At 42.8% G+C, this 72,089-nt stretch overlaps 4 protein-coding genes and 1 pseudogene across 4 annotated transcripts; 3 read left to right on the top strand and 2 right to left on the bottom strand.

Moving 5' to 3' along the window:
• Positions 1-19,055: 19,055 nt before the first annotated feature.
• On the bottom strand, positions 19,056-20,435 carry LOC133885315 (protein LATERAL ROOT PRIMORDIUM 1-like). The gene is made up of 2 exons (XM_062325007.1): positions 19,741-20,435; positions 19,056-19,652 (listed from the first exon to the last, which is right to left on the bottom strand). Exons 1-2 carry the CDS (start codon positions 20,294-20,296, stop codon positions 19,327-19,329), a joined length of 882 nt encoding a protein of 293 aa, XP_062180991.1. The 5' UTR covers positions 20,297-20,435; the 3' UTR covers positions 19,056-19,326.
• A 20,992-nt stretch (positions 20,436-41,427) lies between these two features.
• Positions 41,428-42,335, top strand: LOC133883961 (uncharacterized). Its single transcript, XM_062323374.1, has 2 exons — positions 41,428-41,781; positions 41,875-42,335. The coding sequence occupies exons 1-2, from the start codon at positions 41,428-41,430 to the stop codon at positions 42,181-42,183; spliced, it is 663 nt and encodes a 220-aa protein (XP_062179358.1). The 3' UTR covers positions 42,184-42,335.
• A 536-nt stretch (positions 42,336-42,871) lies between these two features.
• On the bottom strand, positions 42,872-44,903 carry LOC133884053 (histone-lysine N-methyltransferase, H3 lysine-9 specific SUVH4-like; annotated as a pseudogene).
• Positions 44,904-55,395: 10,492 nt separating this feature from the next.
• Positions 55,396-61,599, top strand: LOC133885756 (UDP-D-xylose:L-fucose alpha-1,3-D-xylosyltransferase MGP4-like). The gene is made up of 4 exons (XM_062325497.1): positions 55,396-56,167; positions 56,267-56,428; positions 56,508-56,723; positions 60,941-61,599. Exons 1-4 carry the CDS (start codon positions 55,703-55,705, stop codon positions 61,148-61,150), a joined length of 1,053 nt encoding a protein of 350 aa, XP_062181481.1. The 5' UTR covers positions 55,396-55,702; the 3' UTR covers positions 61,151-61,599.
• Positions 61,600-61,703: 104 nt separating this feature from the next.
• Positions 61,704-64,560, top strand: LOC133885757 (uncharacterized). The gene is made up of 5 exons (XM_062325498.1): positions 61,704-61,854; positions 61,965-62,083; positions 62,304-62,469; positions 63,088-63,160; positions 64,164-64,560. Exons 1-5 carry the CDS (start codon positions 61,829-61,831, stop codon positions 64,416-64,418), a joined length of 639 nt encoding a protein of 212 aa, XP_062181482.1. The 5' UTR covers positions 61,704-61,828; the 3' UTR covers positions 64,419-64,560.
• Positions 64,561-72,089: the final 7,529 nt, after the last annotated feature.

Raw genomic sequence — 72,089 nt, forward strand, 5'->3', positions numbered from 1 at the left:
CTACTCTCCTTACACTAATGATGTCCTTAATATTCAATTAAGAACTTTGCAAATCACTCTAGTGCACTCCCTTGCCTCTTGATCACACACTAAGTGTTTAAGCTCTTTTGAATGGCAAGGTTACCCGGGGAGATGAAATGAAGAGGTATATATAGGTTAGAGGTCTAAAACTAGCCGTTACCTAACCACCCATATTTTTTGTGAATGCCGAATGATCCGGTATGCACAATCTCTAAACACTGGACCATCTGGTGTGAATCCTCCACCCAAAACTATCTATTACACTAAATCCTCTGGTGAAGCCTCCAATACATACGCCAGACCATCTGACATGTATGAGTCCAACTTCCATTGAACCAAAAGAAATTCCTCTGGACTTTATCTGGCGATGCCTCCCATATACGCGTCGGACCATCCCGTGTGTATAAATCCATTTTCCACATAACGTGCAAGGAGAGGTGCAATACATCAACATGTTCTCTATTAGTACTTGAAAGATGAGGTGAATGTTGGTGATATACCCTAGAGGAATCATCAACTCAGATAAGATCCATACGTAGGCTTGATTGAACTCTAATCAATGAGGGATTAGAGCCATAATGGTCCACCAACGTAGAAGGCCCATTAGCGTGCTCTGTATAAGAAGAGGCATGGTTCGTGAGCGTGGGGATTCCGCCACCCTAAAACCCTGGCCGTCACATCTTCCCTACCTCCCCACGAAACCCTAGCCTAGCCTGATGCTAGCACATAGGCGTATGACGTTCCATCCCTGTACGTGTGGATACCGTGGAGGCGTTGTTTCCATTGCTACGGTGCTGATCGACGACAAGGACGATAGGAAGAGATACTCGGTTCATGACGAGATCGACTACTTCCTCTTCGTGGATGTGCACGACTCTTCTTCCGCTGTGTTGCGTATTTAGGGGTAATGATCCATGTTCCCCTTCTCGCATGGTTTCCTTGTTGAACACGGTAGAGAAATTTTGATTTGTCCTAGCATAGCCTACCCATTTCCTAACAATGGTATTAGAGCCTACATGTATAATTTTTTATCTGGATTGGTCACATATTGATGATATGTTGTCGTAATAGATTGGATCTAGTTTTATTCTTGTGATCGGTTCATGTGATGGATCGGTTGATGCACAATTTGATGTAATTGGGGTCAGATGAGGTGTGAAATGATGGAACTATATGACAAAAAAGATTAGCTTGCTCTCCCACCTGGCCGCGTGCGCGACTTGTTTTTTCAAAGAATGATGTAATTGGTATGGCCTTATTATGTATGTGGTGCATGTATGTAATTTTTGTGCCCTGCGAGTCATGGTTAATTGTAGTCTAAGGTTGTCATGTTATTGTATAACAGCATGTGTGTTGACATGTGATGCTTGATATTATCATGTAATTCATTGCTAGCTATTAGATGTAGTAGAGTATATGATCATGGAACCTTTAAGCATGATGGCTATAAGGACGGGAAGCTTGGCGATGGAGATCACCATGGGATGAGCCATACTATGTCACAGTTAATCTGATTATCAGTGATACTTTTTATGTTCCTGCCATACTATTATTTCATGTTTTATATGTGGTAGATATGATCATCATAATAAAGTAGTTTCCCTCAGAAAAATTAAAAGTAATTGATACCCTTCCAATAGTTGCACCTATTAAAATTGGATCGTTGTGTCGTAGGTCTAACAAAGTAGGGTGCCTTCTACTATCTTAATGAATGGGGTGGATGCCAGACATCTATAGCATAGTATTAGTTTATTTAACAAAGCTATCAAAACAGTTTTGCTTTTTAGGGCATGATGTTGGGCGTCGGGGCATTCGATGCCACCCAACAAACAAGAGTCATATAAAGAGTTATTTAGCAAGTTGTTGCCTACCTGTGTCACTAGGTTTCTAGCAGTGATGTCAAAGCTCACTAGAACTTAGATTAATATGAATATTGGAACACTATATATCGTTAGAGGGAAAACGGTTGTAAAACATATAGTGGAGCGTCTTTTGTTATATTATTTAATAGAAGATTCACATAAATATAGTGCTGAATTTGCATATTTATTTTTTGTTGTAGATCATGGCACCTACCGCTAGTAACACTTCCAATTTTAACTTGCAATCGATTCTTTAAAAAAAAAAGAAGCTTTCTGGAACATATTTTATTATTGGTATCGTAATGTGAGAATTATTCTCAAGCAAGAGAAAAATAAATATGTTCTAGAGGTTCACTATCCTGTTGAACTAGAAGAGAGTGTCACAGCCGCTAAAAAATGAGCTTATGAGAAGCACACTAATGATGCACTTGATGTTAGTTGTCTCATGCTTGCCACAATGAAATCTGAGCTTTAGAAGCAATATAAGAATACAGATGCTTACAATATGATTGTGGAACTTCGTGGCATGTTTGAGAACCAAGCTAAGGTTGAGAGGTTCAACACCTCAAAGTTCTTGTTTGCGTGCAGGTTGACAGAAAGTAGCACAGTCAGTCCTCATGTGATCAAGATGAGTGGATACATTAAGAGCCTATAAAAGCTTGATTTTTCCCTTAGCCCAGAGTTAGCTACTGATGTGATTCTCTAATCGCTCCTTGCGAATTTTACATTGATCATTCCAAACTTTCATATGAATAGCATGGAGAAAAGCATAGCTAAATTGCATGGGATGCTAAAGACTGTTGAGTAAAACATTAAGAAAAGCTCTAGTCATGTGATGATGGTTCAGAAAAATAGTAAGAAGAGAAAATGCAATGCCAAGGCTAAGACTTCATATGAGATCTCAAGCTCTAAGCCTAAACCTGCTGGAAAGTTCAAGGATGGCCCTGCTACTATTGATGCTTGCCACCACTACCATAAGCCTGGCCATTAGCAAAGGATCTACAAGCTATACTTGTAAGAACTCAAGAAAAAGAAAGGAAGTGAGACTTCCACTTCATGTATAAATGAATCTTGCTACTCGTCCTAATGATTCATGAGTATTTGATACTGGTGTGATGATTCATACTTGCAAATCATTGCAGGTACTAAGAAGGACTAGAATTATTGCAAGAGGCGAGGTGGATATTCGTGTCGAGAATGGAGCAAATGTTACTGCACTGGTTATTGGCACTTACCCCTTGTCATTACCCTCAAGATTAGTTTTGGAATTGAATAATTGTTATTATTTTCTGGACTTGGGTAGAAATGTTATTTCTTCTTCATGTTTGGAAGAAGATAGTGGTTTTGAAGTCATAATAAAGAACATGTGTTGTTCAATTTATCTAAATGACATGTTCTATGGTTGGTTGTCTAATAGTGAATGGACTCTATATTCTAGATCTTGAGGATACGCCTATCTATAGCACTAATGTGAAGATGTTTCAACATAATGATTTGAATCCCACTTATGTTTGGCATTGTCACTTGGGTCATATAAATGAGAGGCGCATGGAGAAGCTCCATACATATGGCCTCCTACCTTTATTTGATTTTGAATCATTTGGTACATGTGAATCGTGTTTACTTAGCAAGACTAAGACGCTTTCATCGGTCGAAGTGAGAGGGCAAATGGATTATTGTCCCTTATACATATAGATTTATGTGGGCCAATGAGTTCTACAGGCAGAGGTGGTTTTTAGTACTTTCTTACTTTCACCGATGATTTTAGTAGATATGGTTATATCTACTTAATGAGGGACAAGTCTAAATCCTTTGAAAAATTTAAGGAGTTCCAGAATGAGGTACAAAATTAAATGGGCAAGATAATTAAATTTCTACAATTAGGTCATGAAGGTGAATATTTGAGCCATGAGTTTGGTGATCATCAAAAGTAATTTGGAATTGTTCCATAGTAGACTCCTTCAGGAAAGCCTCAATGGAATGGGGTATCTAAACAGAGGAACCAAGACTTGTTAGACATGGTCCGGTTCATAATGAGCCAATCTGATATTCCATTGTCCTTATAAGGATACACTTAGAAACTGTTGCGTTTACATTAACAGGGTTCCATCTAAAGCTGTAGAGAAGACATCATATGAGATATGGACTGTGAAGCATCTCGCGTTGTCTTTTCTTAAGATATGGGGTTGTGAGGCTTATATAAAACATTTGATGCCGGATAAGGTTAATTCCAAATTTGATAAATGTGCCTTTGTGGGGTATCCTAAGGAAACCAAAGGATATTATTTCTATAATCAGGAAGAAGGTATAGTGTTTGTCGTCCGGAATAGTGTCTTTTTGAAGAAAGAGTTTCTCTCAAAGAAAGTTAGTGGGAGCATGGTGCAACTCGAAGAAATTTAGGAAACACCAGAAAGGGTTTCAGCTCTTACTGAATCTCAACAAGATGTGCAAAATGTTGTAGAACCTGTTGTTGAGCCACCAGCACCACTTAGGTCTGAAAGGGCACGTCGCGCAACTGAACGGTTCACACTCCTAACTACGGGGCAACACGATATATTATTGTTAGACAATGATGAGCCCAAGAACTATACGGAAGCAATGGTGGGACCAGACTCTGAGAAATGGCTTTGAGCCATGAGACCGAGTTAGAATACATACGAGAGAACAAAGTTTGGAACTTGGTTGATCCACCCAATGGTGTAAAAACTATTAGGTGTAAATGGGTTTTTAAGAAAAAGATAGATATGGATGGAAACGTTCATATTTATAAGGCACGATTGGTGGTGTAAATGGGTTTTTAAGAAAAAGATAGATATGGATGGAAACATTCATATTTATAAGGCACGATTGGTGGCTAAATGTTTCAAACAAATTCAAGGGTGTTGATTATGATGAAATGTTTTCACCCGTTGTAACGCTAAAGTCTATTCAGATTCTCCTAGTAATTGATGCATATTTTGACTATGAGATATGGTAGATGGATGTCAAAATGGCCTTTCTAAATGTAAACTTAAGTGAGGATGTGTACATGACACATCCGAAAGGTTTTGTCGATCCGAAAAATACTAGGAAGATATGCAAGCTTTAAAAGTCCATCTATGGGCTGAAGCAAGCATCTCGGAGTTGGAACCTTCATTTTGATAAAGTAGTCAAAGGGTTTGGCTTTATCAGGAACAAAGAAGAACCTTGTGTTTATAAGAAGGTTAGTGGGAGTACACTTGTGTTTCTGGTCTTATATGTGGATGACATACTATTGATCAGAAATAATATTCCAATACTTGAAGTTGTTAAGTCTTCATTAAGAAAGAGTTTATCAATGAAAAATATAGGAGAGGCAGCATACATATTGGGCATAAGAATCTATAGAGATAGATCAAAAAGGCTAAATGGATTAAGCCAAAGTACGTACATTGAAACAGTTCAATACGCAGGATTCCAAGAAAGGTTTTCTGCCAATGTCACATGGTATTAGTCTTAGTAAGAATCAGTGTTCTACAACACCTGATGAGTAGGACAATATGAGTACAGTCCCATATGCTTTGGCTATTTGATCCATCTTGTATGCCATGCTCTTTACATATTCGGGTGTCTCCTATGCTCTGAGTGTTGCTAGCAGATACTAATCAAATTCAGGTGAAGCCCACTGTGTAGCATTGATATGAGCTCATTGTAAATGGTTACACTGATGCTAGCTTACAAATTGACAAGGACTATTTCATACCGCAATCTAGATTTGTGTTTTACCTTAATGGAGGTGCGGTGAGATGGAAGAGTTGCAAACAAAAAACGGTTGTCGATTCAACGACGGAGGTCGAGTACACAACAACTTCTGAAGCTGCAAAAGAGGTTGTTTAGATTAGGAAATTTGTTTCTGAGTTGGGTGTGGTCTCTAATGCATCTTGTCCAATAGACCTCTATTGTGATAATAGTAGAGTCATTGCACAAGCTAAGGAGCCTAGGACACATCAAAAGTACAAGTACATACTACGACGCTATCACCTTATTTGAGAGATCATAGATAGAGGTGATGTAAAGATACGCAAGGTGCACAGAAATTTAAATATTGTTGATCTATTAACAAAACCTCTCTCGTAGCCCAAGCATGAGGCACGCATGAGCTCTATAAGTATTAGATACTTGGATGATTGAATCTAGTGCATGTGAGAGATTGTATCATACCTATGTTTATGTGCTTTTGAACAATCGTTTATTTAGTTCTTTAAATAATTATCATTTACATTGACCAACAAGTATATAACTTATTTGTGGAACTCTTTGTTTTATTATGATGTTATCCTAAATGATCTTTAATCTTATATCATTATATGAGATAATAATGATTTATAGATAAAAAAACACCCATTTTAGGCCTATATAAGCATTGCTAAGGCCTATACCAATGCATTTAGTATGTGTTGCCATAGGTGGCGTTGCAAAGGTCTATTGCAACACATATACATGCATTAGTAACAGGTGTAAAAATATGTTGCAAGGTAGCAATGGATATACTTAAGATCTTGCAACGCTTGTATCCATTGCAATCTACAGCTAGCCATGTGCATTTAGGGGCTGCTATTGCTAATACGTATTGCTTGTTAAATCTACCAAATACATCTTTACATCCATCAACCAAAGACAACCCATGCCACATCATAGAAAACTCAAGATAATTTTATTTCAATTAAACAAAAGATTCTGTACACTTGAAATTGACACAAATTATAACTATATATAACAAATTCAATAAAATAAAATTTTCCAGAACAAAATAAAATGTAAAATAAGCAAGCTTCTTGAACGAATATCCTTGCACTTCATCATTTGATCAACTGGATCCGCAGAGTCACTTTTCTTGTGGGAAGACGTGTACTTCATTGTTTTGATACTCTAAATTTGCAGGGCATGGTGTATTTGTCCTTGCATGAAAATATAAGATGGTCTGATTAGTACTAAGTTTAGAGGGTACGCTATTTTATTTTCATTGAATAAAAAGTAACATGTACATCTCTACAAAAGTAAAATTACAGTTTGATAGTGAATAGTGACACACAGATTATATCTTGCACATATTTCAGTCATATAACATTACAGTACAGGGCTACTTATTTACAAATTAAAATTGGACTGCTGGTTAGAAGTAGTAAAAGTGAGGGTATAATTCAACCGAAATCAGACTAGTTAAACCGATCCAGACATCTAGTATCACGGCGGGGGACACGGCGGCGCAGATAGGAGGTACACGGCGGATGGCTGGCGTCACGAGGGAGGCCGTCTCAGGCATCTTCTCTGCGAGGAGGCTGACTAGGAGTCAGGCGGCCGGCTACCGCCACCAACCGAAGAGGAGAGGGTGGGGAGGGGCGAAACCCTATTCACGTCTGTACGGGAGGAATAGGCCGAAGTTTACAGGCGAGGAAGTGGGTATAGCAAACCGAAGGCCCCAACGCATGTGGATACCGTTGCAAGGAATGCGTTGGCAAAGGGGAGTTGTAGATGATCATGATTCACCGTATCAAGATACCAAATTAATAATATATATATCAAATTAATAATATATATATATAAGAGAATATAGTGTTGAATTGATCTACTTGAAATATTATTAGAATATTATTTATTGTGCTATAAATTATAGTTTAAATAGTGTACATTCGAGATCTTAAATCTAGGATTATCATTGATTCACAGAATATGTAGTAGTACATTTAGGGGTTACTTAACGCTACTCTGTAACTAGTTAGTTACAAAGGTAGCTTTCGGGTATGCTACGAAATATGTCGTAGGATGTAAGAGATCAAGATAAAAAAATTCTCCTCCTAGATAACCGAAGAGATATCTCTGGACTTCTCGATATGGATGGAGTAATGAATGGCATAGTCATACAAATATGATTAAAGAGTTGATCACGAGATAGTAATCAACTATAAGAACGAGTGAATAGTCAAGATATCATAAGGATGGCACGTATCTTGCCTTGAACTTGATTGATGTCGTGAGGCAAAGTGATTGGTGTATGTGTATATTAAGATTCTGCTGATATGATCTTTATGTATGTTCGAGAGTCAATATGTCATGTTAGGTGCCGCTATTGACTTATGGTTTGGAAAGGGTTTCCATGTCACGATCGTTCACATATGAACCTAATGGGTCACACATTTAACGGGTCCAAACATTGAGTTACTTGCATGATGGACTCTAGTGAAAATGGAAGATTGTTGGTGATATGTCTTAGAGAAAACATCAATTTAGATTAGATTCGTACGTGAACTTGATTTAATTCTGATCCATAAGGGATTAAAGCCATAATGGGCTAGCAATATGGAAGACCCATTAGCGTGCTCTATATAAGAGAAGACGGGGATATGAGTATAGGGATTTCGTCACACTAAAACTCTGGCTGCCACCTCTTCCCAACCTCCTCATGAAACCCTAGCTGAGTGTGGTGCTAGCACACTGGCATACGGCGTTCTATCTTTGTACGTGTGGATACCATAGATGCACTGATGCCGTTGTTACGGTGTTGATTGGCAATAAGAACATTAGGAGGAGACGCTCAGTCTGTGACGAGATCGACTACTTTCTTTTGGTGGATATGCATAACTCTTCTTCCACTGTGATGTCCATTTAGTGGTAATTATCTATGACTATCTTCTCGTATGATTTCTTAGTTAAACACGATAGAGAAATGTGTTCATACGTGCGATCCATGCCGAATGTACCAGGGTTGCATTTCCATTTCAACGCATATACGACATAAACAAATGAAAGAGCCGATTCATGTACACTCGCACAGCTTACCAGCAGAAATAAGATATCGCGTGTGACACTGTTCCATTGGAACATTGTACTTCTAAGCATCCCATTGATCTAACGCTAAGTAAACAACTGTGCCTAGTTCATGAAATTGAAGTCTGATTACTCGCTTGTAGATATTTCATGGACAAAGTGCACCAACATGAGGGAATTATGAAGTAAGACGTCCATGATTGGAAAATACTTTTACAGTCATGTAACAGCAAACAATACGAATCTTATTATCAGGATGAAAACATACCGGATTTTTTCTGCCCGTCCGATCTGATTTTATAAGCTAATCGGATCTTGGATATCCGAAAGAAATCTTGAATATCAGATCGAATTTTAGATAGTTGTATCGGATTCGGATATAGAGAGTCAGGTATCCATCAGATATCGAATATTTAAGAATAAAATCGGATACAAACAAAGACTATCCGATAACTATCTAAATATATCTTTCGAAGCTGATAATTTTTTCATATAGAGACAGATGGAGACGATTTTTATATGAAAAGTATAGCTCTCGATGGGATCTATAAATTTCTAGTTGGTATCTTTTTATTTGAAGTTATTAATACATTTAAATAATTAATAGAAATTTCAACCAGTATATTGGGCACTCATACCTTCTTCATTTCACTCTAACATAACTCTTTCTATGAAAGTATATTATTGATTTGCTTGCTAGACCTCTAATGTAGTTGAGTTTGGATACGTGGAATGATCGAACAATCATAACATATACGATATATATAGTTGTTGCTTTTACTCAATATTCGAATAAATATTCGTGACCGACATTTTCTGCATCATACTCGTCACATATTCGATCCGTATCGATATGTATCCGTGACCAAGACTATTTGTATTTATACCTGTATTCGGTATTATCGTATCTGACTCCAAACCCGAAGAGAAATTATGGAATTGAATATAGGATCAGCGATATCCGTTTATATCCGATCCTTTTTCAACCCTACTTATTACAATGAGAAAAGTAGTTGTTGTAGAATATTTATTATTTTCCTTTTGCAAACAATGCTAAGGTTTTTGTTTTATCCACTAAACTATTACCACTATTAATTCTTATAACCATGTGACGATCAGTTCTGCATTATTTTAGAACAAAATTTCAGAAACTTGACAGAGCATAGATACTGGTGCTACAGTATGTTGCCTCACTGGAAGGTGCTACTCCAATTATCGAAAAATAGAACAATATGTATTCAAGGAAAGAGGTTTAAAGTAGCATTCAAGCATCCATAGTTTTGTAATTGTAAGTAACATATGAAACTTCAAAATGCGAATGCTGAAAGAAGCATGACGTCCTGCGATTTGCAAGCCAGCCTAAAAGAGAAACATGCAAGAAGGGTATATCAGGCAAACTTTCTGCACCATATTCCTTTATATTAGACAGCGTGCAATTTAGAGAGAGAGAGAGAGAGAGAGAGAGAGCATAATTTGGTAAATAAACTGAACATATGGGGTATATTTGCGTTGATAAATTAAAAGAAAGCATTGCTGGGATCAGCAGAAGCTAGGTATACTACTTTTTTATCAAATTTTCCGGTTAATAGTGCTAGTGGTGCATAAGACAGACTGTTTTTATCGAGTATCCCAGTTATTACTGCTAACAGAGCGCTGGTGCATAAATAGAGATTTAGCTCACCATTCACTTTTTTTGCACGCTCATAATTCACCTTATTCCCACTTGAAATATGATACACTGCTTGCTATCTACAAAGGTTGGAATGGTGGTGAGAAGCCATCTATTACAATGGGCTCTGGCGACAGGCTAAATTTTATAAACAGCCAAAGTGTTATACACAGGGACCACCACCATATGAATAGTGACACAAAGAATAGCAAGTTTCAAACCAAAACAACAAGGGTAATTAATTTCATAATTAGGTAACCAACATCCAATAGATCGTTTGACAAAAGGCAAACATGCATTTTGTAGATGGCATATAGATTTGTGGAAAAGGTTGCAAGAGCATTACCAAGAGTCGGTGAAGTTATTTGAATGGTACAAATGTCTGCATTACAAAGCATGACACATTTCATCGGAGCTCAACTAGGATCATCCGGTGTTAACAATTTTTCTGAGTTATTGGGTAGCGCACGGGGTTGAGGCTATAAATACCTCTTCACGTAGTCATTTGAGGGAGCTGGAGTCTAGAGAAGTTCATATACACCTGAGAAGACATCCAAACCACCAAAGTGTTAAGTGATCATCCAAGGTAATTAAATACAAGATTAGAGAGTGATTAGTGCTTATAGGTCTAGAGAGTGTGTTGCTAGGTGATTGCTGCCTAGAGAGTGAATTAAGGAGTGATCCAAGCATGTACCTCTTGGTACGTCGGCACCTTAGAGTCTTGGTGACTCGCCAGTAAACTTGTTGACCCTCCAACTTGGTGTGGAGCGACGACGAGAAGCGTGTATGGGGACACGGAGACCCTTGTCTCGGTGGCTCAAGCTCCGAAGTAATCACAGCGGCAAGGAACTGGAAGAGAGACTAGTGGTAAGACCTTACCTTGGTGGCTTGGTGGCTCATCCGGGTGGAGGCCTTGTCTTTGTGACTTGGTGGTCCAAGAGCCGTGACCGGGTGCCGACCGGCAGCATATCCTTTGTGGAACTCCAACGTGAACTAAGGGTGGCATTCATGCCATCGATACCACGGAAAAAATCCTTATGCCGAGTTTGCTCTCTCTATCTTATTTACGTTTTCGTATTTCCTTACTTGCAATTTACCTTCTTATATAGGTTACAAATGCTTTGATCTATAGAGTAGACACACTAGATAAACCTAAAGCATATTTAGATAGAAATTGATAGGTTTATGTTATATTGTTTTTGGAGCTAAAATAGTTCTAAGTGTCCTAATTCATCCTCCTCTTAGGACGTCACTGATCCCTCACAGGTGTTTCCTTCTCTCCACTCTAATTCTCCACAAACTAGCGAAGATTTCCATATTTGAATTTGTAGCCAATATCAGTGTGGGCGATTTGAGAGGGGCATGAATTTCTTCGTCTCGATGTGCCTCCTCCCCGACAACCACCGACGAGAGAGACTCCATTCATCAGTGCAAGCGTAGTTCGACACGCGGAATCTTGACTCAATCGGAAACGATAATTGTTAGAACCGGAAAAGTACAGATGAAACAATGAAATATTTCTATTGAACACAGAAGTGGTCTTTTAGTCAACCAAAAAAGATAATCATCAGAAGAAAAAAAACAATGTTTATAACAATAAAACAAGTGATTTCATAAGATTAAAATAATATAACAAATGACTTCACACTTCACATATATGGCCATAGCAATAAAATAATAAAAGTCATCGGGAAAGCATCACACATATAGTTACATGATCATTTTAACTAATTTTCCTTTTCTTAATTGCTCGGAGATTGCTTCCTTGATTACGTGATTAGTTTTCTTGCTTAGAGAGGGAATCTCGTATGTTATCTCTTTCCTTGATTAGCAGAAAATTGTTCTGATTAAGGTGATTTGTTTCCTTGTTCAGAGAGGAAATATCGCATGCCGTTATTCCTCTATACTTCATACATGGCGTTGCTGTCAAATAAAGCAACATATTTTTTGGTTTTAGAATTATTATTTTTGGTTATTGAATAGTGAATTTCCGGTCACATCAAGCCATTTTCCGGTCATGCAACATATTTTTTTCGGTTGTGACAACATGTTTTTTTGGATCACGTAAATATGTATCCTTCGGTCACTCCGGCATAAGTTTTTTTTATTTTGTAACGTGTGTTTTTCTGTTTTATAATATATGTATTCATGTTTTCCCCACCCTTGGGCCTATTGGGTCGCTCCAGCGGGTTGGATTGGTTTAGGCTCTAGTGTGTGGAATATTATTTAAAGCGCAACACGTTAAATAGAATGGTACCCTATAGGAGAAACATGTTCAGTAGTTCTCAAGTAAGCCTTGCATCTGGCGTGACTGTACTAGGGTGAGGAGAACTCTGTATTTGTAGATAAGTGTTCCCTTTGGGTGGGACTGCTTGGGGTAATGATAAAAACTTACCACATATGTTCATGACTAGAGATATCTAGAGAAAGCTTTGTTACTTCTGAAATAAGCTATTGATAAAAATGATGACTACCGAGTAGAATTATTATGATTGTTGTGTAACCGGCTGAATTATTGGTTTTGTCAGCTTGTAAAGATCTTGAATAGCATTTCATGAATAGTGCACCACAACATAAGTGCTCAAGCCACCGTATTAAAAGTGTGTGTACACACACATGGTAGTGAATAGTTATTCTACACTCACCCGGTCTAGCGCACTCGCACCAGCACAGCCCACCCTAGACTAGCGTAGGTCGCCCCTGACCCCCTCCAGTGCACAGCACGTGCCCCACCCCCGACCCCCGCCCCGCACACCCGCTCGCTTCGGCCCCACGCCCGCCGCGTGTCCTGACCCTGACCCCCTCCATGTGTCGCCCCCACGCCCCCAGCCACCTTGGCACTGGCCATCACGCTGCCTCTAGCCACCGCGCCTCGCCCATGCCCCCAGCGCCCTCAGTGCTCCTCCGCTCACATCAGCTACTGAAGCTACTGAATGACTTGAAACTACTTACCAAAAATAACTAACACTATTGAACAAACTACTTATACTACTGTCATAACTAACAACTACTAACACAAAGTACTGAACAATTTTACTATGACTTGAAACTATTAAACAATTACTGACACTACTGATCAAAAACTACTGACACTAATGAACAATTTACTGTGAATTAGAACTACTGACACTACTGAATAGCAATAACTACTGACACTACTGAATAGTTTTTCAATGACTTAAAACTACTGATATATTAAAAAACTACTAAACACTACTGAGTCGGACATACTAAACAAAACTACTAATATATTGAAACATCCAAATCATAGAAATTACTAAAGATTTACTGAATAACAACTACTACTAAAAAACTACTAAACACTACTGAGCGGAAACTACATAACAACAACTATTGACATACTGAAGTATTCGAATCATAGAAATTACTGAAGATTTACTAAACAACAGTTATTCGAAAACTACTGAACACTATCGAGTACTACAGTGCAGGATGAGCGACATGTGAGGACGCACCACGCAGGGGCGCGCACTGAGCAGGAAGGTGCGACTGTCACGGGCACATTAATTATGAATTTTTCGTTCATCGGTTTTTCGGTTTTAGAAAGTGTTTTCCTATTTTGTAATAGAGATCTTGCAGTCATTAGTTTTCCTATTTTATAATGTGTGAATTCTGGTTTTGTAAGAAGGATTTTCTGATTCTGGGCTAATTCGATGAGGTAGATTGGCCGACGTGTTAAATATTTGTTTAAGGCGCATCATGTAAAATACACACACATACATACGGAAGTCTTTTCTGTACTACTGAGTGTACATACTCGCCCACTAATGGGTGAACAAAAATCCATAAATAGACAACATACGAGATCATATTTACCAAAATAAACAACATATTATCATATTTATAAATTTAGCATATGTATCCAGCACCTCACTCATCAAAAACGTGCTTTCAACACCTCAGCTGCCAATACGGTATTGTGCACCGCATTCAGCACATAAGGTGCCAAAAACGGTTGTATTTGATACATGAGATACCGAATACAGTGTACAATGCCATATTCGACACCTCACATGTCAAATACAAGCTCCCGTTGTTGTGCACCGAAGAAAGAAGCTAGAAGAAAGAAGGAAGCATGCACGTTTAAGTTTTTTATTTAAATTTCAATTTTATTTGGAAGTACAGAAATAGTCCAAAAATTCTAAACGTTTTCGTGAGCAAACTAGACTCACTAGCAACCCATTTTAATTGTTTTAATCTAGAAATCTAGAGCCAATATTTAATTAAAAATTCTCCAAATAAACCTACTTTTATAAATTCTAGTAATTTTTAATACCTCAAAAAATTCCCACAAATCTAGAAAAATCCACTAATATTCTTCTCATGTGATGTACTAATTTATAAAAATGTTTCCAATCCTAGATTATTTGGTGAAAATGTGAGTTTCTTTGTAACTATATTTATATGTATTTTTATCATTTCATGTGATATTTTCTTTTTAATTCAATTTGAATAAAAAATTTAAACATGCACAAAACTTTGGTTCTCAGATTAATATTAAGCCTTTGTAATGCTCCATTTATATGTATTTTTATCATTTCATGTAATATTATCTTTTTTAATTCAATTTGAATATAAAAAATTCAAACATGTAACCTTTGTTCTTAGATTAATTCAAGCATGCTCCATTTAATCTGTTATCAGCACCCAGCTGAAAACATCGGGAAACCTATCAGATTAATATTAAGCATCTTCTTGTTGTTCTGTGTGCTTCATTTCTTCTATGGTTATGCCTTCCTGCTATGAGAGATGGTATCCCCACCTACATGCTCCTTATATGGTAGTTTAAATTTCAGATATATCATTTGTCATATTTAATTGATAAATATTAAAATTTGTTGTAGCACTACCTGCTTTGAAAAGATTAATGTAAATATATATTCGTAATTCCTGGGTTTTATGTTTCTTATAGTAGTTGACAACCTGTTATGCATCACATGAGAAAAATATTAGTAAATTTATAATTTTTTGGGTTCTATGCATCAATATGAATGGTTTGAAATTTTTTTATTCAAATTTAATAAAAAAAAAAAGAGAATATCACATGAAATAATAAAAATACATGTAAATAGAGTATTACAAAGGAACTCACATTTTTACCAAATAAGCTAGGGATAAAAATATATTTATAAATTAGTACATCACATGAGAAGAATATTAGTGATTATTTTTAGATTTTTGGGAATTTATTTGAGGCATTAAAAAATGCTAGAATTTATAAAAGCAGGCTTATTTGGAGAATTTTAATTAAATATAGGCTTAGACTTTTTGGATCAAACTAATTAAAATGGGTTACCAATGAGCTCTAATTTGCTCACAAAAATAGTTAGCATTTTTTGACTATTTTTGTACTTTCAGATAAAATCAAAAGTTAAATAAAAAACTTAAACGCGCACCTACAACGACTTCATTTTTTCTTCGGTGCACAGCAATGGGAGCCTGTATTCGGCACCTCATATGCTAAATACATTCGTTTTTGGCATATCATATGTCGAATATGGTGTATAATACCATATTTGGTAGCTCAAGTACCAAAAGCACGTTTTCGATGAGTGAGGTACCAAATACACATGCTAAATTTATAAATACGATAATATGTTGTCTGTTTTAGTAAATATAGTCTCGTATATTGTCTATATATGGATTTTTACCCTAATGAGTGTTCAGAAAGAAGTATTTACATTTTAAAAATTAGTATATACATCTCACAAAAATCACTTATAAAGAAGTAAATACATATTAAAAAATAGTACATACTTATCAGAAACTAGTATATACATATCAGAAAGTAGTATATACTTCAGTTATAATAAGATCAACTATAAATCGAGTTGGCAGTATGTACTCCCAAAAGTATAGACTAGTTTTCCTATAGGAAGTCTTTTCTGTACACCTAGTTGTACATACTTCTTTCCTAATAGATGTTTAAAAAGTAGTATATATATCTTAAAAAGGAGTATATATATCTCACAAAAATATATATTTTATTTGTAAAGAAGTATATACATATAAAAAATAATATATACATATCAGAAATTAGTATATATTTCAGTTATGGAGAACCAGCATGTGCGACTTTTGAAATTTGAATTCTATATTTTGCGAAGGCGATTCCCAATGTGGCACCGACAGTTTCGGCCCTACTTCTCCGAGGCTGCATCAGGCGCTGCTTCATCCTACATGATGGTCGGGTGGCACTATTCCTGATCCAACAATTTGCTGGATCTCTTCCGTGGGCTACTCCTAATGACAGATGGATCTCCGACCTTTGGATCTCGATCGACGCCGAGCCTAGTGATTCGCTCTAAGTCTACAGGTGAGTTCATCCGAGCAGTGCGCAACATGGGGTTCTTGGCAGATGAGATCTTACATGCCGAAGAAGGTGCTGATGTTGAATGTTCATTGGCCAAACGAATAGTGAAGGCTGTTGCTCAGCAGATCAACATCTCCTCAATCGACAAAGTTCGTTTTTACTATGTACCAATGGTAATTCAAAACTTCTTACTCTATGCTATTGTCGCGATGTTACCGCGATTTAGTATGTCAAACATTCTAAAAATAACCATATAGAAAGGAATTTTTTAATAATATTATTTTATATAGATATTTAAAAAATAATACGCAATTTGACATAATTTCAAAAATATTTTCGTGGTACTGTAGTACGAAAATTATAATGTCATGGTACTGTGGCCACTACAGCGCAAAATTGCAGCGCGGAAATATAATGTCATGGTACTGTAGCATAAAATTTACAAAATGAAAATAATATCGCAGCCCCTTGTATGCAATAATTTTTTTTTTACTTATCCTACATGTTGATTATCATTTTTTGTTGCACTCAACTTCGAAAATAAAATAGCCCCAGCATTGACATTAATAGGTTGGGGAAATATAACTCGATACAGAGAAAATAATACCCAATCATGCTACGGTACACCCTGGTTATATTTTCTGTAGCTTAGCTGCAAGCCATTTTTATGCTACAGTACCAAAAAATTCCAGGACTTTTCATATAGCCAAATGGAGAAAAATAGATGTCATGTAATTGTGATAGTATGAAGTGAAGAATCTGGCTTATCAGTGGTATGAAATGAATTCAAACTTTATTGATAGTAAATAATAAAACTAGAACAATCTCGATCACATACAGTCAATTACCCAAATATTTGCATGTGTATCAAGAATCACTCACTCGGACAAGACACAATTAGGTGAGAAACAGCCAAGCTAAATTGCTACTCCAACCAAAAAAGAGGACTCTGATTCAGATGTTTAGGTGAGAAATGCCCATGAACATGTTTCCACAATCAGTCCAGTGTTACTTAGACAAGGATATAGGTATCAGAATCAAACTCTGATTTAGATGTCTAATTAGGTAAAAAAAAATTGAACACACAAAATACAATTTGAAATCTGACATAAAATCCGACTTACATTGAGAATGTCTGATTTGAAAAAAATATTTAAACACGGGTATCAAGTAACTGTAGTACAGTCCTACGCATCAACGCCACCTTTCACATCCTTTTAGTTCTTGATGGGATCCGGTAGGAGGAATAAATATGGGCTTGTACAAAGATTAGGAGAAGCCCAAAGTATATAAATGTTGTCCTTAATGCATACAGTTCAATTTAAAAATTTATTTCATTACTATATATAAAAAATAGTTTTTCATATGCAATGATATTGATAGATTCATCATTAAATTTAAAGTACCGGTAGAAGAAGTGTATCGGGGGGCATAAAATAACAAGTAAATCGGTCCAGGGATAGATATCCTTTCCACATTGTTTAACAGGATTACAGGAAGCGATAACCACAGCCGGTATGTTCTACTAGTGATTCCCAATCGGACCGGTTTTATAATGTGACCAAGAAATCCTATCAACACATGCATTGCACATTTTCCTCTCGGCTACAAGTTCCGATGCATGGATAAGATGCTTAGCCAGGTAAGATATGATCCATGGTGTCAAACAAAACACGCAAGATAGGAACCGGGAGAGAGAGAACCGTACTCCTTCTCTTGTGTTTTGGATCGCGTGCGGTTAACGAATTTAAATTTCGAAATGATGTAGCCAGGTTTGTCTTTGAAAATTAGTTTCATAATACATCTTTGCTATATGATTAATTTGTTGTCAAACATGTTGACGAACTTATCAATGTCTAACACAACACTTATTTGTGAGAGGTGGGGGCAGCTTGAATAAGGTAAAGGAGATTGAGGAGATTGGTACTTGGAAGCCAAAGCACTCAACACGGTGAGTGAAGTGACGGCATGGGGAACATCAAAACTCAAAGAGTCAAACCTTGCAGCTGGAAAACCAAACCCTGAATTCTCCATTCGATCGAAAGACAATATCACCAGTGCAACTCCTAGAGGCCCGTTAACGATGCAGCATTCTCCAAGTGAACTGTACGTGAAGTTATTAAGTTGTGTAGTTTATGTCAGTTTAGAAGTGCCGCCACCTCGCCGCCCCGCCTGTCACCTACCGTCGGGACAGCCTCCCTCCCTCCGGGAACCCTAACCCCAGACCTAACGTTCGTCGCCGGCCACTGGTCGCCGTCGGGCGGAGGTCTTCTTCATTGAGTCGGGTGGTCGCTGACTTTTCATAGGTAGCGCCTAGTGTTCCTTTAGATTTATTCAAAGTTAAATCGTTCCTACAAATTTCCTGTGAAAATTCAGTGAAATTCCCGCATTGTGAACAACTTACATGGAAATCCTACGAAATTTATTTGTACAGCATCCCATTTTGAGTTCCCAGTTTATGCAAGCATGAACAAATTTAGCCTGTGATTGCTGAACTATTTCCTTTCCAGCTTCCGGTAACAAAGACTCCATAGGCGTGATAGCATCAGCAACAATATGAAACATAACTATACTAAATAAGAACTAAGCTGAAAGAAGACACGACAGAATTGCTACCCTTGCCGCCCGATCTTGCAGTGTGTTACGTACTTTGCAGATCATGGTGTGTTACCGTAGCACAGACCACCAAGAATCAGCGGGCCGCCGGCACCGCCGCCGTACAGGTCGGAGGCCGCGGTCGAGGCGCTGCCGAGATGGAGGTTGGAGGTGCCGAGCTGCACGGCGACGGCACTGTTTGTGGCGCGGCCGTCGACCTCGGCGCCCTGGTCGTACAGGAGCCCCCTGAACAGGTGGCCGTTGATGGTCACCGCCGCCTGGTACGCGACTTCGGCGCTGCTGGAGTCGTCGACGGACGTCACCGACACGCACCGGAACACTGCCGGCCCGCGCACTTGCCGCGGCAGGCTGTCCCTGAACGACGCGTCTGCGAAGGATCGAACAGAAGAATCGATGGGTGAGTAATCTTTCTTCAATTGAGCAATTGTCCATATGCGTGGGTGTGTTGTGATTGCCTTGGTGACTCGAGGAGGTGTCGTAGCTGCGAGGGGTAATGGCGTTGGAGGTGGAGGTGCGTGAGTTGGTGGTCGGGCACGCGAGGAGGCGCGGTTTCTTGGTTGCCGCAGCCGCGTGCGGAGGGGAGCTGGCGCCGCCTCCGGCGAGCTGCAGGCGCTCTCGGCGGCGCGCGGCGGAAACCCAGGTGCTCCTGACGTGGGTATCGCACTCGAAGCCACGGCTGTTGCAGCACGTGCGGCAGCGGTTGTGGGCGCACCCCTTCTTCGCCTGGTTGCCGCAATCGTGGCACGTGGCCGCGCCGAACCCTGAGCTGCCCCCGCCGCGGCCGTAGTCCAGCATGGCGAGGGGTTTCTTGCCGGAGGATCCGTCCGCGGCCGCCGGCTGCGCCTGCCAGAACTGGATGGCGCCACCGGTCGCGGCCGGCTTGGCGGCGGCTGCGTCAGCGTCGAGGGCGCGCTGTGCTGCGGCGACGAGCGGGAACATGGGGTCGTCGGCTGCCGCCGCCGCGGCCGATCTCTGGTTGTGTAACGAGGCCGCGGGCGCGCCGACGACCATCCCGACGTCACCGGCAGCGTTTATCGCCCCAAAGCTGAGCGCGGCGGCCTGGCGTGACGAAGCGGAGCCCCAGAACCCGGACGCGGCGGCGCCGGCATTGAAGCCCAGGGAGAGCTCGTCCGCGCGGCCGCCGGCCAGCGACGGCGGCCACTCCGCGATCGCGGTGGAGTGCGACGGGAAGCGCCGCCCCGACGACGCCACCACGCTTACTCGTAGCTTAGAGAGCAGAGCAGAGCGGACAGGATCACAGGCCAGCGAGGAGGCAGCATCGCAGTAGCTAGATGGAGAGCTTCCTAGAGCTAGAAAGCGCAAGAATACAAGATGCTCTGCTACCCTTGCTTTCCCCTTACCCTCTCTATAAAAGAATCTCTTCTAGTTGTAGGAGCACTCCGAAGACCTAGCCTAGAGTCTGTACCGTAGATAGCTAGCCTCACCCCTCTCTCTCCATAGCTGCTTAACTGTACTTTGACTCCTCTCTCTCTATATCCATAGCTGCTTAACTGTACTTTCTTGAAGTTTTTTTCTCCCTTGCTTTTCCACGGAGGTAGGAGAGAGGAACCAAAGGGGCGGACGACGGAGAGGAACCAAAGGGGCGGGAGATACAAGGATCCGTGTGGAATTGAAGTGACCGTGCTGCGTCCGTGTAAGGACCGGCCGGGCGCGCGGGACGCTCTGACAAATTCCTCTGTGCGACCGAGATCGATCGCCACCAGGCCTCTCTGCTCTTTGGGCAGGCAGGAGCTCCGTCCGGCTCCCCTCATCCCTTCGGCCTCTGCGCCATGCCTCTGGCTGGCACTGCTGCGGTGCTGCCGCGGCCGCCGTCTGCAGCGCCGCGCGGTTAAAAGCTGCGGCGGCAGGGGCAGGGCGGGGCGTACTCGTAGGACGCAGCCTAGCTGCCGCCACGCAAACGAGTCGTTTCGACCTGCTGGACAATGCGATGCGATGGATGCCATGCGCTCTGGTGGTACTGGTTCCTTCACAGGTCTTCCTTTTTCTTCGGCGAGACTAGGGCTCGGGCTATGGCTAAGCTAAAGACTTTGGGAGGTATCTATCGCCTAGGTGTGGTGCTCCTGCCAGGCCTGCGCTAGAAAGGGCAGGGTACGGCAGGTCCGGAGCTTATCCGGCCGGCGATTGCATCTGTACCAAGCAGGGAAAAGAGAACTTCCGTCATTTGTTTCGCATCTCCAATGTAGGGAAAAATGTAAAAACCCTCAAAAAGTCACTTAGAAGTTGTTTTGTTAAAAACAATGTTTAAAAGTTGGGCTTTGTTGAAAAAAATCCCTAAAAATTAAAAAATTAAAAAATATATATATAAAAATTAAAAAAACTAGGGACAATTCTAAGACCTTCTATAAATTTTTTTTCACAAATAATATCATTTGCATCATATTTTATGGAGAGAAAGTTTGAAAAAAAACTTACAGCTCATTAATTAACTCATGTTATTTTAACTTTGTCATGTCTACCATTATTTTTTCTATACAAATCATTGTTTAAGTAAACTAATAAAAGTGGTTTCACTAATTTTGGAGTGTTATAGATTAGTTATATCTGCAACACATTTACTTAATTCTGCACGTTACAATAATTATTTCAAGATTTCATGTATTTTTAGAAGATAGAGGATCATATAAGAAGGCTAAAAAATTAATTTCATGATTTTTGAATGAGTAAATAATTAACTATGCATTTAACTCGAATTAATAAATGAACTGCATGTTTTTCTTTTTTCAAACTTACTCTCCATGAAATATATTGTAAATGATATTATTTTTGAAAAAAAAAATCACAGAAGATCTTAGAATTGTCTCTAGTTTTTTTAGACTTTTTAATTTTTTTAATTTTTTTTTGAATTTTTAGGATGTTTTTCAACAAAGTCGAACCTTTAGGGGTTTTTTTTTTTCAACAAACAACTTTTGGGGGACAGTCAAAATACAAGTGACTTTTGGGGGGTTGTATTTTTCCCCTATGGAATAGTCGACTAAAATTTTACAGTAATTTCTTACGGTCGATGAGCTCTGTCGAGTTTTCTTTTCCATTTGAGTTGGAATTTTTTTTTAGGGTTCCGGTGGTGTACGTGGATTTTGAGGAATGCTTGAGGCGGCAAGGCAACCGGCGATGATGGCACCTTGGCAGAAGGGGGAAGGGGTTGGAGTGGTGTGGTGGCAAAAGGCACCACCGACCATGGGATGGTGGTGTAGCAAAGCTTGCGAAGGGTCAGGGCGGTGGCGAGGGTGGTTGTAGTGTTGTCGGAGACGTAGGAGGCCGGTGGGGTTGGGAGCGTCACTCTATGTACTGAACATGTGCAAGAGGGCAAGAAAAAAATAGGAGCGTCGTCTGATCAGGATCCAAGGGTTGAGCTTTATGGAGTACAACAACAACTAACTACAACAACAACTAAAAGCATATAAACTAGGTAAATGTTCGTCCTGTGTATTGACAGATCGCCGTTAGCCGTGATTCTCGACCCCTACCGGGCAAGCATCCACTTCTGGGCACTGCTGCTAGACGACAATAGCTAAATATTGAGCCATGGACGAAATCACGGAGGAACTAGGGTATAGAAAAGAATTTCAAGGACTCTTGTGGGATTTGTATTGATTTATGCAAAATTCGTATAAATTTCTGAGTTCCGAACAAACATTCCTCCATGTCTACCGACACCAAAAGGTCGTAACTGATGAGAGCGCAATCCGATGTCTGCAGATGGTGTCGACAAGAAACCTAGGTAGAGAGTGCCCGCCTTTAACTTGTTAAAACCCTGATGAACCTGACTTTCGAAATACTTAACATTTTTTATCAATCATGAAAATTTAGGTAATCATTAGAAAAATATTTTATAATCAAAATACTTCTTTTATAATTAATACTCCATATTGAGTTACATAAATAACGACATGAAGTATGGATTAGTAAAATTTCAAGGACTCTTGTGGGATTTGTATTAATTTATGCAAAACTCGTATAAATTTCTGAGTTCCGAACAAACACTCCTCCATGTCTACCGAAACTGATGAGAGTGCAATCCGATATCTGCAGATGGTGTCGACAAGAAACCTAGGTAGAGAGCGCCCGTCTTTAACTTGTTAAAACCCTCGTATGAACCTGACTTTCGAAATACTTAATATTTTTTATCAATCATGAAAATTTAGGTAAGCATTAGAAAAATATTTATAATCAAAATACTTCTTTTATAATTAATACTCCGTATTGAGTTACATAAATAACGAAATAAAGTATGGATTGATATGAGCTAAATGGAAAAAAAATGCTAAAAAATACATTAGGATTTGTCAAATATCGAGTAGTTTGAGAAGACTTTTTGGTTAAAAGTGACTAGTGTTACGAAAGTGAGAGTAATTATTTGCACGTTCGTAACAGTCCGTCGGTCTTAGATGCGCATTATTGAGCGAGCAGCACGATTATTGGTGGTCGCAGCAGTGCCGTGCGCGTGCAGCCATCGCCGTCGGTACCGTACATCCGTCCGGTTCTCTCTCGGCTGCTGCCGCTGCAGTTCACTCGATGGCTTCTCCAGCCTTCCATTCATGTCGCCCTGTCTCCCTGCGCCGCGCGTCACGTTGTCGCCTCGTCCCCACGCCCCTCCCCCAGCCTCCCCGGGGCTCTCTCTCTCTCACTCTTTGTCCCATCCAACTGGTGCTGGTGCTGTTCTGCTCGGTTGGCTGCATGCGCAGGCCGCTGCTCGCCTCGCCTGGTCCCTGCACTCTGCCTTCCTGCCACGCCGCGGGTTCTGGAGCGCCGTGCCCATCAGGCTGCGGCCGGCACATGTCAATCGATCTGTGCGTTTGGTGTGACGAGCAGAGCGAGTGCTCCGCCTGCGTGCTCCGCTTTCTTGTGAGTAGTGGCTGCGGTCCACACCAGTCACGGAGACGGGCACCGGCAGGAGAGGATGGATGCGCGGCGCGGGCGACGGCGCACGCTCAAAGCTGCAAATGGCCACCGGGGTGTGGTTTTCCTCCCGACTTCAATTGCACCCCGAACCATGTAATCCGTATCAAGTTGTGCTCTCTACGTTTCTTTTTATTTTTTTTTAAGGTACTTCTACAGCATGGATCTTCCAAAACCTGAGCGTAAATGTGGATTTATTGATGTTTAAGGCTTGTATAGTTCACAATCTAAGAATACATAAGCTTATCAAATGTTTTGTCTAAGCTATCACACTTGTGACTTGTGTGAAAAAAAAAATCATCACCACATCTTAGGATCTGTTTATTTTTTATTATAATTTCAGGTTCTAATTTTAAAATAAAAATTGAAAACAAATAGGCTGATGTTATAATCCAGATTCTACAGTATGAAGGCAGATTATACTATAATCTATAATCCAGAAAAAGACTGCTTCTAAATTATGGATTGTGACATATTTACCCATATTTGCCATTACAAACATAAAGTTTCGTTTTTTCCACCATTCGCTCTCTCCCTGCTTCTCCGTGTGTACAACATGGCGACAGGTGGACGACGTTGTCGCGGCAAGTGGACGGCGTTGTGGTGGCCAAGTCACGCCAGACGGCTACCGCTTGTTGTGCCCGCACTGTAGCAGAACGTCGCCGTCGTCGCCGCCGGTCGAGCTCAGGAAGGCGGTGTAAAGATTCGCACACTCCGGCCGCCTCCTCACACGCCTGCTCTGCACCAGTCACTGGCCCCACCTCACCGCGTTGCTCGTCGACCTCCTCCACCGAGCTCATTCGAGGGGGGAAATGGCAAAGAGAGAGAAGAGAGCAGGAGTTAGGGAGAGGATAACAACATTGGTTTCTTGACGGGGAAATAGACGGCATCGGTGGGCTTACCAAGGAAGCAGATAGGAGGTGCCTCATGGCGTAGAGTCATCGTCTGGCTTGGGCGCAGGCCGGTAGCCGCGTGACGCCATGGCTCTGTCGAAGCAAAGCAAGAAGAGGAAGGGGAGACTATCTAGCGGGCTCCCTGGGCACGGGGAGGGAGGGGGAGAGGGAAGGAAGATTATAATAATATGGTGTTGTTAGTTTCAATTGTACAATTCAGATTATAACTCCCTAGATTCTATATTATGAGAATCATAATTTGAATTGTTAGAATCATAATAAAAAATAAACAGACTCTTAGACTGCCTAACAAAATCTTGTCACACTTTTTTAAGTCTCTAACACGTCAAGCCACAACAATAGAAAAGAAATCTTACCACAACTGTGGGTACAAACCAAACGGCTACCTAAGATGGTCAAAACCTACCTAACTGTAGGCATGGCAAGGTATGATAACCTGTAGCTATGAACCAAACAGGTCCTAAGGCTGCAAGAAATAGACACACCCAAATCAAGAAGTAGATCAAGAAAAAAGAACACAGAGACATCAATTTCACCTACAAAACCCTTGCAGAAAAAAAAACCGCAAATGCCAAACGACGATGTTCACTATATCATATCATGAGAGTTACAAACGCAAAAGAATAACAATCGGTCATCAACCCTCCCCGACCGACTTAAGATATATATGGTGACAAAAGTGAATCAACTCGAATATGAAAACAAATATGCTAAACACAATTATCGATACCACGGAGCTCCCCTATCACCCCTAGGTGTCCCCAAGTGGGCCGAACATGAGCAAAACCTCCCACCATGATATACATTTGCGAGTTTTTTTACATTTTCTAACATTAATATTTAAATAAATAGACCCTTGGTGGAAATATTTGCACACATAGACGTCTACCGTCCTCTAAAAGGGCTGCAGCACTCTAAAGCCATTTCAGAGGGCGGTTAGTATACTACGGTGGCACATATACTTCTTACCACCCTCTCAGGTTAGGGCCCTTGCCGCCCCCTCGAGGGCGGTTTGCCCAGTTTTATTATAAATAATAACAAAAATCCCAGAAGTTATCTAAGATAAAAATAACAAAAATCCTAGAAAACATTAAAGTGAAGATAGAATAAATATGTGTCAGTGAAATAAAAAAAACCCACACAGAATGTTAGATAGAATGTGTATATGAGATGAGTCCATGGATTTAAACATTACTAATAGCATATTGGCTACATCTAAGATACATACACAACTTAGGTAATAGATTAAAAATGATATAACCATCTTGAATTCAACAAGTACAACATTTAGTAGCATAAATATTACAGACAAAATGGCCCTTGACACTGTCTGTGCCTTATCTCCCATTTCATCCAATGGTAATCATATTCTAGGGACTTTGGTCTATGTGGTGCCAGTATATATGAAAAATAATCAAAGTTAGTATCCAGTCATCTGCCCCGTCGTCAAAGAATTCACAACAACGTGGAGTTCTCTAAGGAGTAAGCATGAAGTCATCATCGTCGAAATCAACCCCTTCGGTTGTGGTTGTAGTGGTAGAAGCACGTCCTCTTGTGGTTGTTATCGAACGACCACCTCTTTCATGGTGGCCCGAACCATCGCCTCTTTCACAACGACGTGAAGGTCTCGAATGACCACATCTGCGTCTCCAGTTATGTTCGAGTAGGCAGTCATCACCGAATAATAGATGTAGTCCAAAAAAGTTCTCAATAGATTTGTTCAATAACTCTTCATCACAAGGGAATACCTAGTATAAAAAAGAGCATACAGAAATATAAACATGTCTTAGAAGTACAACATAACGATTAACTAGGACATGTAATATCAATGAACGTACCTTAATGTGCTCCTCGTACTGCTGAGGGAGGCATAAATATCGTGTGTGCTCATTTGCTAAAACACTTTGCTATATCAGCTAGTTCGCACACCCTAATATATCTCTTACGGCACTCTAACAAGTGCTTCTTTAGGTCCATGGAGGTCACAGAACTTACTGTTCACTGCCATTTCTCTATGGTGAAATAGGGACAACAGGTCATCATCTGCCATTTCGATAGCACTTTGTTCAAGTTCTCCTCATTGAACACATCATCACCTTTTGCTTGGGTCTCGCTCATAGTCTGTAGGGCTATCATTGAGAATTTGCTTGGGTTTGCTTAAGGAGGCAACCATGGTTTGGTATTAGGTATCAGATGGTAGTGGTGTTTTGGAAAACTGCGATGTCATGACCTTCTTGTTGCCGCGACCTTGCCTTTTATAAGAAGGGATCGATGGTGTATGCACCTAGTGTAGGTATGTAATTTAGAGACAGTGCATGCATTGGATACCTTCCCACAGTGAGCGGTCACTGGACTATGAGTAGTCGGCAGTGTGCGGTCACATTGGTCTAAAAAGGTTAGAGCAGTTTCATCAGTCTAAAAAGTTGACAGCGATGGGTCGTATCTTCCTGAAAAGGTGGCAGCGAGAGGTGACTTCACTCTGAGAAGCTGGTAGAGTGATGTCACATGGGATTAAGAAATGTATTAATGACTTGGTAAGTAGTAATGTCTGAACTTGTAATGCATAGAAAGCAAATGTGTGGTCACATCACTCATAAAAGGCAGCAGCATGCAGTCATATCGCTCATAAAAGGCGATTTTGTTAATCTGAAAAGGCACTAGCATGCGGTCACACGTAGTACATAGAAAGTAGACATGTCCGAATATATAAGGCTAGTTTGTGAATCGAACATGCATCATGAAACAAACATCTAAGTTATGAAAGCAAAGATAAAATCCTACTTCTGCCTCCCCTGTTGTCATCGGCTGTTCCCACCATCATAGTTCCGTCACCGGAGTTGCTGGTTCACCCTCACGTGGCCCCTAGAGTAGGTCAGGTTATCTGGTGGAACAACCTGCCTCGTAGGCCTCGTAGTGATCAAGGGAGTCGATACCTCCTCCTGGATCTGCTATGTCGGTAGTGGAGAAGTGGGCAATTGGGACCATGTGACGACGTAGTAGTCCGGTGTGTCCCCAAAGAAGTCCCTCACGAGGTCGAACGGGGGGTCCGACCTAGGCTCATTCTCCTGACTCGAGTAAGACAAGTGCGATGGTGCCGCTGTCGTCCATGCATAATCACTAGAGGGGCTTGTGAACAGATGAATGTATTAGATACGGTAAATGTGGAAATAAATGTATTAGTAAAAATACAATGTTGTACTTGTATGGTATGCAGGGGCAGCTATAGATGACCAGGCTTGAGTGACGACGTAGGGTGCGAATAGTGGAGGTGTAGATGAAGACATCCCAGCTTAATCACCGTAGTAACCTGTGGAAGGATGATTACATTAGATATAATATTGAATATATTGAATGTGGCAGTATATTGGCACCCATTACCTGAGAGGTCTGCGAACGGTGAAGGTGTCAGCACTAGCCATGGTCTAGGTGTCAACGCTGATAAGTGTGTAGGTGGACCTAATATAATTTGTGAAATTAATGTATCAGTAAAAAAAGGATATCGCTAAACGCCGTGCGTATGAAAAATGCGTACTTGTTGTTACCGGCCCTGGAGGCCATGGTCGAGGTGGCCGTGTGAATACCGCTCCCGATGGAGGTCACTGCACATCAAACCTCTTGGATGACTCTATGTGGACCCTACTAAACCTGGAAGGAGTACCACCAACGTCTGCAGTGGATCGACATGAGGTAAGCTTCGAGGCCCGGGCGATCTTGTCGAAAACTCGCTTCACAAATCCCGCTACATTCGCCGCAGTAAGCTAAATCCCTTGCCTAAGGTGTCCTATGGCTCCAGCCGCATCCCTATGGATATCGTATATGATATCGGTCTATTGAAACAAACATGAAATGGGAATTTCAGTTTATAGCGGTTCATATGGGATTCTATGATGATAAAAAGATACATTAATTAAATATACCGCTAATGCAGTGTCATCGTCCCAATAGTTCGGGTAGTCCTTCGTAGTCAAAGCGATGTGCGGGCGGACATTACCTGGGGTGTAGGTGACATGTGTACGTGTACGCAAGACATACCACCGTAGGTACTCCTCAAAGCCCAGGTCGGTGAAAGGATGAGGCTCCTTGATGACATCCTTAAGGGCATGGGCCACGTCGAGACGTATGATGCCAAGCTATCTGCCCATAGATTGCTACCCGGTTGGCCCTTATGTGTATACTTGCAGTCAACCACGTTAGATAGACTAAAAATGAGATTAAACATGCTATGGATTATGTATTTGATTTTAGTTACCTATGAACATAGGGTGGAACCATGCGAACGTTGATGAGGGGGGACATCTGGAAATGTTCGAACTGTTGTAGCATCTAGACCTCTAAGTAAGTGGTAAGTGTTTCGATGATTAATGACAACCATATCATTGTGACTAATGCGTATGTTTTGAAGAGAATCAAATTTTTTAGTTCGCAATGATTGAATGAGCTTTCTTGGTCCCATATGGAATTCTATTGGCCAATCAAAGGACATTTATGTCAAGATTAAGGATCTTCTAGTTCTAAGTGTCACAAGGTGATCAGGGATATTTAGAGTAGACATAGGTCTCCTTTTGTCTTTTGACCGTACTATAAAGGGGGGCTAAGTGTTGTAGCTTGACTTAGTTGAGTCTAGCATAGTTGGATGCACACTTGCAAAAATCTAGCACTAGGTAGCTCAAAGAAGCCCATGGGTGAGAAGTTGAGAAGTTAGAACTCAAAGTCGATTGAATTGTATGAGTTTCAGAAAGTTTGTTCTCACCGGATTGTCCGGTGCGAGAAGGATTAAACTCACCGGACTATTTTCTCTCTCTGTGAAGATTTCAAATGACCTCACCGGATTTTCTGGTGATGGGAGAAATTTTGCACCGGAGTATTTAACAGAAGAGTCATTTTTCAGAGAAATTTGAAGTTACATGCACCGGATTGTCCGGTGATCTGAAGGACGCATACACTGGACTATTTAACAGAAGGACTGTTTCTCTGGAGAAAATCTGAGTTGAACTGACCAGATTGTCCGGTGACTTAAAGGAGTTATCATCGGACTATTTAACAGAAGATTGGTATTTTTGGAGGAAATGGATTATAACTCACCGGATTGTCCGGTGATACTATGTGAAGAACACCAGAGCATTTTGCAATGGCTACTGACAGCTGTCAGATTAGCGTGTGGACAAAGTATACTCACCGGATCGTCCGGTGTTAACAGAGGGGTGTGCACCAGACCATCCGGTGTTCACAGAAAAAGTGAGTGGTTGGGCAACGGCTAGATTTAGACCTCTAGCCTATATATACCCCCTCACTTGGTTTCATTCGTCTTTCTTGCAACCCAGAAGCATTCATACACAGTGTATCATCTAGAAGTAAGGGAGAGCACTTGAGGTGATTTGCAAGTTCTTAATTGAAGATTAAGGACTCCATTAGTGCTTCAAGAGTAGCGAGCGTGCATCTATCTGTTATTTAGGCTTGATAGGGATCAAGTAAATCAGTTAGCTTGTTACTCTGGTTGGCAATACCTAGCCGATCGTGTAGATTGGAGATGTTCTCGGTGAGCTCTTGGAGGTCTTGTGGGAGTCTCGGGAAACCTGTGTACTTGGTTTGATGCCCACCAATTCGGAGATGGAGAAGTGATAATCATTAGTGAGCACTTGAGTCTTGGTGACTCAAAGGGGAGCGACATCCTTGTGTGGATACTCCAACGAGGATTGATGAATAGTACTAACTCTTCGATACCTCAGAAAAAACTCGGTGTCCTCTTTCCCTACTCTTGTTACATTCCGCATTTTGCTTCTAGCATTTCCTTCATACAAGTTTCAATTCCACACTTTACTTATGTTCTATATGCTTGCATGTTTGTGCTTATCATTCTAGCTTACTAGGTCGTCTAGTTGCTTTTATTCATTCTAGGCTAAGGTTGCTCTTTGTTCTAGAATTCGGTAGTTGGTTTAGTTTTTGATTAGTGCCCTATTCACCCCTCTTTAGGGCCATAAGGTTCTTTCAATTGGTATCAGAGCCTCGTGCTCTTGATAGGCTTGACATGATAGAGCAATGATCCCGGGGAATGGAAGTAGCATGCCAAGGTTCGATGGAAAGAACTTTTCCTATTGGAAGTTCGCATGGCGAGCTATCTTGAGGCTATTTCCCCCGAAGTTTGGCTAGCCGCTTCCATTGGGTTTGATCACCCTTTTACCGACCAACAAGTTAGATGAAATGCTACAACTAAAAATGCCATATTTGAGGGAATTAGTGAAGATATTTTCTCTAGAATTCATAGCAAGGAATATGCTAATGAGATTTGGACCGCTCTTTGTGAAATTCATGAGGGTTCTAGGAAAATTCGTGAGGAAAGATATCATGTGCTATGAATGCTCTTAATAAATTCAAGATACTTCCAAATAATTATGCAATGATATGTATTCTCGCATGAATATGCTTGTAGAAGAAATTAACTCTCTTGAACTAACTCAATTGTCTCAAGAAGACGTTATTCGTAGGATCTTCATGGTGCTTCCGAAGCCACAATACAACATTGTCATCTTTCTTCTTCATGAAAGGGGCATCAATGATATGACCATCACCGATGTTGTTGAGAAGATATGTGCTCATGAGATGTTCTTGTTTGGAGATCATGAGTCTTCATCCAACAAGAATCTTGCTCTCAAGGAAAATATGATTGACAAGAAGAAGAAGAAGAAGAAGAAGAAGAAGAAGAAGAAGCTTCCATCATCAAGTGAAATCAATGAAGATGATGCTGATGATGACAACACCGACACCGAACTTGCTTTTCTCATGAGAAGAACCACAAGGATGATCTCTAAATTCCAAAATATGGGCTACAACTATGATCCCAAGAAGAATAAATTTCGCCCAAAGAAATTTGACAAGTTCAGTGGAGAAGACAAGAAGAGATGCTATAGTTGTGGTGAACTTGGCTACATGCCATATGATTGCTGTCGGTGACATAGGAACCGGGGGTCCCCGAGTTCCGAGGCCAGGGCAGCAGAATGCCACATGGCGCCTTTCCTCGGGGATTTCTCCTCGAGGTCCGAGAAGACCAAGTTCCGAGAGAGGGCGCTCGGGGCCATGAACAGTGGTCCCCGAGTACTCGAGTTCCCCGACGATTCGAGCAAACACAGTTCTGAAAGAGGGCGCTTGGGGTCATGAATAGTGGTCCCCGAGTGCCCAAGTTCTTCGAGGACCAAGAAAAGGCATATCCGGGAGAGAGTGCTCGGGGCAATGAACAGTAGTCCCCGAGCACTCACAGTTCCCCGAGGACCTGAGAAGTCCTTCGCCGGTGGTCCCCACAAGGGCTCAGTAGTGAGGTGTCAATTGGTGAGAGGCCCGATGCTGCATTTAAGAGGGAGCGTGGCCTGTCACTTCCAACTACTCCCCCCACACCTACTGTCAGTCCCTGCCATTGGGGACATTTAATACGGCGGGTCCCATCGCGCGTCATCCGACGCGCCTTGGGATATCGATGCAGGGCTCGAGGCATATTGCCTGCCGCTCTGCTGTGTCAGGCTCGCTCTAACCGGGCGGGCACACGGGGTTACTCGGTGGATGCCCGGTGGGCCCTCCCCGCAGCACCTGCTGAAAAGTGGGATGATGACGACAGGACCGGACGGGGGCGCGTTTTCAACCCCCCGTAACATCAAATTGTAGCCCATGATGGTTGCTTTCTATTTATAGCACCTTGGAACTCGCGCCTTCCTTTCTGGGCACGCCAAATCCCCCCCGACGGTATAAAAGGAGGCGGTGCATCCCGACGGCGAAGTCACACAGATCTCACAGAAGACAACGGCTTCTTCAGGACCGAGACAAGCTGACGAAGAACAAGAAGCACGAAGCTCTAGACTTAGACAAAAACCCTTGTAACACAAGAGATCCTCAGAGAAACATTTCCAGAGCATTTATAACATACACACAGGAGTAGGGTATTACGCTCCGTGCGGCCCGAACCTGTCTAAAAATCCCTTAAACATTTATTTCCTCTAGCATCTGATCATCCATCCCACCTGCATCTCATTTACTCTCATTTATTTCACGTACAAGGTAGATTCAGAATCATCCCCCCAGCCGAATCTCAAAGGTGTCCCTCCGGATCCCCGCTTGTGGAGTTCATCCTCCGACAATTTCCCTCAACCCAACAAGAAGAACATGAACAAGGGCAAGAAGATTGAAGCAAATGAAGATAAGAACAAGCACAAGAAGAGAGCCAAGATAAAGATTCAAGGAAAAAGCTCTTCAACAGAAGGGTGAAGAACGCAAGGCCTGCATTGTTGGTGAATGAGTCTCCGGTGAAAGCTCAAGTGATGACTCAAGCGATGATGAAGACAACAACTTCACGGGCTTTGCTATCACCAATGATGATGATGCACTCCTACTTACACCACCTATGTGCCTCATGGCAAAAGTTAATAACAAGGTGAGTAGTGATGATGATGGTTTTTCTCCCAGTGATCTATCCAAGTTCATGAATGACTATGCTATTATCATCAAGAAACAAAAAGCTAAAATCAAGTGTCTTGAAAATGCTAATTCTATACTTAGTTCTAGTCATAATGAGTTGCTTGCTAAATACAATGATGTGCTTAAAAAAATAATGAATTAGTTACATCTAGCAAGTCTCTTAAGGCTAGTAACAAAAAGCTAAAACTTGAGCATGTTGATTTGAAATGCAAATATCAAAAACTTGAACTTGCATATGATGTCATTGATTCTTCTCTAAATGAATTGTCTACTATTAAAATAGTTAAGATCAATGCATCTACATCTTATGACGATCTCTTTGAAATACCTTGCTCATCTTAATGTGATAATGTATCATCTCTAAAGACTAACCATGCAAGGGAAAAAGAGCTTAAGGATGAGATTGCAAGCTTACATTCATGTGTGGTCCGATTGACTAAGGGGGAGAACAAGCATAAAGAAATTCTCATGAAGAATACTATGTACTACAACAAGAAAGGCATCGGTTGCTACACCAACCCGATAGAAAAGGTCATCAAGTCACCGGAGATAAACAAGTACTTCATCAAAGAAGTTGGTTCCTATTGTCAACATTGTGAAGTCACCGGTACCACACAAGGGAGTATCCCATCCCTTCCAAACTCCTTCCTACTTTGCCACTTAAATACAAGTCTATTTTTAATGGTCATCATCTTCTATTGCAAAAGCTTAAGAGTGGCAAAGTCATGGCTAAGTTCATTGGAACTCAAGCAAAGGGCAAGCTTTCAAGGCAAATTTGGGTGCTCAAGAATCTTGTGTCTCACATGAAAGGTACCAAAATTGGTTGGGTACCTAAACAAAAAGCTTGATCTCATATGTGTATGTGAACTACAAAGCCGGCGAAAAGCATTGGGTTCTTGATACTGGTTGTACACAATATATGACCGGCAATGTAAAGATATTCACCTCTCTAGAAAATGTAGTGGACGGACATGATAAAGTCACCTTTGGTGATAACTCAAAAGCAAATGTGGTAGGTTTGGGTAAGGTGGTAATCTCCAATGATCTCTCTATCTCTAATGTACTTTTAGTTGAGTCTCTTAGTTTCAATTTACTTTCTGTAACTCAACTATGTGACTTAGGCTTCACATCTTATTTAGTGATGTTGATGTTGTCATTACTAGCAAAAAGTATAATGATATAATCTTTAAGGGCTTTAGATATGAACATATATATCTTGTGGATTTTTTGTCTAATGAAGCTACCTTGACAATGTGCCTCTTCACCAAGACCCGATACGTCGCCACTAGGATAGCGGAGGCCCAGCTAAACTGGGGGACATCATCGGGCTCTGCCATCCCCTCGCATACGGAAGACGAGTCCTTGACACCAAGTGGCCTTAGACGCTAGTGAACATAACCCAGTCGAACAGCCAAAGTAGGTAGACCTTCAAGTGCCTTGCGATTGAGTACACACCGACTTTCGGGTGAATGTATGCACAATTGTAGTAATACAAATCATGATAAGTAAAATATCATGAAAATCATAAAGTAAATGGGGAAGATAAATTACAATGTACCTGGAATTGGATGTACTCCAGTTCTTCATAGACCCTCACAGATTCGGCAGGAACTCAGGCACGTAGGCAGGTGCGTCATCCGTTCATTGAACTAGGACAAACCACGCAAGCATGACATTCATCTAGTCTGCATCCACGTCGATGACTCCAACGACGGCTCCGGCGCAAGGTAAGACTAACAGGTAGGCTACGTCCTGCTACGTCAGAGTCATCTCATCACATGGGAGGTGGAAAGTGTAGGTTTCAGATCTCCACCAATCGACTAGTGCAGTGATCAGCGAGCGGAATCACCTCGTAGCTGCCTCAGGGTTCTCTGTCGCTCGGGCCTCCACCAAAAAACACATCGGTAGGAATCTAGATGCTGCCAACCTGTACCATTTCGAATATTAACTGAATGTAGGACATGCAATAAATAAATAATCAGGAACATACTCAGCTAACTCGTGACATACCGGTGCTTCCAACGATCGTCAATCATAAGTAACTCCTCAGGTCCATGTGGTCGAAAAACTCTTAACTTTGTTTGGTGAATGACAGATAAGAAGCTATGGTGCTTCTTGTCCACTGCAGGGTCAAGAAGCTCGGGAGTCGGTGGGTGCACCATATCTGCATTAAAACTAAATTTAAATAATTTGTATCATACATATACACATAGTTATATGAACAACATATAACATACAGGTACATATGTAAGACGACCATCTCATAAAAATAAAATCGAGATACACTGAACACATTCACACTTGACCGCTGTCATAACCCCATCTACACAACAGGTGCAATTTTCGGACAGTTTTTGTATGTGTGATCATTTTCATCACACTTGCTGCAGTGCTTCACCCTTGGACCTACCTTGGATTCATCCATATCATTCTGAATCAGCCGAGTTTGTCAACGTCCAAGTGTGTACTTCATCTTCTCTTTGTCTACCACATATATTCGTGTGCAGGACCTGGATCACTTGTAAACATGTCAACAATATCGTAGCCATAAAGCTCGTGATTTCATATCTTTGGTATCTTATCCTTCATAAAGTAGCGTGAAACATATTATTATGGCAGCATATTGGACTCCTCACATACAGCTATGACGTGTGTACACGGTCTGTGTACCAATTGTGGTTGATCCATGTTCCATTCCTATGCATACACTCTTGCACATGTCACTCACGTCTGTCACCCTTATGACCCTTATCCCGGCACAAGATACTGAACTTGTGCTCCGCAGTTCCCTCCTAATTTGCGCGGTGCATATGTGCCTTCTTTATGGCCTTCTCCAGGTAGTCACATAGCATCAATTCATAGAGCTAACTGTTATCTACTATTGCCTTTGAAGCAGTTGTATAGCGATCAATGAAATATCTGCAAGTTTCATGCAAAATGCCTTCAACAGTTCCAACAAGTGGGAGGGACCTCATACCCCGTATAACCATGTTGTAGATCTCAACAAGATTTGTTGTCATTATCCATACTTTGCCCCTTCAGTGTCGTATATCAATGCCTATTTCTTGCTTAGCTCATTTTGTATCCACTGCGAAAAGTTCTTAATAGCTGATCCTGACATCCTTACTATCTGTGGAGTATCTGTTGGGATGGGTCCAAGAGCAACCGACTCATCTCTGGTGTCTGCTACCTCAGTTGTTTGCTTTGTGGTTAGTTCATCTAGTCTTACCCATAGTACGTTAAACTTTCTCTGTTGGTTTTGTCTGCACAATTTCTTGAAAAGATTCATCAAGTCCTTGTTTTTGAATTGTCTGTAAAATTTTGTACCCATATGCCTCATGCACCACCTGCTCTTCAAGTCAGGCCACTTTGCTCTTACACACCGTCGAGCACTGTCGTATTGCACATCCAGCAAAGCCTGCAATAGCCATGCATGTCTATCATGAATCAAGCATACATCAAGCCGGTCTAGAACAATAGCATGCTTGACCGGTTCAAGGAACCAATACTAGTTGTCCCCGTTCTCGCTCTCCACGAAGGCAAACTCCAGTGGCATGACTTGGTTGTTCCCATCTACCCCAATTGCAAACAATATATATCCTTTATACTTTCCAGTGAAGAACGTCATGTCCAAGCAAATGATGGGTTGACAATGCCTAAATACCTTGATGGTTGCCGTAAATGCAACGAAAGCACGCTGCAATACTCGCTTTCCAAGCTTCTCACTTGAGGGGTAATGCTTGAGGTCAAAGTAACTTTTAGGGTTTCTCACACATATTATGGCTAGTTGACGTGGTAAATTGTCATATGAATCTTCGTATGTCCCAAACCTTATCTCAATAGCCTTCTGTTTTGCCCGTCATTTCTTGACATAGTTTATTATGTACTGGAACCTTTCCTTAATAGCATGGATTATTGAACGTGGCTCATACTTTAGGCTATCCATAATATCTCCGTACGTAACATTGGCAACAAAAGCCGATGACAGGTTCCTATGGGATAACTCTATTTTCTCAATATGACAGCTATGCTGCCTATCTATTGAGAATTTCCATTGGTCAACCCACTTTCCCCTAAATGAGTGCACCCACCACGGACAATTAGATACCAAACACTTGACGTTGTACTCCATTTTGCTTGACTTCACAACCTTGAACTGCCTACGAAGAGACAACGACCAGAATTTCACTGCATCGATAACAACCTTCTTAGTAGGGTACATAACACCATGGGACACCTCGTTCTCATGATATTCCTATGGTGTCCAATGACCTCACTGACAACTAGCTTCAAAAATTCATGATTCCTCCACTCTGCAGGAACATGAGTATTTTCCTCCTTGTTTGATGAATCCTCATCGGTAATGGCTTTCTCAAGCTCATGATCCTCCCTCTCCATCTCTTCAATTATGCTAGACATGTGCTCCCCTTATCGGCTACACCCTTCGGTTGCATCTCCTGCATATCCCCAATGTCTTGTCCGTCCCCCATAGTTGTCGGGTGCGCTTCATCCACCACTACCTGATTTGTTCCTGCTATTGCTTCCCCAACATTTTTCTCTGTTGGATCCTTATGGTACACATCAGCTAGCAGCACAAGAGGAAGACCACGTTCACATCCTATATCTACGTATTGCCTCCAAGTATATGTCGCATTAATCGGGACGAGCTCCCCATAGTACCTTTGAGTAGCACGGCTTAGCACAAATCTCAACTTAAACTTATGTTGCTGGGGATTCATTTGAAGATGGCGAATCAACCACTTGCATACGTATACTATGGTCCTCTCATTGGCTCTACTAAGTCACTTGACGACATGCTGAAATCCAGAGTGATCTACACCGTTAGGATCATAACTAATATAACCTTCATCATAATATATATGAAAATATAGCTTATCGGACATCCCTGAAAACATCCAAAAATATGTTTAATATTAATACCATGAAACTGTACTTCTGATTATCAAAACTCTGACAAAATTAACGGGACCAATGATCACCTAACAATACATTTAGTTCGCTAAAATCAATATTGCTCCTAAGCAAATTAATTAATTTAAACTAATTAAACTCGTGTCTACTTAATACATTTTCTAATTATATATAATTATTACATACATCACTATTTTGTAAAATCTAGATAATCGAAACGACCGTACTCTAAATACAGCTATACATCTGATGGATATCATACCATATTGAAATAGATCTTTATAATATACTACAAAAGACAGAAAAACCTTATTTTCTAATTACCTTGCTAAGCATTAGGTCTCATATAATGTAATTACTATTATGTCAATAAATCCTGGATGTAGTGGTATTTTAATTACTAATAAAAACATAAGTCTAGAAAAACTACCGAAAACTAAGATCCTAAATTCACATATCAAAAACAATAGGACTTCACTGCACTGCCTCCCTCTCCTCTCGCCCCTATTTTGACTGATTTTCAACCTATTTATAATGTGTTGGGTGGGGGAGGGGCGCGCGGTGGGAGGGGGCTAATCGCCACTGAGAGGGTAGTAAGATCCTAACTGCCCTATGAGAAGACGGTAAGAGGGTGCTCAGAGGGCCTAGCACGGGCGCTAACCTCCCTCTTAGAGAGCGGTAAGGGGAGTGTAACGCCTAACCGTCCTCTGAGAGGTCAATAAGAGATACTTATATCATCGTGGCATGCTAACCGTCTTCTGAAAAAACTGTAACCCTTTCAAAGGCGATAGACATATATTTATGTAAATCTTTCCATCATAGATATATTTATTTACAAATTAATGTTAGAAAATATTTAAAAAAACTCATACATTGGTCAATCGATTTTATCGCAATAATTCGGATACATATCAACAAAAAGGCTTACAGAGTTGATAGAATTGGATTGGATGAATTGAATTGGGCTCCCGGTTCGATCCACATGGAAGCAAGAATGGTCTACGAATCCAATTCTTTTGTTTGGGTCGCAAGATATTGAAAGGATCACAACACCACCTTGGCACTTCCCAAACACACGTATCACCAGGTGACCAACCCCTCATCACTGCTTGATCGTTGTGAACTTATCATTCTTCTGTTGTCGTCGTCGTCATGCCGTCCTCACACCCTGTCTTGCGCGCTCATCTGATTATCTCTGACACAACCTCCTCTCGTACGCCGCCACATGCTCTCATCTGAAAGGTCACTGTTGTGCCCTCCTCCCTAGACCACGCGCCCTCTCATTGTGGGCAATGTGGTGGCCATGGAGCTCGGCCCCATAGTGGGCTAGAGCTCAACACTGATAAACTCGTCCATGCAGCGCGCCTGGAGCTCATTCTTTCAGAGGATGTTGGTTGGAGGACACCAAGTTTGTTCGAGTTTTCCAAATATAAGAGGGGCCAATGTCTAAGGGAATGTTTAGTTCATAGCTAAAATTTATCACGGTTTGCCATATCTAAGATTAGTCAGATTTGATCACTTTAGACATCTGTTTGATTCGTAGTCATAATTGTGATAAAATTCTCTTCTTCCTTACTATGATTCCGTACGTTAATGTCTTAAAAAAGTATGGCAATATTCTTTTAGACGTGTCAAAGTATGATGAAAATTTTAATCGACTACTTTTAAAGGAGTATGACAAAAAAATATGATAAATAATAACAGAGTTAGACCTATTTGTTTCAGGCTGCTTCGGGCTTCTGTTTCTGTCATAAGTCTAGAAAACAGAAGCCTAAACAAACGGGTTTGCTGAAAAGTGACTTCTGAGAAAATAAACTAGAAACTGAGAAGCTAGCTGAGAGTAGTTTTTCTGAGAAGTACTGTGCTGAGAAACAATAAATTATTATAAAATCCAACAGTTAAAATCTAAAAATAACTTTTAAAAAAATAAAAAACACAGCTTTTCAGAGAAGCTAAAAATAAAAACCCAAATAAACACACTTAGTATATAAACCAAACATACCACAACCATGAATGACCTTTTCTACTTGTTCTTCAATTCCAACCCAACTCAAAACTAGAAATGATTTGGATGCAATTCGACCCGTTCAAAGGCCCAATTAAAGATGACACATGGCATTAACTTCGTTTCCGCCATTTATCACAGCCTCTCTCACATATTTGATCTCACTAGCTATTCTCTCTTATATTTCCAAGATATTAAATATACAATAGTATTAAAAGACGCCAATCCAAATATGAGTTTATGATATTCACATCCTTGACAATGAGGGCACATGGGGGCTGTTTGGATCTGTACCCAAACGTGCCAAGCCAATTTTTGGCTCTGCCCGGTTGATTTGGCATCTGTTTGCTTTAGAGCCCAACGTTAGCCGGCCAAAATGCACAACAGCTAGGATGACGTGTTTGAGTTCTTTTGGAATTAGCAAGTTTAAAATCATATTATTTGCTAAACGTGTATCCGATTTTTAATTTATTTAACCGTTGTGTCCTTTGTAATTAAATTTATAAATTAAGACCTATATTAACTATATTTTAACACTAAAAGAATAGTTACATTTAGATCCTACGTGTCGTACTCACAATTTTCAAATTTTTTAATATGACTGTAATCCAAACGCTCTCTTATAGTAATTTTGTCAATGCCCTAACTTTGACCTGATCACGAACCAAATAATATTTTTTCTACTAAATTTTAGTATTATTTCGATTTTAACCATGATCAAAATTTGGCTTTGTTTATGAGGGCAAACAGGGCCAAGATCTTCTTTTCTCCAAGTGACGCTTCGCCCTCGGGTCAAAGCTGGAAACCCACAGCCACGACCGCAACGTGCAACTCTCAAACCAACGCAGTTGACGGCTAACGCGTCGCTCCCGATTCCATACCTCCGGAGCCAGCGCCACCCTGACCGCGCCGCAGCAATGCCGCCGACGCCGCGAAAGCGGAAGGAACCCCCATCCCCGCCGCGGCGCCCGCCGTCCCGCCTGGATTTCCGCGCGCCGGCGGACGGCGCGTGGTACGGCGCGCGCGTGGCGGTGCAGCGCGGCGCGCTGCGGGTCATGTACGAGGAGTTCCCGGAGGAGCAGGACGATTGGTACGACCCCGCGTGCCTCGCCTCCGAGCGCGACGTGGCCGCGCTCCGCGCCAGGTTCCGCGCGCTGTCCCCGCCCCTCGACGACGCCCGGTGCCGCGACCTCCGCGCCGGCGCGCCGCTCTGCGTCTCCTGCGCCCTCGACGGCGGCGAGCTCAAGTTCTACGACGCTGTCCTCGAGTCCGTACGTCCCCTTTGATCCTTACCATGCATGCGGGGGGGGGGGGGGGCTGGCTGTTTGGTCCTGAAGCCGTGAGCGCCGACCAAATCGATGCAGGTCTCACCGGCGGCTCACGAGACCGTGGACGGCGAGGAGCGGTGCCCGTGCCGTTTCGCGGTGTGGTGGACGGAGGGGCCGCGCACCGGGAGCCGGGAGGAGATCGGCGTCGAGCGGGTCTGCTGCGTGCAGTCCTCCTCAGTGCAGGACCCAGTGCTCACCGAGTTCTTTGACGGCGTGACCAAGCTGCTCGGCAATGACAACGGGAAGAGGACGGCATCGCAAGCGACCGGCACCGTGGCGGAGGAAGGCGGCGCCCCTAGGGACGCGCCGCCCGGATTTCGCCGGAAGTATGGAGCAAGGAAGTAGGCATGCAAACAGCAACTGGCTCGATGTGCATGGTTCGGTGGCTGTGCAATGGGTGCACACCCTCTGACCTCTGTGTTTCTTCAACAAATCATGTGCATAGTTTGTCTGTGGTTCGGTCTTCTCTTCCAAATCCTGTTTCCTCTTGGTTCGACCATCAAAAGTGCTAATCTTTTGTTCCTGATTACCATAATACCATGTCACCCTGGACAACCTGGGTATATGACAAACAAAATCTTGGAGAAACCTGAGCATACGCAAGAGTGGCCATGTCGCACTAGAGCAAAGAGACAGAACATAGCTGAAGCCTGAAAGCCACCTTACTCAGCATATGCTTTCCCTCTTTTCTTACCACTTAAAACAGTAGACCATAATGCACAGAAGACAGGAAATATATCGGGATAAGCTATATAGTTGTACACAAAAATTATATGTATTTTTGTTTCCTCAATGCAGAAGACATTTTTGCAAACTAGCAAGAATGTCTTGTATCGAAATGGGAGTTCTATGGATCGAATGGTAAGCTGCACAGAGAACATGCATTGAGAAGTTTCATCAGGATTACTTCTCTTATGCCGCACAATGCGCGTAACATCCTATAAAGCACCATGAAGTATGATTCTAAATGAAAAGGTGTAAGGAAGTATGATGTTAGAGGTTCATCACAAGCAACACGGCACGGCAGGAGAACCTAGTAGAGCCGCTTTCGGCAGTCAGGAGCGCCACAGTGGCAAGCCAGCTTCACTATCTTGCCATCTGTCCCAGTGACACTGTCCAGGCGATACCCGTAGTCAGACGAGAGCTCCTACAATAATCACAGGTTAATCTTGGTTAAAAAACAGAACAATAAAGGATTACAATATATTCAAGTCACCAAAACCTTTCTGTTTTAGATAAATCAGCAAATCATCGGCACGTGAAAGAGCAGGAAGATATAAAAGGCGTATTATGGCATACTGGTTGCACAATGAGCAGAAGTTTCAGAATTCACTGTTGTTTAAGTTAACACCACCAGATCCAATTGGTGCTGAGTATCATACTGTTGTGAAACCATTTGCGTGTTGTGTATCTTAAAGTGTCTTGGTTGGTAACATGTGAAATAAAGTCGTCCCAAAATAGTTTTACATTTATGCTTTTCAAATGTATTATTACAAAACTGGACACACTTTTCTAGAACTAATTTGTCACAAATGTAGTAGTCATAAATTGCATCAAATCAGTAATATGCGAGTGCAATAGGATTTTCTGTAGACAGGCGGGAGAAAAAACATGATTGAACAGAAAAAAGTTAAATGGAGAAAAAAGAATCAGTCATTAAATGACTTGTATACCTAAGGTCAAATAAGTAAACAGTATCGCTTCAACCAGTGCAATTTAACTCTCATTGAATTTATAGATAAAGTGCATTAGCATATTCCATCAGAAAAAAAAAAGAACTTCTAGTCGTGAAGACACACCTGAAGCGGGGGTATGGTATCAGCTGCAAAAAAGCATAATTTTTGCTAGCTTGATATCGCTATGTGAGCTCAATACGCACTGGATGAAAAGATTAGGTTGGCAGCTGTGATTTATGAACCATGCAATGTTGCCAATAGAACCTGCATCAATGCAGTATTCAGGGGGTAGAGATCAATGTTGCCAATAGAACCAGCATCAATGCAGTATTCAGGGGCTAGAGATGCCTCTGAGTCATGCTCGACTGAAGTGATGCCATATGCAGTTCTGAGCCAGGCCATTGCTGCAGAAAAAAAAAACAATTGAACAGCATGGTAACTATGCGTTAAGAAATTACATGACATTTCAGCAAGGGTAAAGAATGACAACGTCGCAGGGACAAGGCATTTCGTAATTTTGTATGTTTCTGTTGCATTGCTGATCTAAATAAATAAAATCTACTTTTGACGCTAGCACCCGAAAGTTGAAGGAATCAAGGCTGCAAGCAAAAACACCACAGAAAACCAATACTATAAGACTATATGGTTTTGTGCCACATACAAAAACGTGCATGACTCTTCTAACAGTTAACATATGTCCAAAAGAAAGTCAAGATTATATTGGTTTCACTTCCCCAAAAATAATTTAAAGTAGCACAGAAACAAGTCTATGATTTGATTATCGAAACTAAGATGACTCCAACTAAACAGGCCCTCCAACAGTTCCACCTAACCAACAAAACAAAGAGAAAATTCAATACCTCTCTTCCATCCAGGCCATTAATTGTTTGAAGACAATCTATGTCAAATATGTAATTGTTCGCCAACAATCCTTCCACGTCTGCAGTCCATCTCAATACCCCAGTGTTCCCCCAAATTAGGGCAGCTGGAAGAATAGTATCCCACGTCCTAACACCCCAACCTTTTGATTCTGTCTTGAATACCTGAATTCACAGTCAATATACACGGAAAAGAAGGGTGAAGGATGATAACAAAAAAGGAAGATTAAACAAAATACAAACCTCCAGGTGGTACTTCAATCCTTGCTGGGAGGTTCTATTGATACAGCTGAAGTGGCAGCTACAATTAGGGTGTGTTTGGTTGGAGGGTGAGGTTGGATTGTCTTTCAGAATGTGATGATCTAATTTTTTTGTTTGGTTGGTATAGATGAGATGTGTTAGTTTTCTGTTTGGTTGTAGGATTAGAGTGTATAGGATGAGCTATTTTTCTATTTGGTTGGTGTGGTTAGATGAGCTGAGTTGGTGCCATACATGGTGCATGGTATTCCATAGGGCTTAAGCATTTGTATAGCAGCATAGTGCGTGGTAGACAATTTTTTTCATTCCGCAAAGACAACAAGTGTCATCTAGCTCGAGATGACGATAGCATTTATTATCCTGAGTAGCCAAACTATTGGTAACAATTTTCCAAGCAAAGATGTGTACCTTCTGCAGATGCTGATGAGATTAAGATCACAAGTGGATATGTATTCACTCTTAGAAGAAAAACTCACAACGTTAGACACAACCACTGTTGAGGTGGAATGGTTGTATGAACTCTAGATGGATTTGTCAGTGGTTGAAAACCAATACCGACTATCCTTAAGAACTGTGATATTTAAACCGTTATTGTCAAAGTGAACAGTTCTCAGGACAACATGAAACCCTCAAGACACGTAAAGAGACGATTAAAATTGTAAGAAAACTAAGAAACTCAGGAGTGATATATCCAAACGGCTAAGAACCCGATAGATCAATTTACAAAGGGATTATCACAGAAAGTGATAGATAATGCATCGAATGAGGTGGGTATAAGACCCATGTGAGTTATATCACAATAGTAGCCCAATATGTGTGATCATAGATCCCATGAATTAGGACCTGAGAAGAACAAGTTATTGATTAACTGAAGGAGAATAGTACGCTACCCACTCTAGTGAAGATACAATACTCTCATAATCTGTAAGGCAGGTTAGCTATTGTCTTACTGTGTTATGTTGGCTTTAATTAGCAAAGACGTTGCCCTACATAGTATTCTTGAAAGAAAACACATATATGAGCCTGATTGTTGGGCACAGTCTATGAGTCTTGGGTAATCTCTGCTAAGCTCATGAAGAGACCAAGTATGTATAACTTATATGCTCCACCTAAGGGGTAGCCTGCTGGCAGCCAAATATCCGTTATGACTTTAAATGAAACTTATTTGCATAAAACTTGCAATTTAAGGCATATTCTATTGTCCAAACATATGAATGAGTGTATCTTAATGCTCTAGATGGATGTTTAACCCTAATTGGTCTTCATCGAAATACTGGTATATTAAATAGCATTGGAAACGGGCAAATCACTATGGGATTTTGAGATCTAGTGGGGATTGTTAGAATATATGAGCTTAGCCCATAATATTTGTGTAATTCCAAATAACTTTTAAAGGCCTAACATGTGAAAGGGGGTTATAGTTCTTTAGTCCAACCTTGCTAAATGAGGTGGAGGAAGACCAACTTAAAAGGAGTTATCTCTTTCATCCACTTAGCATATGTGAATGAGAGGACTGTGAGAACACGCGCACACTCGCTCACCTCACTGCGGTCGGAGCAGAGGCGAAGGGCGCGTGTGCACGACACCTGCGTTAATGGTCTGTGGAAATCAGATCTAGTTGCTTGTGCATGTGAGGCCTTCTTTTGTAGTTTTTTTTGCTGCATGAAAAAATGGTTAATATAGTTGTATATATAGAAACCAATCCTGACACATCTGTGTTGATTGGTTTTCTCTATACATACCCGTCAGCCGCTGCCACCACAAAAGAATACAATATGTTAGGGTTTTGTCTCTCTCTTTACTGCTGTCGAAGCTTAGTACCAAATAATATATCCATAGTTAAACAAGGGTGCCTTCGAGAATAGAGATCAAGCAGGAAATAAGACACGTGATGTATACATATTCAGGCCCCTGATTGTATTAATACCCTACCTCTTATGTGGATGCTTCTGTATATTGATTATCTCGAGTATGAGTAATATAGCTAGACCTATTACAATGGAGAAGTTTGGATCTAGGCTAATTTAGGTTGAAGTCACCGAGTATCTCCAATTGCTAGGGTTTTGGTGTTGCTCCGTGGTTCTTCTCCCCCTAGGGGTTTGGGTCCCCGCCTTATATAAGGGTCGACGTACCATCTCGGATTTAACCGTAATTGATAGGGAGTCATTTGTCTTGTCGGTCAAGGCAAATTAGATGAATCTGATCTGGATACTAATTGTACTTTATCGGGCCCGATTAAGACCTTCCTGGTATGTGTCTCTGAGATCTCCAAGTATATCGAGTACCATAGGTTCGGATCTGTAATATCCGGAGTTGTCAAACATGTGTACGGTGTACTCTATTTGTATACAGCGTACTCTTCATACATATATATACATTATAGTTAGATATTTAACAGTTGCACCGCGGCGTGTAGTCTGCTTCGTCCCGCTCCACCGGTGTGCACTTGCGATCAGGAGAGTAGGTCTCCGGAATCCGTCGTCCTAGCGATCCTGCACTGGGAGAGGGTGAATAAGGTTTTTAAGAAACACTCGGCGCGACTGCTCATGATCTGCTTCCTCTACATCATAAATGTCTGATTTCTTTACGTCCTCTTCATTGTCGTATGTTACATCACCATCATAGGGGCACTTACATCTCACGTTGATGATGGGTATGTTCACTGTGATCCATTATGTCCATCATACCTATTTTCCTATTGCTTTCATCCTGGAATACATGCAGAGGTATATGTCTAGGATAAACTCTTACACTATGATAATGCTACTCAATCTATCCATATTCATATTATATTTCAAAATTAAATTAAACCTAAAAATGCGCTTTTATCTCACATCGCTAGTGTCCATCATGCTATGGTGGGAACCACGGTAAGGAGGCCATCGGAGTTCGAAGGCATCATTGGAGAGCCTACTATATTAATCCCTTGTGTTTGATCTTCTCTAGAAAAACTTTCTACCCATATGCCTTTGTCGTTCCACCTTCGAAGTACAAGTACGCCAGCATCAGTTCATCTTGGTTTGGTTGGCAATTAACTTTAGGCCTTTGTTTGGATGGGATTAGATTAGCGGATTTTCAACTTAATCCCAGTCTAATATACTCACCGCATTTGGCCTCCGTGGCCCTCTGTAAATAAGTTTTTGCTCTAAATTTTATTCTTCTTCTCTATCAATATAAGGTTGGCTGATCTCCTGCCAGCCATTCCAAAAACATTTTTTTTCTTTTCAAAAAGAATAATAATATACTCGCCACACCAAAATTTCCTAACTTGGTCCAAATATGTGTTTTGATGAGATGTGGATGGGAAACAATAGTGCATTTGAACCCACTCCGGCTCTGCAATAAGACTCAGAAGGGGAAAAATTTAGAAGACTTGTGCCTCTCGACTTTCAATGTTGCATATGTCTACTCTCATACTTACGTTTTGTCCTCCACCACTATTTGGTGAGTGCATCTGCTTCAACATGTTCCAAACAAAAGCTCTTCTTTGTCCATCATCAACTCCAACATAGCAAAGGAATGTATGCTTATGGAGTTATGGTGACCCACTTGCCCCTTTGTGTTGAAGGGAGTCAGTGCAATACACGAAGTACTAAAGTTATACTTCGCTTGTTAGCAGAATTAAGAGGGACAAAAACGTGCCCCTCCCCCCACCCCCCAAAAAAAGGAATTTGGGTACCCCAAGGCCCAGAAAAATTGGGTCAGCCCAATAGGACAGATAGCAGGAGGAAATCGGAATTTAGCCCAATAGGCCAGTTCAGCAGGAGGAAATCAGCCCAGAAAACTTAATCGGCCCAATCGGCCATTGCACATGCACATGAATTGATGAATCAATAGTGTTTAAGCTCCAAGAATCGAATGTTAAGACATTGTAGCTACTGTTTATATGGATCTATATATGTATGTATATGCGTATTCGTATGTTTACACGTGTAATATAATTTTTTTTGAAATTCTAGAAAAATAGTGAAAGGTATAATTGGTATATTGATAAATCGACTGAAATAATCTAAAATGTAAAAGAAATCTAAAACTTAAAAAATATATAAAAAATTTTTTGTCAAAATTACGTGCATGCATAAAAGTAATATTGTTTTCCCCACAATTAAATGAATGTGTTAAATATTACTTCATCTGATTGTAAATGTAGATCGTTTTAGCCTCCTCAACTATTCTCTAAATATAAGTCATTCTCGAACTTCTATGCATTTTTTTCTCTTTTATTCTATTCTTACCCTTTTTAATAAATACTATCACTCTCACAAATAAATGAGTTATCTTTTCTAATACAGAATAAATAAAGGGTGATAAGATCATTTAATCTACTTTCTTAATCTCTATGTACAAATCTAAAACGACGTGCATTTGCAATCGAAATAAAATCATAAATAAATATTAAGATACCCAAAATTAATTAACCTAATATCAGCGTGGGTGCCGCAATCCGCCTAGTTATCAACTGACCGCCGCAAAAACTCCAAGCTCTCGCGTGACGTCTGGAATTCCTCCGTTCGACTTCCTCTCCAGCCATCGTGCGATCACGTCGCACCGTCGCCGGCCGTTGGCCCGCCACCAAGACAGCTTCGCCGGCTGCCGCGTTCTGCAAGATTGGTTCAATCTTCATCAAGGCACAGGTAGCTAGGCAGACGTCCACATCCGTGCGATCGCACGGCCATAGCCCAGAGGTGCGGTAAATTGATCTGCATCTACTTCTAACTATTGGCCTAGTGTAGCAGAAATTGATGATGTTTGATAATTGATAGTTCAGTATACATTATGATTTGATAGTTTGATAGCCGGTCAAATAATCTGCTACATCACTTACCTAATCTTAATATGTTAATCAATAATCGGTGTGCTCTGATAGTTTGATAGCCGGTTAGCTTACCTATGGCTAATTATATTAGGTATTGTTTCATTGTTATGATGAATTTATGGTGCCGTGAAAAATCTAGTTCTCTTTTTCTTTGCATATCAGTATGTTAAATCTTATGATCTAGTCGGTTCTTGTAGATCTAAGTTTAAGTTAATAGAAATGTAATTTTTTTAATTATGAAGCATATATTATCTTGTTTTTGTTATATGATAATTATTGTTAACATTGGCAAGTTGCCCGCTCCCTATGTTTGAATTCTAGCTCCACCCCTGAAATGTGCTATGCTAGTATACAATCGATCAAAATTTGAAGAACAAATGTGCTAGTTTCAAAGTCCAAATGCATGTTTGATCGACCATTTAACAATGTATAAGCACGCCAAACATTTTCTTTTGGCAAAATTATGAAGAAAATTTAACAAGATTATGTGGGTAATGACCAGGGAAATTGGGGAGCATCTGGGGGTGGATAGTTCATGGAATAGTGGTGTGGATGTTAATTGTGTTGGTGTTGCATGTTTGGATCATTTGGATCAGAACTATTGTTACAAGAGTTGAGTAAATTTGTGAAACTTGGTGAAGATGAGTTCTCCATGCGTACAGCTAAGACGACGACCACACTTAAGGCTAAGGAATCTTTGCCACGACTCCTTATAGAATGTTAGTACTTTTTAAGAGAATTTCTTTTTGAGGAAACTATGAAGAAAATTTAACAAGATTATGTGGGTAATGACTAGGGAAATTGAGGAGCATTGTGGTGGATAGTTCATGGAATAGTGGTGTGGATGGAAATTGTGTTGGTGTTGCATGTTTGGATCAGAACTATTGTTACAAGAGTTGAGTAAATTTGTGAAACTTGGTGAAGATGAGTTCTCCATGTGTACAGGTTAGCTAAGTGTTTTCACTGGTTGTATGAACTTATTTATACAACAAATCTTTGAGACAACGACCTCTTGTGGTGTTTGTGAATTGTTACCATTGATGAGTAAATGAGGGCAACGACCATATTCTTCAGCTAGCAGAGGAATCTTTTTTTATTCATATGGCAAAATGCATGTAATTGCTCTGGTGCTTTTTTTTTTTCAAGCACCAGCAGTTGCAGTGGTAGGCTTCGATGCTTGGGCATGAACAATGCTAGGTGCTTAAGGAAATATAGTATTAAATACCAACATATAAATTAAAATTTCCAATACAAACAAAGAAAATAAAGACTTTTCGATTAAAGCTGTCAAAGCTGAGTTCAAGCTCTTTTCAATTAAAATAGCAAGCCCTTCTTGGTAATCACAAGAAATATAAATAATAATTTAGGGAACTTGATGGAATAACAACAACTAGATTAACAGAACCATGCAGCAAGCAGCAAAAAAGAGTATAACCAAATAACCTAGTTCAGTTTCATGAAAATAGATGAGAAAAAATAAGTGAGACTGAACTGAACAGAGAACTAAAGAACACCTTTACAGTATTGGAGATTACTTTCATACCATCTCCCCAATAAATTGCTAGCTACATTATATATTGTACCAGTTAGGATGTCCAAAAAAAATTCTGGCCAACCACATGTTGGCAGGTTTTTGTGTCAAGACAGATTACATAATTAATTCCAACCTACAAAAATAGCACCACCCTTTTGCCCATATTCATGGTCCATGGAACTATTAAAAAAACTCAAAGTAAGCTAACAACATATTGTACAAGAAATCAAGCCAATGTGACTAGGCCATGCGTCAGTGTGGCTGAAAGTATCACTCCACAGAGTTGCAGCTTGTCTCAGCTCTGCACCTCTCGATCAACCGCCAACCGGATCAATCAAACATAAAAGCCTACTACACGCAGGTCCCATATGAAAACACCAAACGCATACCCTTATATCCACCTCAACCAAGCACAACTGAACATCAATCAAGCACACAACAGCTATTTTAACCAATCGAAGAGCCAACCATAGTGCCAAATCTAAGTTCTAAGGAACGGGGGCATATCATGGTGAGGCTGGGAATAGAGGGGGAGAGGTAGTGTCGTAGTGCAGCAGTGAGACGGGCAGAGCATAGAGAGGACAAAACTGGGCTAAAGGTGGTGGTCGAAGTTACGAACAGATGGGGCAGGAGAGGGCTCAACATAGAGGATGAGATGAGGAGAGGGGAGAGGAGGGGAAGGAAGAGATCACCTCATTGACAATGTGGAGGAGCTCGTCGTCGGTGAGGAGAGGAGGACCATAAGAGATGAGGTCTGCCACGAGCGTCGGGGCCAAGGCAAGAGATCATTGGGGGTGAAGGACTTTCTAGGTGATTGACAGGGTGTGGGGAGGAATTGAGGGGCAATAGAGATCAGGGTGATAGGAATTTAGACTGAAATGTTGATTTCAATTCCAGTGCCACCAAAACATACCTACTCATGGAATCTCAGTAACCGGGCGATAGGAATTTAGACTGAAACATTGATTCCAATTCTAGTGCCACCCAAACACACCTACTAGTGGAATCTCAGTAACCTCAGGCACGCGTGGAGAGGGCCAGAACAGAGCATCAGAGAGGCAGAGGGAGCAGAGAGAGTGGCCATGGGAGGTGCCGTATTTCACTTTGATCTCGCGCAATCCACCGTGCATGTGTAAACCGATTGGATGGTTGGAATGCTTGGAGGCTTAGGAGTGGAGTAGCACCACATGCAGGGATGGGGTCCAAGTGGACGCGCATGGTACAAGAAGTTGGCTTCTATGGCTACCAAGGAGAGAGCAATGAGGTCAGAGGAAGAAGGGGATTGATTTCCCTTCGGTGAATAGATAAGGGGGAGAGAGGGATTGATATAGGAAGGTGGAGGAGGGTGCAGGGCAAGGGTGGCTGCCAGGTGGGGTAGGTGAGGCTTTGAGCCTGTCTAACAGAGAGGACACCGTGAGTAGTCAAATGAAGAACGGCTAGACTGTGTAACTTTGTTTGTATTCCAAATTTTGGTTTAGCCTTCGACCAAGGTAGCTAGGGCTTGAGAAAAATTCCAAAACTTTTTTAGAAAAACTAGAGTTCACTAGCAACCCATTTTAACTTGTTATACTTGATTTGACTCTGTAGATATGGAATTAAAATTCCCCGAATTTGACTATTTTTAGAACTTCTCTGAATTTTTAGAGCGCCTAACAATTCCCAAAAATTTGGGAAAAACCACTACAATTCATCATTTGGAACCTACTGTCAAAAATGAAGTTCCTTCACAAGGTATCATTTCTTATGTAATTTAACAATTTATGTTTAAATTCAATTGCATTCCATAATTGCACAAACATTCAAATATGGTGCTCATGAAGCTTATGGGTGCTCCCTGACATGATACGATATTTTTGTGCTATGACAAACCTCTCCCCTTAAAAGAACCTCGTCCTAAGATTTGGACAAGCTCAGGGGAGAAAACGATGAATTTGGTAACAATTAAGTTACGATGGTGACAAGATTGTAGGATAAGCTCTAGGTTAGCTAAGGCTATATTCACCTAGACAAGTTCATTAGTCTATAACTTACCTACGAGTTAAGTAGGTGGTGCTAAGTGGTGATGTCGACTCCTCCTATCTTGGTTCATCAGCATGACAAGGTAATTAACCCTAAACACCTTCATAAAGGAAGGGCGGGAAAGGTGGTCCTCCCGGTTAACTTGATGGTGATTGCGTATGTATCTAAGAATTTAATGATGTTTAAATCCTACAGGATAAAGGGTGGTGTGGGTGGATGACAAGAATTCGACATCCACAAGATGCTCATTAGCCAAAAAGAGAGGATGTTCATGACACAAAAAGGTATGAAGAACATCACTCATATGCTGGAGAAAAGATTGGGAAGGTCGGTGCAAAATCAATCTTCAATGTTACTCCCTCCGTAGAAAAATATAGGGCGCATTCTGAGGCTCCTAAACCAAGGAACCCAATTAGTGTACCAAAATGCCCATATTTACGGTTCCATCTACTCTAATTGCATGCACGTATTCATGCATCACCGATACTAATCCAACTGCATGCATGCATGCATTAATCGTGGGAGCCTCTTTGTTGCCTCGTGCAAGGTGGATGCGATGCAAAATTTTATGAAACCTCAGAAGTGCGTATGCGCCTAATACAATATCAAACGAAAAATTGAAATTAACCGCCAAGATTAGGCCTTTAAGTACCGTGAGGCATGAGTAGGAGTTGAGTTCGCATTATCTGTCCGTAAACAACAGAGCCATGGAGCCAATTATCCCAGACCTCAATGAACCATTGCCAATTTATACAGGTATACTACAAAGCTTAGCTACTCTTCATTTTTATCTCTATGTTTTCTGCATCCTGTGTTAATCATCTCTGTTTCTTTAGACGTTCCAGACTTGAATGAGGCCATACATGAACTTCATTCTAGCGACACATCTCACCAAACTGGTGATCTTCATGCTAAAATGGATTAGATACAAGTTCTCATTCAAGCAGCATATCGTTTTTTTAGAAAATGAAATTGTTTTACCATTTTTAATAGATGAAGATGTGAATGGTGAAACGCAGTCCGCAAATAACGGGAGAAGGAACTTTCTAAATGATGATACGCGTAGGTCCATCTACTCCATGCTTTTAGAGAGGACCTCTCTAGGTAAACTGAAAAATGGAGTGGCAAAATCCGTAGCTGCAGATTCGGGCGTAGCTGTAGTAATTCTAATCTTTTCAAGGCCATCAGGCTCCCCTTCTTCCATGAGGTCGTCGTCCTAGCACTCCGAGTCTGGCATCACATTGGTCATGATCTTCTCCTCCTTGACCACCTGTGCTATGAGACTGTCATCCTTGCACTCCGACTCCGGCACCACCTTGGCGTCGTCGTCGTCTTTGTCCTCCTCGATAGGCACCACCTTGGCCATGGGGTCATCATCATCAGCCTTCGAGTCCGACACCACCTTGGCCATGAGGTCGTCGTCGTTGTCATCGTCCTCCGAGTCCGGCACCACCTTGGCCATGAGGTTATCGTCTTGTCCTCCGAATTCGGCACCACCTTGGCCATGAGGTCGTCGTCGTTGTCCTCCGAATTCGGCACCACCTTGGCCATGAGGTCGTCGTTGTCTTCGCTCTCCGAGTCCAGCACCACCTTGGCCATGAGGTCATCATTGTCTTCGCCCTCCAAGTCCGGCACCACTTCATGGATGGAATCAGGTAAGTTCTCATCTATGGAGGAAGTTGGATAGTTTTTGGCCATCTCGTTGCATACATAGCTCCAAGTAGCAGCGCGATTATATTGAACATGCATGCATGATGCATGTATTGGAATTGACATGCACTCCGTATTAAATATTTGAGTAATATGATGAGAAACAAGGGTACTAAAGGAAAATGACCCACAAAAAGTGCTTTGGGAAATGTGTGCGCCCTATAAATTTCTATAGAAACTCTGAGAAAATAAGCCCTATATTTTTCTACAGAGGGGGTATATGAATTTAGATAACATTTTATTTGATATAGAATCTTCGTCTGACATGTTGTGCACATAGGGATATGTGCTGGTTGCTCCAAATGGCTTTTTCTATTTTGTGATTTCTAAGCACAATTTTGTTAATGTGCAAATAATCACTATCCAAACTATCATTTTCAACTAATGTTTGTAGTCTGAATTCTTTATAGGTTTCAGATGCTTAGAAAATTATTGGTGCAAAATGATCAAAAATGAGATAAACCATAATTTTCCATAGAGGCAATAAATTATAGCAATTGCTTAGGTCTAATCTGTCCTCAATATAGCTCAAAGTTCATAAATGATAATGGTAAGCTAACTTCATATTGGTCCGTTATTAAAAATATATGAGCTAGATATGATATTACTGAGATAAGAATATTTAGATAAAGATCTATGCTGCCATAGAAGAGACAACAACCCCAGACTACCAACAGAGACAACGTGGAAGAGGCAACCACACAGCTCTAGTTCAATTCCGCGATTCCAGCAGACCCCATTCAGAGGATCGAAACAGGGCCTAACTGAATTGCGGCAAACTTTAGTATCTCTCCTCACAGATCGTAATCTCCTGACCCAATCAGCCGCACCAGAAGCGCGCCGTCGCCGTCCCCGTCCCCGGCCGCGATCCGGATCACCAGCTCACCACCACCGGCCAACGCCGCGTGACCTCACTACTCCACTCTCCACACTGCCCTTCTCCCACCTCCCGAACCCCGATCTCCAACCCGCAATGTCGCTCCACCAGCGGCCGCACCAGAAGCCGCCGGCCGCCGGCGACTCCCTCCCCGTCTCCTCCTCTGCCGCCGCTACCTCCCGCCCGCTCCCCCTCCTCGCGCTCCCCTACCTCTTCTCCCTCCTCGCCATCCTCCTCTTCGCCGCCCTCCTCCTCCCCTGGGGCCCCTCCGCCGCGCGCTCCTCCTCCTCCCCGTGGCGCGCCTACACGCTCCAGGAGGCCGCCGCCTTCGCCGCCGCCGCGGGCAACGGCACCGTTCTCCTCGCCGCCATCTCCAGGCCTTATCTCCCTTTCCTCTCCAACTGGCTCATCAGCGTCCGCCGCGCCGGCCGCGCGGACCAGGTGCTCGTCGTCGCCGAGGACTACGAGACCCTCGAGAGGATCAACGCTGCGTGGCCTGGGCACGCCGTCCTCGTGCCACCGGCGCTCGACGCCCAAGCTGCCCACAAGTTCGGGTCCCAGGTGAGCAGAAATCTCACGTTCACGCGCTATCCCTCCCAGCTGTTCGATGAAATGCCTCCCGTGCGTTCCATGACTGTGCCCATCTGTCCTTGTGTGCAGGGGTTCTTCAACTTCACCTCGCGGCGGCCGCGGCACCTGCTGCAGATTCTTGAGCTGGGCTACAGCGTCATGTACAACGACGTCGACATGGTGTGGCTCACCGACCCGTTCCCGTACCTCGTTGGCGATCATGACGTGTACTTCATGGACGATATGACTCCTGTACGTGTGTTTAGTTGCTGCTTCTGTGATTGGGGTCGCATTTGAAGATAACTTATTGGGTTGGAATTGTGGGTTGCAGGTGAAACCACTCGATCATTCACATGAGCTGCCACCGCCAGGGAAGAAAGGGCGGACATATATTTGCAGCTGCATGATCTTCCTCCGTCCGACGGAAGGTGCGAAGTTGCTGCTAAGGAAGTGGATTGAGGAGCTCAAGGAGCAGCCCTGGTCGAAGCAGAGGAAATCAAATGATCAACCAGCTTTCAACTGGGCTTTGAACAAGACTGCTGGGCAGGTTTGTTTCTGCTAGATTTCTTTCGCTTACAATGCAAATGCAACTGGACAGGGCAAAGGTCGTCTTAATATAGATCGTGGTGTACTATTCTTGAATTCAGATTGGTGGGTTGCTATTTATCTGCTTGAACAAATTAGTGGGTTGCTTTAGTTGTGCAGTTAAGTCACATATTGATAGTGCTAAATGAAAGAACATGTATTGATCAGTGCAAAGTAAGCAGTGTCCGTGATGGCCTGGGTTTTAGCACCATTGGGGCTGCACCATCACTAGGGTGTTGAGGGCAGGGCTGATATGTGAACTGTTTGGAGCTGGTTTCAGGTTTTAGGGCCTGTTTGGCTGTTGGCAGAGCTTCGAGACCAGCTTCCAAAATGGAATCAGTATGAGCTCTTTAGCTCCTAGAATGATTCTATGGGAATGATTCCTTGAAATGAACTAGATGGTGGGGGAGCTGAAAAAACCAACTTCCTCTGATTCACTTCCCCATAAAATCACTTTCTCCGTAAAGTACCCTAGAGAATCACAACACTTTTAGCCACGTAATCATTTTCCCCAAATAATCACTTCTTGTAGAGAGTTTGGATCAGGAAAACACTACCAAAACTGGCCCTTGTCATAACCAGCCTACCTCGGTATTTGGTTGGGGTAGGATGGCACATGGTTAACTGATAGGAAATTGTCTTAAATTCATGGCATTGCTGTCATGCTGTGCAGTTTTGTTCATCTGAAGAACAAAAAGAAATTGAACTCTCGGTGTCATTTTGAACTGATGCGAACGATTTGTTGAGCCTAATTTTTATACAATACAAATTACTTGCAAAATTGGCCTTGGACATTCAGAAGAAGTGCATTGATGCTATATATAATAATATGTGACGCTATCAAACTTTCAGTAACTGTAAGTACATTTATGGATGCACCTCTAGCCTTCTACATTAAAAAAAAAGTGCACCGAAGGGGAGGACGTCCCCCTGGGATTTCATTAAGAGGATGCCGCGCCTCGAACCCGGGCCAGCTCAGTGAAACCGTGCTCGACTGATCGTTAGCACCGTGAGAGGCTTGGCAACCTCTAGCCTTCTACATGTGCATTCATTTTTGTTTAGCACCTGTGTTTTTGTGTGTGGCTACACATGGTCTCATGTAATTATGAAGTGGGCAATTTGTACTCATGGCTGTTAAGTGTAACATTAAACTTCTGCTTACAAATATTAAATAGTGTGAAGCCATATAGATTTACAGTATAAGCATCAGGCTTTTATTTATGATTCTCAATATCAGATTCATATTTTCCTAAATATAATGACTTTTCTTTACAATTGGATGATATTTTCTATGGTACATTTAGAATTTGTGAACTTTGGTAAGGCATGATATGCTCCTGTTCAAGTCTCTGAGATCTCAGTACCAAGTAGTACATATTATGTAAAGATACTTAGAAATCCTTAACATTATCTTGGATAACCGGGTTGCCATGACATTGGTTTTAGGCTTCTACTCCCTTTGTTCCCGAATAGATGTCTGTTATGATCCTAAACATCCGCCGGGAGGATAGCTGAGCGGCGATAAGAGATTAGACTATAGATGAGAGACTTAGAATATTAGGGAAGACTAGATTAATTCTTCTTGCTTATTTAATCCCTAATACGCATCTATTGCCAACTATATATAGCCGGCCAAATTACAGAGTCCCAATCTAATTACAACTTGTATATTCCTTACTATCGATTCTAACTCAATCCTAACCGAATCCAACTTGCCTACTTCTCCTAATCCGACTCTCCTAACATATGTCTACTGATATGACCTTCCAAACTAATTTATCTCTTCCCAAAAACCAAAACTCTCTTCCCAAAAATCGAAACTAACTCATCTCTTTAGTCAACCTCCACTATTTCCTTCCTTGTTGGTTCTCTCCTTTCCTCTCCTAATACCGCACATAACATCTCTCCCCTCCTTCAGGGATAGCTCATCCTTGAGCTATAGGGTAGCGGCCATGGTTGCAGTCCTAACAACCCCCACATTGATAAAAGGTGTATCCCACGCCGTCGTCTATGCGGATGCCAGCAGCAAGGCTGCAAATGGTGTGGCGGCAGCGCGGTGGTTGTTGATGAAGTCATGAACACGGCCAGCTTGGTCGCATACTTTAGCTAGTTGCTATTGTCTTCAAAACATATCATCGAAGATGTGGTGGGTGGCTTGGTGTCGAGGGTGGTGTCCGTGCTTGAAGCAGCAGTAGCAGCATGCACGTCGCGGTTGGCAATGATGATAACCACTAGTGGCGACCATGCTTTTTAAGGTGTCGCCTAGGCGTCCAGGCGAGCTGCGATTCTAGGTGTTGGCGTCGCCTAGCCAAAAGAGGGGAGGAGAGAGGGAAGGAGAGAAGAGAGGAAGAACAAGAGGGGAACCAGGGAACCAGCAGGCGATATGACTCTCCCTCCGCTTTCCCCATCCTCGTCGGATCCAATGTGGTGGATGGTGCAGCTCTGTCCTCAACTGTGCCAACGATCTGGAAGGTGATGGCGACGATGCTTCATCTAGATAGTAGTAGGGGAAGGGGATGATTCAGGCCCAACGGAGACACTTGGGGGCGGCGGCGCTCGCCACTCATCACGGGGCTGGTGGCGTCAGGGACTCGGGATGCGATGTGAAGTGGAGGGCGTTAGGAGACGGGCACGTGAGGGGGGAGGGGAGGGGACGAGGGGTGCTTTATGCGGTGGCTTGGATTAGGCTTTGGTAGGCTAGTGGGTTGACTGCTTATTGTGGTTGTGGCTTATTGGTGCTCCTACTTTTCCTTTCTTTGCTTTAATATATGTGTGAATATGGCGTCCGCTTCGCCCGCCTTACCGCCTTGCTTTAAGTGCCTAGGCGATAAGAAACGGGTGGTTGCCACATCTCGCCTTAATGCCTTAAGAATCGGCCGCCTTACAGAGTCCCAATCTTATTACAACGTTGCCCAGTCTATCATTGAACACCTGGTAGGCAGGTCTGTGCCGATGATGGTCTTCGCACTCGACGCAATCGCAGCAGAGGTGTCACCTATGATGGGCATGCCTTCCACGCTTGTGAGCTTCTCGAGTGTCATCATGCATTCCATGAGCCCATTCGCCGTGCGTGTGACGTTGGTCAGCACGTTCTTGATGTCGTTGAAGCCCTTTGAAATTCCTTGCACAGCAGATCTTCCTGCACAGTGAGCAATGCCTTGAACTACTCCTATTTAGCGCCAGAGGACATGGGCTTTGTACCAGGATCATAAAAGGGGTAAACATCCGTCGGGAGGATAGCCGGACGACGTCACCTGCTAGGGATGAGAGATTAGACTATAGGTAAGAGAGACTTAGAATATTAGGGGAGACTAGTTTAATTCTTCTTGCTTGCTTAATCTCTAATACATAGCTATTGCCAACTATATATAGCCGGCCAACTAATAGAGTCACAATCTGATTACAACTCGTTTATTCCTTCCTGCTGATTCTAACTCATTACTAATCGAATCCAACTTGCCTACTTCTCCTAATCTGACTCTCCTAAGATATCTCTACTAACTGACCTTCCAAACTAATTTATCTCTTCCTTAAAACCGAAACTAACTCATCTTTTTAATCAGCTGCCACTATTTCCTTCCTTGTTGGTGCTCTCCTTTCCTTTCCTAATACCTCACATAACAATGTCGTTTTTCTAAACCTTGGCCACTAATATGTTCAGAAAGTTATAATTAGATATCTAATTAAAAATATTATTAGTAGATATCTAATTAAAAATGTTCTGATTTAATATTTTTATATTTTGTACAAGCATATAGCTAGAAAAAATAATGGTCAACAATCTGTATACTATGTCAGTCTAAGTCTGGAAACATAGGGGGGAGTAGCTTCTAAGGTACTGTATTTAATAATATCTCTTTAATAGACATGCATCAACGGGGCTGTGTGTTTTTTACTGCAAAATATATAGCTGAGTAGCCTTTCCAGTAAAAGACCTGAACAACAGAATTCTGCATGTCTTCTGGCAACAACATTGCTGCATCCTAGATTTCTCGTTTTTAGTTTACTTTCTGTTTCTGAAAGTAGATTTTTGGAGGTACTTCAGATACACGAACAAATACGTAACAGTATGATACATAGCAACGAATTACGCTCTTTTTTCCTATCGTACTTTTATGGACCTTTGTCTCCAACCAGATAATTGCCTTTATAAACTATTAATAGAAGATGTACTTGCAGGTTGATGTGTACCTGCTGCCTCAGTCTGCATTTCCAACTGGAGGCCTGTATTTCAAGAATAAAACATGGGTCGAGGAGACGAAGGGCAAGCAAGTCATTATACATAATAACTACATCACAGGGTTTGAAAAGAAGATAAAACGGTTCCGAGACCATGGGCTGTGGTTGGTAGATGAACACAGCGATGAGTCACCACTTGGTAGAATATGAGTACGGTGTCAAGGCTAAAGCGCATCTCTCCTTGCTGCAGCATCACAGATTTTGTAGCTGATGTATGACTCGCACACTGTCAGTTTCTGCCGAACCAAACGCTGGATAAGTTTCAGTTCACCATGCGAAATGCAGCCGTCGAAGACCAAATCCATATGCAGAAAATTTTACTTGTTAATATCTTGTTTGATCTGTGTGTCAACCCCTTGTAGAGGTATCCTTATTCATGGTGATTATTTTTTACTTGTTAATATCTTTCTTTTTTGAATATATTTGGTCTTACTGAAAACGGCTTGATTGAGGACACTAAGATCTTAGGGTGTGGCTGACGAGATATCCGTTAGCCAGTACACTTTTTGTACAACATAGTTATAGTTATCTGTATCATTATCACTGAAACTAAGCCATTCTTTTTTGCTGTAGGGATTGAGTGGATGTTATTGCAGTAATGCTTTGAGACTGAACCTTTACTCTTAATTTGTGCAAAGGCTCTTAACAAAATTATGTTAATCGACTTTTTAAACTCATCGCATTTTTTAGGTGTTATGGACAATCTCTTTGCATGCTTTGCCTGACAAGGAGGTCTTGTTTGGATGAAGAAGTAGATCCAGTCCAAGGGGTTTGGGAAGGAATGCTAAGTTTCATTGCCAATCCCATAACTACAGAATCTAGGCTTGCATGGGGCCAGCGTCATCAGCCTTCTTGTGCGCTTTCCTTGGTTTATGCCTACCCACTTTGCTTTCAGTAGGAGCGATGTTGTTGTCATTGCCTTTTGCCTCACACAAGGAACACCATCGCTGCTGCCTCCTCACAGATATATACTCGGTGCCCCTGCCTGCATGAGCGCACGCAACAAACTACTTTCTCCCTTGTGGATTCCGATTACAAGAACTCGAAACTCCATGGGCCAAGGAGCTGCGAAGGCGAAGCAAGGTATGACAAACACGAGCTGGTTTGTGTTCTCGCCCCAATTCATCTTGCAAATGTTGCTATGTTTGTGTTGCCATTTATGCGTATGCGCACCGAATGGCGCTTGCGCACTAGATATTCAGCCTCTGTGGATGCATGTTTGTCATGGAGGAGCGAAACGTTGATCCTCGCGACGAATTTCAATGGGGGCAGGGGAATTAAAACCGGTGATTTTGAATGGTAGGGGGAGAGCAGGATCAGACGCTGAGGACCGACAAGGACAAGAACAGCGCGCACAGATCCCGTGACGCGGATGAACTCATCGAGTTCATGAAGGGGCACTACAAGGACAAAGTGCAGCATGTAAAAACCTTCGATGACTTCTACCATGCCATTTACGAGCTCATCCAGTAAGTTTTCATATGACCTGGAGCCTTAGTGTACAGCTAGTGTGGCCTTGTTTTCCTTTGTTGCGCACAAACTTAAGTTCTCCGTTTTGCTCTAGTAGCCGGTGCACATGCTGGAACCCACGTTGACTGCATTATCAAAATAGAAAGATTGTTCGTGAAATTAGGATACATGTAGAAAATGAAGTTTTTTTTAAGATGATGGAATAAGAATTATTCCAACCTCCGCATCGCATGTAGAAAATGAAGGTGAATGCCTTTCATGTTAGTGTAGACATGATTAATGGAATTGGGTGACTAATGCAGAAATTCTCACAGTGATTATTACGTGTGTAACATGTTCCAGATATCTGTATATATACGTATAAATATATACCTATATGTATATATACGTATACATAACTAGTATCAGGGCTCACTGCTATTGTAAACTACAGTAGCAAAGGGCCCAAGAGGCCATCAAATCTTGGCTGGATAGTATATGTTATTGATGATAGCACAGCGACACATTCGTTCTTCCTAACTTTAGGTGTTCGGCAATGACGAAATGAAACATTAGCAATCATGTGTAAGAACATTGCTATCTCAACACCTCTTTCTTTTACGTCATTCTTTCTGCAGAATGTTTTGTGAGAGCCGTGGGCAGCTGCAGTACAAGATACCATCGAGGGAGGAACTCGAAATACAGTACCTGGTGAGAATACTCTTTTTATAGCTTATACCTTCCTCAGTACAGCTATTCAAGTGCCTTCAACATTTTCTTTCGTTTCAAATCTTTCGAATGGTTACAAAACCATGTTTGGAAATCCCTGTTAAATCCTGATCGTGAGACATGCGTCACAAGTTCACAGCAGCTCAGGGACATCACAAGCTCTGTTTGCAACAATATTTTTTTCTTCCTCTTGCTTCCTTGTGATGGAACATGTCCACCGCTTTTAAGTTCGGCATGGGTGCTCATATTTTTTAGGATTAAATCCCGAGAAGAATAATACATGTACATGTGAATACGTTCAATAGTTAAAAGCGTGTGCCTACGTTACGTAAGGCTATGCATTTAATCTTTTTAGACTTGCATTAGGACATTACCACGTAGGTGTGTGTGAGCGTGAGTGTAGTGTATATGCGTCCACTTGTACTCTTGTACTATAAAAAACAATGATTTTTTGGTATCAATACATTTAAAAAAACACAGGAGAATATGCAATGATGCTTTTGTTGAAAGAAGTTCCTATATATACCCTTTTTGTGTTGCAAACATGGACTAAACCTATATGCTAGCTAATTAGGAAGTGGTGAATGAAATGAGACGGACGGAAGATCAAATAATTGTAAAAATCTCCTGCCACGTGTAGGCATTTTTTTAAAAAAAATAAGTACTATCAATTTCTAAAAGCAATAGTCCTCACCGAGCATTAAAAAAGAACTCAGGATAGTAAAAGAAGTTGTAGAGATAGACTAATGACTGAATGGTAACTCTAGTCCTCACAGAGCATTAAAAACTCAAAATTAATAATCCCACTAATGAAAAAAAAAAGACCTAAATATAGACTACTATCTGGATGCAATATTATGCTTATTTGTTTCGAACGCAACAATTTTTTTAAAAAAAAATTATATAATTCCATCAAGGGTTCTATAAAATTCCCACGTTGTAAACAGCTCGTACTCGCTCAGTTTTCCTTTTGCTGGTAGTGCAGAAGGCTCACCCCTCGGGAGACGCAAATCTGACCGAGAAGCAGTTCCTGGAAATCGCCAAGGGGATCGTCAAGCTGGACAGCTTCACCTTCGGCAAGGCCACCTGGGACATCATCGTCGTCCTCTTCGGACTGCCGGTGTGCGCGCTCCTCACCAAGACGTATATCCCCGGCCTCAAGTCCATATCCGACGACATTGTCATCCCGGCGGCTACCTCCGGCGCCGTCGTGTACCTCGCCAAGACGAACAAGCTGTGACCGCCGGCACAAGTTAAACGAGTTGCACTGTACTTCCGGCCCATGGAAGCAACAGGGTGGCCGGTGCATGTATCGGAATAACTGTCATGTGTTGTGACCGGCTTGCTTACATCCAGATCCAGATTTGTAAAAAAAAAAAAAAAACCGGCGTCGAAACTCAAAAGTGGACTCTCCTTTTGCATGCGCGTAGGGCAGCATTTAGGAACTGGCCAAAGAAGGGGAACAGGGTTACCGTAAAACTTGATAAAATCTGCATCCCTGCGTAGTTCAGTTGGCAAGGTGCGAGCGCTCGAGCTAGCCCGTCCTTTCGCACGGGTATACACGGAGTGGTCTCGTTCGACTCTACCTTTAAAAAAGACCGTGTAAATAGGTCCTATTTTTTAATTTTTTTTTTTGATAAAATCCGATGTTTGAACTATTGAATTACATGGCATAAACACTCTCAGGCTACTGAAAATTGCTGGAATCTCACTCGACGATCTCAGATAAGATTTAGCGTTTCGAGGCCGCAATTAGCGGAGGCCAGGTTTGAGGGAGTACTGAGGGTAGCAAGGAGATGGTGGCACCTCCGGAGCTGCAGATGCCGACGGCGGGGGCAACTAAAAGAGATTGTTTAGTTGGCGGCGACAAATTCAACGGTGGGGCCCCGAAGGTTGAGGAGAAGGGCGAGGCTAGGTAGCGAGGCAACTGCGCGGTGGAAAGGAGCAAAGCAACATGGTGGAGAAGAAAGATTAGGCGGGCAAGAAAGAAGTAATGTTGTCCGATTAAGATTGGACGGTCCACATGCATCAACTGCGATTTCCCCTATTTTTAGCAACCGAGGAAGAGCAGGGGAAAAAAAACTAGTTAACTAGAATTTAAACCCTCTCTATTGCTTTCGAACTCAACAAATTTAAATACAGAGTACTTGGCTACAGTGTAAGCTCCTAGCAGGAGCTAGGCTGTTTGGGCCTCTCACCATTTGATGCGAATGTCAAAAAGTGAAGCCATCCGCAACCTCCACTCTGCTCATCCTCCAATCTCCTATCTCATGGGATTTCTTCCTCATCTACAACGACTCATAATCATTTATCATTTTTTTTACCGAGGGTTAATCCTTGACAATGATTTCAGAGTGTATCAGACAACGGGTACGTGATCTATGTTCTGGAGATGTGTGTGTGCTAATCTAAGAACACCAGAGTTTATCCATGTTCAGATCCCCATTAGGGTAATAGCCCTACATCATGTGTATTTTTCTCATTAAGTATGGTTTCTCCTTTACCTTTTTCTCTTTTTTGGGGGGGGGGGGGGGGGCGGACTCCCTTCCCTCGTAACCCAGGAGAAAAGGAGTCTTACACGTAGGCCCATCAAATACACCCATGCCTACCTAGACGATCTGCAAAAGCTATCATTACAGGATGCACTTGCGTTGTGCCTGCCCTGTAGCACTGAGATGCGCGTCCCATTCGATGGCCTCATCCCCACTCGTTGCGTCCGGGTCGTTTGGCCTGTCCTGTCCTATCGACTGTTTCCCACGTGCGCCTGTCATGCCCTCTGTCGCATCCGCGACCTAGTCCCGTAATAATTAATGCTCGGGACGGGGCGTGGTGACCCTGCGCCGACCATGCCGCCTCTGCTAGAGTGAAATGCCCGTGAAAGAAAAATGGCATGAGTAGCGGCATTAAATAAGATTTTGACGGGTTAGACGAGTACCTACCCTGCGACCAGCAAGGGCTGGTCGCAGAAAATTCCCAAAGGTCAGGGTCGTGGTCGGGCTGGCGCCAACTGGTCACGTGGTAGGCATGGGCCAGAGAGAGAAAGCTAATACTGCCAAAACCGGCCGTTGCGAGCTATCCCGGTGGGGGACCTCTATATTCTTTACATCGACAGTATCCCCTAAGCTCCATTGCGGATATGGTGATCTGAGCTGTTCTTCATAAGGACGCGGTTGGACCTGGTCGTACCACTTGGACCCCAGGTGAACAAGAGTTTTGCCCAGGGAGTGGTCGGCGACACGATCCACCACCATAGCCGGCTCAGGAAAAAGCATCCCGAGGGGAGGTTAAACATAGAGAGAGAGAGAGAGATCATGGGAGAGAGAAAAGAGGAGGATGTGCGCGAGGGAGATAATTGTGGGAGAGAGAACTTGACGGCCGCCGGACTTCGAGGGAATTCGGTTCCCCAAATGGCTCACGGAATTCAAGGCGATGGGGCCAAGTCGATCCTATAAATCAAAGAGCAGAAGCCCCCGGAAACCCCTTCACACTCCAAGCCCTTGCGCCAAAGCCCATTGCCTCCGATCTCCTCCCGTCTCTCTGGCCAAAACCACCGCTGTGCTCCCATGGCGCCATGCACCGGAAAGGAGCCTGACTTCCTCAAGTCCAAGTGCACCACCGCGAACTGATCAGATGTACGAGAATCGCCTGCTTCTGCATCACCTGTCTTTGGGATATCATCCTGGGTGGAGGTCCCTGCTCTCCACCAGGGGGAGATTGTAATCTTCGCCTCGTTCTTCTTGGCGGGTCTCAACCCCTCCTTTTCCGAGTTCTTCTGCACCATCATCTCATTCTATGATATCTTCCACCTCCATCTCAACCCCAACTCCATCATCTTGTTGAGCATCTTCGCTCATATATGTGAAAACTTCATTGGGATCGAGCCGTGCCTTGATCTCTTTTATTTTTTCTATACGGCCAGGGTGCAGTACAGGCCGGCCACTGGGAGTTGCGGCTTCCATCTCCATGATGGTGTCGCGAGCTCCTATCTAGAGATAAATCTCAAATCGTCGTGGTCGGGCTGAACGGAGGAGTGGTTCTACTTCACGATCGATGATTCTTTTGACAACCTCCGCATGTCGGAAGCGCCGACGCGCCTCGCAGAGAGTTGGGGAAGCTCTCCCATGCTGTCCGCCGAACTACTGTTCCTTGTCGGCTGGTCAGAATACTCGCGGGAGCCAACCTATCGGGGTCGGATGTCGTCCTCGACTTCATCAAGCGCCGGCTGTGTCCCCAATGACGGAGAGCACACCCTGCATATCTGTACACTGGGAGTGATGATGACACCCAAGAGAGCTCCGCAGGTAACATCACAGTCGTCCCCCTATCACTAGGTGTTTGGCCGAGCGGTGTCTTACTCCCTTTGATAAGATCTTCCCGATGAGGTCACTGACTTACGAGTCAAGTCGTTGATGGCAGCGGCCGCCAAGAAGGGTGGCCTTTTTGTTTCCCCTTGTGTGAGCTCCCCCCGTCGGAGAGGGCTCGAATTAGACTGGTATGTTTAGCATTTTTTCAGAGTTTCCTACTCAAGCCTTTTCCTTGGTCTGGGTCTTATGGCTCAAGTCATTTTCAGCACCTTCCTAAGGTAGATGTCTTGCGATCGATAGTTGACGAGGTCGAGGAGGTTTTCTGTGAGATTGAACATGAGGGCCGTCAGCCCTCACCGTCACCTATTGCTGTCCCCGACACCCATTGACCCGGTCGCGACATCAGCCTACTAGGTTGGAGAGGCGACCAGTCTAGTCAGGGTCTAGCAGCAATCGCGGGCAGTGGCTCTGCGAGCGGTGCCGGCTAGCAGGAGGCCGACTTGCAGCGCCCCGACTAGACTCGCCACGACCCGGCACCCTGCGACCAGACCCGACCAGGCCAGGTGAGTCACGACCAAGTTAGGTTCGTCCCGAGGCCTCACGACCAGGCCCGCGCCGACCAGATGCGCCCCGACCAGACTATCGTGGACCAAGCGTCTGCACAGTGTGGGAAGAGGACAGTGGGGGACTCATCCACCGCGGAGTCGTCCAAACATGCTCACGGGACCCCGAGTACTGGCCGCCCCATAGCGAGGTTGTCTCCCCTGACCAGTCGGTCCGGTGGCTTTGTGAGGAACAGACTTGTGCTTAGCTCCCCGTCGCTACGGTAAGTTTCTCTGAGCAGGTATAGATACCTTGAATTTTCTTTCCTTCCTGATTCAGTAACTCTATTGTTTGCCGCAAGTCCGTAGTAGCTATTGTGGCTCTTGTCATGACTCCTCCGGCGGTGCCCCCGCAGGACTTTCCGGTTCCTCTGCCAGCTCTAGTTTTGTCCTTTGGAGCGTCGGTGGCAGTTCCAGTCCCCATGGCCCTGGTCGAAGGGCCCATGCTGGCCCCTGACTTGCTTGCTCTAGTCAGCTATATCCCCTCTTCTGTTTGCAGACTGGTCGAGGAGAAGGAAGCGATAGCCAGCAGGTGTGCCGAGCTAGAAAAACAGCTGGCCCAAGAAAGGGAGGCCGAGCACTTACTGCAGCAATGATGTGGCGAGCTCCAGCGGGAGAAGGCTGCGCTTTCCGCTGAGCACTCCGCGCTTTCCACCGAGCACTCCCAGCTTAAGGAGGACGAATGCACAACCCTCAGCATTCTCCAGGACGCCTTCAAGGTGTTGGCGGATCCCCTAGGGAGCTTGGAGCTGGGAGCCATCGAGCCAAAGGACAACTGCATCGCCCGAGCCTGGGCCACGCCATCAGGGTCCTGGCGGAAAACTTTTTTTGAGCTCCCTGCCACCCTGGCGCTGAGGGGTGCAGAGGATGTGGCACAAGCGGTGAGGTTGACTGCGAAGTACATTTTCCGGTGCTACCGCAGCCGTGACCCAAACTTCAACTTGGACCTTGTTCGAGAGGGAGTTGTGGTCGCCGGACTCGAGGCTGAGGAGAGACTGCAACGGGAGTGTCAAGGGGCGGTGGACCACGTGATGTCTGTCTTCCGGGTGGAAGGCACCGAGGAGTAAAAACTCTGACTATAACTTTTGTTTTGTAATATATTTGAATGAAACCCCCTGTCCCGCTTTTCGCTCTCTAATGGGTTTGTGTTGTTTGTGCTCGTAGAGTCCCTGGAGTGTCTGAACCATCCGCCCGTACCGAGCCCCCATTTTTGTCGACCATCCCCAAAGCTCTCGGCGGAGCCCCAACCATCCCCACCGACGATCCCGCCGGCCGATGTATTTTGGGGGCAGCAGCCGAATGTGAACTGGGGTTTGCGGTCGAGCGAGCGAGTACACCAAGTGATCTTCAAGGTGTGTTATTCCGACCACCTGAGCCACATGCTGGTCCCATGTTACCCATGCAAGACTTGACCAGGTAACTCCTGTGTGACTTATGACCTGTTTCTTGACCAGCCTGCCAGGAGGAGCTACTCGTGGCGTAGAGGGTTCTAGAGCGGGTGACCAGGGAAAGTGTCCTACAGAAAGAGAAATTCTACGACCGCCTTCGCCGTTGTCGAGATGATCTGTTTGCAGACCGAAAGGACCTAGAGCAGGTGACAAGGAGAGTGACATTATATAACCAACTCAGTCGGGCCTTTACCTTCTTCGACTCATTACTTCGGTCCATCGGTGTTCAGGTTCGTCCGGCACCTGGGAACACCATGACCGGTCATATTGAGTGGTTTATGGCGGCCTCCAAGGAGGCACGTGGCCTTGAGTGGAGGATTCGCGAGACCGTCGGTGACCACCTTTTTGAGGTAGGAGTTTACGGTGCTTGCCTTGCCCTTGCCTGTGTCCGCAACCACTTCCCCGACCTGGATCTCTTGCTGGTAGTCGATGCCGATTTTGAAGGTACTCAGATGACCACGGAGGAGCTCAGCGCCTGTGCCGATTCATTTTTGTATACCGTTCATTCCTGCATTTGGACTGTCTGGTTCGACCCGCTTAGGGGTATTTTTGGGTCCTAGGAGGAATATTTTGAGGTCGTTTGGAAACAGCCTCTGGGCTTTATCTGAGTGGTTCCTTTGTAATGAAGGATACTTGTCTTTATGTGGATTTTTTCTGTAATTGGGTGGTGAGTAGCCTCGGAGTGCTTGTAGTGCCAAGGGAGGATCGTATCTGCCTGCTCGCTTAACAAGGCTCCCAGCACTAAGGATGACCTTTAGCACGACAAGCCTTTCGATAGCGACCAGCGCTCGACCCGAGCTAGGGCCTGCTGCATCGTGGTTGTTAATCTTCAGGCATCTTTTCCCTGGCAGCGTGCGAGCGGTCAACTTTGGATCACGTCACATCGATATGAGTGAGTGGGCTAAACAGACCTCAAACCTGGCTGCAAGAAGACAAATCACATATCCTAATAATTCTAGTCCCCCGATTGTCTGGTCAGCGGAAGAAATGGCCGACCAGGCAATCAAGTTCTTGAAATGAAAATGCTTACAATTTGGTGCGATCTTGTGCTGTCTGCGAAATCTTGCACACAGAAAGCTTGATTTTTTTATTTGAAATACTTACAAGTCATGTTCTAGGCTCGTCCAGAAGGTCCTGCAAAATAGACAAACAGGCTGTTGTCAATCAGCCTTATACACAGAACTGGCGCTTCGCGAGTTGTGTAATTTGTGGTCGAACCCCTGGCAAAATCCAACCCCGTGAGGCTGGGAAACTGAAGGTCACCAGCGACTGGTATTTAGCCTCGCACTTGGTGGTCGCGGCCACGCCTGAGGCCCTGTTAGGACTTGGCTGCTCGAGCCATAGAGCACGCTCGTAGAACTCTTCGCTCGAGTTTTCATCGTTGTCTTCACCAGGCCATTTGGTCGGGCCTGACTGGCTGGCCATCCAAGACGACTGGCGTGCAACCACTGGCTGGAGAATTGGGTTCCGTTGTCCGTATCTGTGCCAAACCGTACTACCAGCGCTCGTATAGAGCTTAATCACTGTTGTGATGGTGATCTCCCTAACAAGCTTGGTTCTGATCCACTTTGTGAATTTGGTTGATTGCCACGCGTTGGAATTTAGGATCGCCTGGGGCTTTTAGGGAACGGTCCCACGATGTCGAGCCCCCCGGACACCGAAAGGCTGAGAGAGTGGTATGGGTTGCAATGCCTGGGCTGGTAGGTTGGTATTTCGGTCGTGGTACTGGCACAACTCGCACCATTTCACTTGCTCGCAAGCATCATGGAGGGCAGTGCGAGGTTCGACCTCTACGTGTGCCTCCGAGGCTGTTGGGGGATGCTGTGCTCCCCCCATCCTGAGCGATGTATTTCAGTAAGAGTCATTGCTTGGTGGTAGAGGTGTCCCTCTACCAAAAAGGATTCTCGCGGGTCTACCTGTGTGACCCTTTCCGCTGACACATCATCGGCATGTGTTGCTTGATTCTGAAGGTAGTCTGAGATCTGATCCATCTAGGTCTTACCCGAATCGAGCAGGGTGACCACATGATGGCCACCCAAGGTCGACGGCACCGAGGGAGGCGTTGCTTCCAAAGGTGTTGCCTCTGGTGTTCCGTTTCCAAGCGTAACATCCCTTCCACATTTGCCCAAGACCGCGGTGGGTGGTCGGGTGAATATTTTTTCAAAGATTCCGACCGGGGCGGGTTCGCAAGAAGAGGCTAGATGGACCAGCCCATCAACCAAAGAGGCAGTCCTTGCGAGGGACGTGCGTGACTTCTTGATTGATGGTGTGTTGCTCTAGTCTTTCTCACTTCGGAGTGGTCTGTCGCCATCATCTGGTCCAAGCAATAAAAACCCCTTGGTATCAGGGTTACATCTAGTAGCGAGTCCCTCATTGCTAGTAAGCATTTTTTTTCAGCGTGGGTGATGCTTGTGTTCCAGTTAAGAGGCTCTCATACTCCGCTACACATTTAATAATTGGAAAAACAGAATTGAATCATGTACCTGACTATGCAGGGTCCTATGCTCATTCGTTCTTGGTCAGAGGAAGCGTGCCTTGTTTAGCAACCGGTACCATT

The sequence above is a fragment of the Phragmites australis genome, chromosome 11, assembly GCF_958298935.1.
Source record: "Phragmites australis chromosome 11, lpPhrAust1.1, whole genome shotgun sequence".
Classification (NCBI taxonomy): domain Eukaryota; kingdom Viridiplantae; phylum Streptophyta; class Magnoliopsida; order Poales; family Poaceae; genus Phragmites; species Phragmites australis.

Bases quoted from the DNA above. Each gene is read 5' to 3' on its own strand.
- LOC133885315 (XM_062325007.1), bottom strand. From the start codon at position 20,296: ATGGTCGTCGGCGCGCCCGCGGCCTCGTTACACAACCAGAGATCGGCC. The intron at 19,653-19,740 runs GCAATCACAACA...GATCCTTCGCAG, and splicing joins CACCTCCTCGAGTCACCAAG to ACGCGTCGTTCAGGGACAGC.
- LOC133883961 (XM_062323374.1), top strand. From the start codon at position 41,428: ATGCCGCCGACGCCGCGAAAGCGGAAGGAACCCCCATCCCCGCCGCGG. The intron at 41,782-41,874 runs GTACGTCCCCTT...AAATCGATGCAG, and splicing joins ACGACGCTGTCCTCGAGTCC to GTCTCACCGGCGGCTCACGA.
- LOC133885756 (XM_062325497.1), top strand. From the start codon at position 55,703: ATGTCGCTCCACCAGCGGCCGCACCAGAAGCCGCCGGCCGCCGGCGAC. The intron at 56,168-56,266 runs GTGAGCAGAAAT...CCTTGTGTGCAG, and splicing joins CCCACAAGTTCGGGTCCCAG to GGGTTCTTCAACTTCACCTC. The intron at 56,724-60,940 runs GTTTGTTTCTGC...ATGTACTTGCAG, and splicing joins TGAACAAGACTGCTGGGCAG to GTTGATGTGTACCTGCTGCC.
- LOC133885757 (XM_062325498.1), top strand. From the start codon at position 61,829: ATGGGGCCAGCGTCATCAGCCTTCTT. The intron at 62,084-62,303 runs GTATGACAAACA...TTTGAATGGTAG, and splicing joins AGCTGCGAAGGCGAAGCAAG to GGGGAGAGCAGGATCAGACG. The intron at 62,470-63,087 runs GTAAGTTTTCAT...TTCTTTCTGCAG, and splicing joins GCCATTTACGAGCTCATCCA to AATGTTTTGTGAGAGCCGTG.